The sequence below is a fragment of the Acinonyx jubatus genome, chromosome A3, assembly GCF_027475565.1.
Source record: "Acinonyx jubatus isolate Ajub_Pintada_27869175 chromosome A3, VMU_Ajub_asm_v1.0, whole genome shotgun sequence".
Lineage (NCBI taxonomy): Eukaryota > Metazoa > Chordata > Mammalia > Carnivora > Felidae > Acinonyx > Acinonyx jubatus.
The window spans coordinates 124,386,141-124,457,834 of record NC_069388.1 but is presented as its reverse complement, the minus strand read 5'-3'; the positions used below and the strand labels follow the sequence as shown (position 1 = coordinate 124,457,834).

The following is a 71,694-nucleotide window of genomic DNA, read 5'->3' as shown; positions in this document are numbered from 1 at the left end:
TTTATAAATAGCTTGGGTAATTTCGGTTGCCCTGGGGACCAGATACTGTGGATGAGTTAGGAACTGCTTGTCCTCACTGTCCAAAAACCTGGAAAGCCACAGACTCACCTACTAGCTGGGCCTGCCCTCAGGACTCCAAGGTGCCCATGGGAGGGGAGGCATGTGCAACATGAGGAGAAGGTGAGAGCTCTGTGGGAGGGGGCTTCTGGCGTGGGGCCTTGTCGCACAGACACGGTTGAGCCCAGCACAGCTGCAGTCCTCCCCAGACAGGCTTCACAGCCCGGGCCCCGTCCGGCAGAGACAGCTGTATACCGGCGTTTGCCTCCTGCGGCAATGCCCCCACGAAGATGCCTCCCTTGTGGGGAGGATAGCTGGATCAGGTCCCTGATCCCTCTAGGGAGCGTTTACGGGCAGTTGGCCGGGCAAAGCTCATAAATAGGAGCAAGTTATTTCTGGTGCTTGGATAGGGAACCACAGATTGTGTGTGTCTGTTATGTTGTCCTCAGATTTTCATATTTATTATTTCACGTAATCCTCCTAACAAGCCCAGGAGGGGGCATTATTGATCCCATGTTGAGGGTGAGGAAACTAAGATTTGGGCCAGCTAAACAGTGCAAAGCCCCACGATTAGTGGCACATGGTTGACTAGTTGGCTGGAGGGTTCAGCTCTAACTCCAAAGCTGAGGCCCTTCCTTCCAGCTCACTCTGGGATGCTGTGTGCTGGGCAGTGGAGAGCTTTCTAGGCAAACGCTCGCTCCCAGGCTTCTCCACCATTTTTCTCTGCTTCCCCGTCTCTGGTACCCTCATTTCTTTCACCATCGGAAGCATTTCTGAAGAGGCTGTCATTTGTCTTGTCCTCTGAATTATTTCCCTTTGAACCTCTGCCTCTGCCCCAAACGTTTCCTCAAAAATCCCTTTCACTTCCTTGCTGGCACCTAGGATAAACCACAGAGGAAACCTCACTTCTGTTCATTCGTGTTCAATAAAGTGTTCCACAATTCACACTGGGCTGAGGATTCTTTGTTCTTCTTGTCGTTTCTGCCACGAGCTAATCAGCAGAGAGGCCAGAGCAGGGGTTGGGGGGGATCCTTTGCAAATTGACAAGTAGACAGAATTGCCTTTACTTTAGAATATTAAAAAAAAAAAAAACAGCAAAAGAAAATGCACATGCAAGTGAGTTTTGGCGTCGCTGCCTTTGAGGTCCTGTTAGAGTAGCTTCTCTGTGTCAACTCTGAGGTGTCGTTTGATTCCTACACACACTCCAGGCTGCAGGACAGGCTGAGCTTGGACCCCAGACGGGCTTCAGGGCACCCAGAGTCTGGCACTCTCCTCCTGTCCTTCTCTGAGAATCTGAGGGGCTGCTACCTCAAAAATGAGATGTTGATGGGGCGCCTGGGTGGCTCAGTCGGTTAAGCGGCCGACTTCGGCTCAGGTCATGATTTCGCAGTCCGTGAGTTCGAGCCCCGCGTCGGGCTCTGTGCTGACAGCTCAGAGTCTGGAGCCTGTTTCGGATTCTGTGTCTCCCTCTCTCTGCCCCTCCCCCGTTCATGCTCTGTCTCCCTCTGTCTCAAAAATAAATAAACGTTAAAAAAAAAATGAGATGTTGAAGCTGAAGCCGTGCTTCCTAGAGAACGTGGAAGGACTTGATATTTTCGTTCCAGAAAGGCCGGTAAACTGTGAGCTGGAAGAAAGCAAAAAACTTCTGAGGAAGTGGGGGGAAAAGGCAATTACTTGTTTGCCTCTTGGGTTTGGGTTTGCAAACTATTGACTACCCTTCCCCTAGCAGAGCCTCCCGCTAAGTTCTGCAAATGAACTCTATTGACTTCTGTTTTCCTTCATTGAGTGAAGAGGGCAGAGGGGCAGGGCCGGGGTCACGAGGAAAGCACCACCACGGGCTATTCCCAGCAGAGCCAATGCCAGTTGTGGATCCGTCCTGTGAGGTGCGAGGCTCAGGGCCAAGTTCTCTACACACTCTTTCCCCTTTAACTTTGACAGCTAACAATAGCGGAGGGCTATTATTAGGCCAGTTTGCAAATAAAGAAACGGGATCAGAGAGGTCAAGTCACCTTGCCCAGGGTCACATAATTGGTGCAGAGCCCAGAGTTCCATCGGATCTGCTGGACTCCTTCCTCTGGCCATTCGAGGCTCCACGTGCCAGCAGTGGAGACACACGCCAGAACGGTCTCTGCAGTCAAGTCTTTCCCACGAGCCTATGCTCTCGTTTGAAGAAGTGTGCTTTTGCAGGGTCCAAAGAACTCATCAGGACTTACACAGATCAGGGCATATTCTAAGTTGTGATTCCCTTTCTATTCTCCTCCTACACGATGTGGAGCATGGTCGTGATTCTCTCTTTTAAGATACAATGTGTGGGAGGGTTTTTTTTTTTTATGTTTATTTATTTTTGAGAGAGAGTATGAGTGGGGAAGGGGTGGGAGAGGGTGGTGGATAGAGGATCCAAAGCAGACTCTGTGCTGACAGCAGAGAGCCCAACGCAGGGGTCGAACCAACCACCCACTAGATCATGACCTAAGCTGAAGTCCAACGCTTAACCAACTGAGCCACCCAGGCGCCCCTCCATTATTATTCCCCTTCATAATTCAAGTGTGTAGGAGTTTTGTAACGACTTTGGGGGGTATTTGTATGCCTCCAGAGGTATCATAAACCAGATTTCAAGAAATACCTGCTCATAGGGACTACAGCTTACACACTCTTTTCCTTCGGTTTCTTTTAGGCCCCAAATGACAAAACTGAAATGGCAATCATAATAACGGCCACCACAACAACTAATGTTTACCGTGTGCTTACTCCGCGTAAGGCACTCTTCTAAGCACTTTATAGGAAACAGCTATTTTAACCCCCTATCAGGTAAGAGACAGCTCCTCGAACGACCCTATAAAACAAGGACTAACGTTATCCCCATTTTGCAGATGGGGAGGTGGAGACACAGAGAGGCGAAAACTTATCTAAGATGGTACAACTTGGAGGCAGCAGACCCAGGATTGGATCCCTGGTGGTCATGCTCCACCCCTGGCCCTTACTACCACTGCACTGTGTCATCCCACTGCTTTCGTGATTACAAAGCATTTTAGTTACGTCATCCTGTTCCACCCTAATCTAAACCTCATTACACATGAAGTTGAACAGGGACCGCCATGTCCCTTTTACAGATGAGGAGGTTAAGGCTCATCATGACAAGATATCACAGCGCTTAATAAATGGCAAAGCTGGCATCAGAATCCTAGTCTGGCTCGTTCTGGCTAAACGCTTCTGTCTCCTGAAAATATCTAGTTGTGCCCTGAAGCCTGCCCCCAAAGGCATCTTTCTCAAAACAGGTACATTTCTTCAAGGTGGGTTTTGCCTGAAACCTTTCCGAATTTTTGAATCTAATCAGCGCACACTCAGAAAACAACCAAATCCGCAGGTAGGGTAGGGTGATGAAATCCTAAACCCTTGAACAGAATTTTATTCTCCCTCATAATTCAAGATTTTGCATCCCCAGGACCCCCCCACGAATTTTACTGTGTATCTAATTACTTCTAGCAGAGAAAGTAGACGAAATGTAAGTAACTTCAGGTCAAGGAAACTAACAAACATCACGTGTAAAGGCACGGAGGTCTGTCCGAGCAGCAGGATTTGGGGGATCCGCTGTGGGCTGGTTTGGACCAAGCACAGGGTCGGGCTGGAGGCTCAGGGAGAGCCAGACGCTGGGGCCTCAAACATCCTCCAAGCTGCCACGGAGAGGAGCCGACTCTCAGCCTGAGGGCAGCCCCTCACTCACGGGCTAACTGGGGGGCCAGCTCCCCGGGGCCCAGGCACAGCAACGGGCGTAGAACCTCACACACGCAGAGTGAACGATGGGCAGCGTCCCACGTGGCTCAGTCACTAAATGCCCGAGTGTTTCCCGTTTTGCTTCTGCCAGTACTGCTTTTCGTACCTGTGACGGAGAAATCCAGTGCTCAGTGATCATGCTTACAATCTTCTTCCTACTCGTGTCTGTTTTCTCTGCCTCTCACAGCTCCTTTCCTTCAAACCCTGCAAACAATTCCTTCCCGGGTGTGCCCACGTCACCCTTGTCCTTCACCCTTCTGTCTCCCCAGCACCCCCAGCCTTGGGTACTTGCCCCTCCCTCTGTTCTGCACTACACCTGCCCAGCCTAGCAGGGGAAGCCGGGAGACTAAGCAGACACAGCCAGAAACTTCTTTGGTGGCAGGTTACACTCATTCAACGGTCGTCCTGTCCCATTGTTGAGGACAGCACTGGGTGAACCGGCTTGCAGTTAGGGTCTCTTTCATGGTCTGTGTGCTGCAGATTCTTAACCATACGTGTCTCTGGCTGAGTACCAGGCCTTGTGGCAACACACAGGTGGAGGGGGACCAAGGCGCCACATATTTAAACACAAGTAACATTGTGTTCTTTCTTGACCATTGCGGTCGTGTTCAATCCTCATAATAACCTTGTGAGGGCAAAATGCAGTCTCTGTTCTCAAGATGTTTCAGTGGAGCTGGGAGAGATAGGCCTATACCTAAATACGCATATGAGAAGCAAAAAATAGAGAAAACATTTTTAAGAGGTGTCCCAAACCAACGGGAATAAGGGAGGGAGAGAGGAATTCTGTCTGAGGGGGGCACCTGGCTTCATAGGTAAGCCAGCATTGAACTTGAACCTCAATGGGTAAGTGGAATCTCGGTAGGGCAGAGGGGCATTTCAAGACAGGAAGAGCAGCAAAGCAGAGGTAGAAAGGCAGGGATCGGCAAGAGGCAGAGCGCCTGGGCATGTGGGCTGAGGGCGTTTGGGAACAGGTTATGAAGGGCGAAATGTCAAGCCCAGGGGTTGGAGCTATAAAATAAGGGCAAATACCTTTATTTTTTGTGTGCTCATTCTGGCAGAGTATGTGATGATGATAAATTTATGCACTGGACAAGAACTTGTGAGTTCATGGCATGTTTCTTAGCCTGCACCTGGTACCTGGGAGAGAGGCAGGACCCCTGCGCTTTGGGAGCTTATCCCCTAATAGTGGAGGAGTCAGATTCCATGACGAGGAGAAAGGACTGTGGCGTGGACAGTGAGTCTGCTCGGAACCCTAGAGATGAGTATCTGCTCATCTGGGGATGAGCAGTGCAGACTGAGGGGTTGAAGGGGTTCCTGAATATGAGAACTGAGGCTGGGTGGGTGGTGGAAAGGGAGTGGAGGGCAGAGCATTCTTAGAAGAACTGAAGAGCAGAGTGAATGAGGGGCCAGAAGTGGTGGGAAGGGAGAGGTAGGTCTCGTTTTGGAAAGCTCTGGAAAAGCCAGTGCCAAAGACAGCTTTCCGGAAAACTGATTGTACCCGAGCGTTATGTTGCTCTCAAATACTCACTTCAGTGAACACCTGGCCCTAATACACCGCTTACCGCATGCCTGCCACTTCCTAGCCCTTCCAGCAAGGCTGTGAAGTAGCTGCCATTATCCCCATTTTACAGATGAGAAAATGAGGCTCCCAGAGGGAAAGCAAGTTGCCTGGGGCCTGTGGCTAGTAAAGGGCTGTTTGGTCACAGAGCTTCCCCAGGCCCTCTCAGCGGAGCCACCCTCATTCAGACAAAGAACCCGGAAGTACAAACTACAGAATGATGATCACGAGGGACGAGTAACTGCTTAGGGCAGGTCCTAAACACAGGGAATACCTGTGATTCACACTAGAAATGATCAGTTCCAGGAGAGGGGGAGGGGCAGATTGCGTCCTCTGTTTACAGCCGATTTAAGGAAGTACGAATGCCTCCCCCTTTTGATCTTTCAGTTTTCCTGTTTGGAAAGGGCCCATTCAAAAATCCCAGGGGTGAAATAGGTATATAAAACCAAATAAATGCGCCGGTCACTTCCCCGGGGTCCCCGGTTCCTGTGATGGAGGCCCTTTCGGTCTATCCTACTCTGGAGCCCCCCTGCCCACCTCTCTCCGCAGCAGGCCAGCCAGGCTGGAGGTGCCAAAGTGGGCCCCTGGGGGGCTGGAGGGACCAGAGGCGCCATCATAAAGGGCTCTACTTAAAAGGAGCAAAAGGTGTCGGAGAAATGCTAGGGCCTTGTTGTTTGTTTGTGTGTGTGGATTTTAAATACCAGGGGAATGACAGGCTCACGGTGCCAAGGACCCAGTAGCAGAAGTGCAGTGCATCTCTGTGGAAACAGGAAAACAGGAACTGGAGGCAGGTGCTCTTTCCCCCTCTTTTGGAAGGCTCTGCCCGTCCCATTTGTCAACAAACTGCAGGTAAGTCTCCCGAGCCACCAGGCATCCAGTCATTGCTTCTGGCCGCCCCACAGCCCAGGCTCACCGTGAAGGGCACGGACAGATGTTCTGGCTGCCAGGGAGGCCCCTTGCTGCAAAACAAGGGATCCATTCAGAAAACTTTATTTCTGGGTGAGCAGGCAATCCTGCTCTGGGCTGCAGAGAGGCAAGAGCGGAAGGAATGGAATATTCAGGGAGGCTCCAGCATGCACCTCAGGGGCTGTGCTCCTGGGCTCCAAGGTGACAACCCTTTCTGCCAGCCAGGCTTTGAACAGACTGCCTACCAAGGCAAAGGAACAGCTTTGGGCCTCTGGTTGCACGATCTGAGAACTCGAGACAGTGAGAAGCCCGGTGGTTTACTGAAGTAACATAGCAATGTCTCCAAAGTCACAAAGTTCATGAAGTTTTTATCTGCAATGTGTGGGATCAAAGCTTACATCACAGGCCAGTATGAAGATGAAATGGCATTAAGTTTCCTGCACAGTGACGGAGTAAGTGCTAGTTTTTTTCCCCTCAAGGTAAGGAGATCTGGTAAACGATTATCAAAAAGTTATATCAGTAAGCTTAGTGGAGGAGAGTTAGCAGTACATGATCTTTTCCCCTCCCAGTGGGTAGGGGGTAGATGGCCCCATGATGTCAGAGACTGGGCTCACTATAAATGATCCATCCTGGAGGCAGAGATCCCAGATCATCCACAGAAAGAAGCTGCTGCCTTTATTTCAGTCTTGAGATGATAGAATTATTTAAGTGTTTGATTATGTAACCCAGTAAAAAAAAAAGTTCAAACAGTATGGACAAACTGAAAATGCAAAGTAAAACTTTTCCTCATTGCCTAGACAACGGCCATACTGTTTTATACTCTAGAGGTTGCCTTATGAGTTTAAATGCCTTATGAAAGACAAAGAAATTGGCATTTACCTATTTCATCTCCTAATCGTTCTTAATGACTTTTTTTTATATCAGTAAGATTTATAACATAAATTTTGCTAATTATAGTGAGTTGTTCTGAATGATGTGTTTGGAGCCTTATGGAAACAGTATATCCGTGACTCTGCCTGATGCATAGTTTAGAGTTCAAATGTATACTCCCTGCATGGCCTGGGGACCCCCAAGCACAGAAATGGCCATCTTAATCTTTAGAGGTGAAGAAGAGGACCCCACGCTGTTTGGGGCTTATCTTTGCCACAACAGGGAAGGTCTTTCTGAGAAGGAAGAAGATGAAGTGAAAGGCTAAGCCAGGCATGCCTCAAGGGGAGCTCTAACTGAAGTTTTCGGTTTCCTGAATGAAGAACTTTCATTGACCTGGTTACAACTGGGGATCCGTTGAGTGCAACCAAGAGCCCTAATGCAGGAATAGTCCTACATTGTACACTAGGCTAAAAAAGCCAGAGATTCAAGTGCTCCCCAAACAGCTCGCTTTCTGTTACCCACAGGCAGTCTGTGGCTGGGTGCACCAACAAAACCATCCAGCACGGCTTAGAGCAGAATGATCTGACAGTAAAACTAATGCCTGGCATCTGCCAAGAATCACAAGTAGTTAGAATCCTGACAATTTGTTTTAAAGTTTGTTTTTGCAAGGTCTAAGCTGTATTGCTGAGTGGTTATAAAATAAATCCATTTGCATTTTCTATGCAAAATGTGTGTCTCAGAATTTTATGAGAAATAGTGTCTGCTTCTATTTGCAAATAGCATTCCACCTCTTGTCATTTAAAAGCCTTTTTGACTAAATAGTATTTTAATGGCTATTTGATGATGAAGAGACCATAGTCTAAACAATCTTAGAGTCTGAGATTTCAGACTTCCCTTAACAATGCCATAATATTTATATTTTCTATACTCAATCTATATATATGTTCTTTAAGGGGTATCACAAGGTCAAGCAATAAGAATTTCATAACAAATTCAAACTGCTTTACAATTAGTGTTCCTATCATTAAAAATAGTCTTTGTTAATCTTGGGGGGGAGAAAAAAAAAACTCTACAAGTTTTCATTCATAATTCATACATTGTTTTTATCGGAAGAAAAAGATATTCTTAGATTTAGAAATTCACCCACCTTTAATTGGCGGGCTTCAGGGGCTGTGAACACAGCTCACAGCACGACCCTGATGTCAGTCCCCTTCAAGGCCACACACCTGGTGAAGAACGGAGGTGGGTTTAAACTCAAGTGGTGGTGGGTCAAACTCAAGTCTAAGTGCTCTCCATAATGTTTTGTGGTTTCTCTAAGATATAAAGCTCCTTTTTGAAGGGCGAGCCACCCCAAAACAGCTGTTGCTTATTGGTCAAAGTCAACTATTTACAAGCACGCATCCATCCAAATGTGACATCTACCAATTATTCCATGGCCAGAGGTGCAGGTCCCAGTGACGTAAAACTCTACAGATGGCAAATGGAGCTGGTTAATGCTAAGAAAGGCAAAAGGTACCAGGGGTTTATGGGAAACAGGAGGTTTGAGCTGCCGTCCTTTGACAAAATGAAAACAAGCAGAGCTGCTAAGACTCACCATACCCCTGATAATCCGGAGCAGTCGAAGCTGAACTCGTCAACTGCGTAAAGGTCAGTTTACATGTCTCTGCTGTGCGCAGGGCTCCAGGGTCATGCATTCCCTCCGGAGTCAGGAAGTCTGCATCTGTGTGTGTGGAGCAAAGTGAAGGGGGTGATGGGGCTCTGAATACCACTTGTAGCCCCTCTGTGTCCAGGGGGACATAGAGTCTTATCACCTACCTGCGGTAGCAGCTCCATGTCTGAAAACCAAAGCTCCTAGATGAGTTAACATGCAATAAAAGCACAGATCTGACCATTAAGTCTGTACACGAATGCCTTCCTGTCTCCGCTTTGAGAAGTGCTGAGAGAAGTTTAGCAAACAGTCAGAGAAAGAGGGGGTGGGGGCGGGGAGGAGACGCACAAACACATATGCATAGAGAGAGATGGACAGACATGCACAGAGAGACGGACGCACACACACTCTCACCCACACACGGGGAGAGAGATTGAGAGAGTGAGAGAGATGGTCAGAACCCTGAACCCTGAGGTCCTGCGGCCTCTCTCAGCCCCAATGTTAGAGCCCGGTGGGATCACTCATCTCACAAGATGTGGAGCCGTGTTACAGCAAGCCCAGCCTTTTGGCCTTTTATCTCTGCAGACAAGCTCTGCTTTCTGTTTGGCCTATGAGCATGGAACTGCCCTCAGTGGGGCTTGCAATCGTCAGGAGACACCATTACAGCTGCCCTTCCTTCCTCCCTTCCCAGCAATAAGACAGGATCCAGGAGAGCCGTCCTGCAAGGAGGTGTCACTGTTTGCTGATTCTTTCCTACGGCTTCCCTTCAGCTCAGTAGGAATGTTCCACAGACACTCCATAGAGGCCCAAGTAGGGCTGCCAGATAAAATACAGGATGGCCTTGTTAAATTTGAACTTCAGATAATGCTTGGAATATTGCAATATTTGGGACATACTTATAGTAAAAGATTGCCCGTTGTTTCTCTGAAATTCAAATTTAGCAGGGCATCCTTCATGTTTATTTGCTAAACATGACATCTCTGCTGAAAAGATTTTGGCTTTATTGAGTAGAAAAGGAAAGCTTTAGAATGAGCTAGAATAACTCATACATATATATGGACAGTAATATATATATATTGTATATATAACTATATATATAGCTATATATATAACTATATATATATAACTATATATAACTATATATATAACTATATATATAACTATATATATACATATATATACATATACATATATATATACATGCATACATATATGTATATATGTATATATATATATGTACATATATTTATATACATATGTGTGTATATATATATATATATATATATATATAAAACTAAATAATTTTTTTTCTGACACTTTTGGTCAGATGTACAAATTAAATGGGTAACAAGGAAAGACCCGTGAGATGTTTGGCCAAGACTACGTGAAATCAGCCAGGGCATGAGTAACCCTCAATATGTTTGTGCACACCAAAACATCTCTACTCACCGGAATGGGAACTTTTCCACGGCAAGAATATGTCATGGATGAAAACCCTACTATTTACCAGGGATTGTGCTAGAGACCAGGAATATGGGCATGAATAAAACAATTTCTTGCTCATGGCTCACCCACTGGTAACTTAGCCCCTACGCCATTGGTATGCATCCTCAGGAATTGCCTGGGTGAGATCTGAAGCTGGCCTCATACACAGACGTCAGGGATAAACCAAAGAAAGAGGCAGGCCACTCCAGACTGGTAGGTGGTAGTTTTACTACACAAGAGAACTTATGAGGCTTCTCCTGGGCACCACAAATGAGGGGATCTCCACACCCATCCTCCAGGATCTTAAAAGTTTATATAGAGGTCTTAACTGGGTTCAGTCACATATCCTGTCCAGAAGCTCTCAGCCACACATTTTTTTCTCAAGTCTACATCCTTAATACCAGCTCCTAGTGCAGGAACGGTGGGCTGCACATACATTCCAAGGACAGGGGAGGGGGCCTCCGGTTGTCCAGGTCAAGCTGGAGAGTCAACCAGCAGTCACATCCTCTTGATGATGTCCTTCAAATCAGAGCTGGCTGGTGGACACACCCAGGAAACATGAGCTCCTCAGTGCTCTGTGTGGACTTATATACGCTCAGCTGCTAACCCGGGTTGGGCATCCAGTGCTGGCAGAAGGCTCAATGAGCAGTTCATGGCTAATGATCCCTTTTCTTTTCTTTTCTTTTCTTTTCTTTTCTTTTCTTTTCTTTTCTTCTCTTCCTTTTCTTTTCTCTTTTCTTTTTTAAAGGTTATTTGTTTTTGAGAGAGAGAGAGAGAGAGAGAGAGAGTGTGTGTGTGTGTGTGTGCGCACGAGCAGGAGAGGGGCAGAGAGAGGGACACAGAGGATCTGAAGCAGGCTCTGCACTAACAAACTCTGCTGTTCAAACTCAAGAACCATGAGATCATGACCTGAGCTGAAGCCGAAGCCGGATGCTCAACCGACTGAGCCACCCAGGTGCCCCTGGTGGTTCCTTTCTAACAGCCCTGTGGATGATGAGGGGGCAGCTGTCCCCAATGTGTTATGGGCTCTGGTTTTTAATTTGCTGCCAGCGATGTGCCAGACACTGGAAGTTTAGCCTTTCCCCCCCCACCTGTTTCACATTTAAGACACTCTCTTAGGATCCACAATTACAGAGCTGCCTCTCGCCCTAACCTGCTGAGCACTTTGGTCAAGTCCCCTCAGGTTGCTGGGCTTCTATGTCCTGGTAAGTGCAAGGAGGTAGCCAGGCTGGATGATCTCTGAGGTCCTGCTAGCTGGGGCACCGTGTGATTTCTCATTAAAGATGCTTCCTCCGATGAGGGCGCTGGTTCCTGAACTACGACTTTGGGCACAGGCTTGGGAGGGTCTGGCTGCCATCGAACAGGGCTTGGGGACTGTGGGGACACAGAGGGATTTCTTCACTCAGTTTGGGACTCCTGGCTGGTCACATCTGCTGGAACGGGTGCTTCAGCATGAGTGGGGAGGAATTCCCAGAGTTTGGAACGTCCCTAAGCCAACGGAGGAGCATTTTTAGGGAACAGGAGAAAGCAGACCCAGGAGTGAGCCCTGAAAGGCAATGCCAGTGACTGTTGGGGGTCTGCAGGGGCGCTGAAGTCATTCTGGTTGAATGTGTAAAATTGATGAACAACAACAACGGCAACGACAACTTTGGAAGCTGTCCCAGCAGATGTGATTCGAAGACCCCCTCGGTAGGGATAGCTGGAAGTTCTAGTCCGGCAGGTCTAACATCTCAGAGGTAATGGGGCTTTGGGGTCATAGAAAGGTGTGCTTGATTCCTGCCCTTGATATCCTCCAGCTGTGTGACCCTAGGGAAGTTATTTAACTCTTTTTTTTTAAGAATTAAAAAAAATGTTAAATATTCATTCAGTTTTTGAGAGAGAGAGAGCAAGCATTATTGGGGGAGGGGCACAGAGAGAGGGAGACACAGAATTGGAAGCAGGCTCTGGGCTCTGAGCACAGAGTTCGACATGGGACTTGAACTCACAAACCGCTAGATCATGACCTGAGCCGAAGTCAGATGCTTAACCTACTAAGCCACCCAGGTGCCCCATTATTTAACTCTTCTGAATTAAAGTTCTTTATCTGTAAAGTAGGGCTTTCCTGTGCCACAATGTTCTCCTGTAAAAAGCACCTGGCAAATTATGGATACACATTCAGGAGAACATGTAAGAAATTCCCTTCTCTCTTTCCATCCCCAACTCCTACCTGGAAGAATAGAGATTCCGTGTGTGTGTGTGTGTGTGTGTAAGAGAGAGAGACAGACAGACATACAGACAGTTCAGAGAATTACTGAGTGTAATATAGGTCATTATTTCCAGTAGTTCAGCAATTACTTCATAGTTTAATACAATAATTTTTTTTATATTAAAAAATGCCCAAGAGTAGCAAAATTTTAAATTATCTTGGGAAGTTATGAGAAAAAAGAGACTTATAGATCTGCATTCTTTTTGTGCTAATGGAAAGGTTACTGGAAGTAAATACAACAGAATGGTAATGTGATGATTTCTGTGCTCAAGGTTCTCAGTCCTTAAAATTTTCAGTCGGCCATCTTGTGTCGGTGCAATGGCAGAGACAAGCCACACGGGGGCGCCCGGGGCTCTCTAATGGGTTTCAGGAGGCTCTGCATCACCGCAGGTGGTGATGAAAGTGGCGTAGGCCTCGGACAGTCCTAGTCTTTGGAAGGACCCTACTGAAATAAAACGTGCCCTAAGCCCTGCGATATACACCAGCTGGCTCCATTAGGGAAGGCGACATGCTAGAATGAGGCTGGGGTTGAGAAAGACGATCTCAGGTCTGAGGTGGTGTGGCTCAGGGTCAGGAGACCAGGCCTCCCCTCTGCTTTCCTGGGTTGACTGGGCTTCTCCTTTGGCCCCTGTGCATCTCTGGGAACCAAAGTGGAAGGACCGAGTCCCATAGCAGAGGCGAGTGCCCACCACAAGCTCGGAAGCAGGAAGCTCCAAGCATTCAGTAGGACATTAGGTAAAGGTGAGATTGGGCGACCGCCAGAGTGGAGACCTTGCAGTCCTGTCCTGAGCCATCCTGAACAAGTAGGAAGGCCACCGGGGAGAGACGGCAGAGAGGCATGGCCACCCTTTGGTGCGGCTTGAAGGATGAGTTTCCCACGGCCCTCCTGGATACCGCGGAGGACCCTGAGGCATGCAAGTTTGCCCTCCTTGACAGCCATCTACGGGAGTGGCCTCAACTGCAAAAGGAGGTAGTTGGCAAGGGGAAGGAAGAGGTGGCAATCTGGGTTGGAACCTCCTGGGTGAGTGACACGTGTGGAAGGACCCTGTCAGGTCCTCTGAGGGGTGCACACCCCTCATCTCCACCCACATCGGACACTTGTCACACAAGAGCATTGCTGACCAGTTGGCGGGGGTCAGAGGAGCCATGACCACTGACAGAGGACCACAGCAGTGGCCAGTTCATTAAAAACAAGGAAAAGTCCCCAAATCATACCCCTATACACACACACACACACACACACCCAAATGCTTGGTTTTTTTCCCCCTCTTTCTCTCCTGTCCGCCCCAATATGCTGGAGATATTGGTGCTAGAGAAGAAGGTGTGGGGGAGGGCTGGGAAACAATCACACCTCTCCACTCCAAAGTGTGTCTGACTCCAGGTCCCTCCAGGTAGCCTTGTTCTGGGCGGATTTCATAGACTCTGGTTCTTTTCTTTTATTAAGGCTAGTGCAACCCAGTTTACAATGCCAGACTCGTATGAGATTCAGAGCCGTTCTCCTTGGCCCTTTGAGGCCACTGCCATGCTCAACAGCCTCAGAGACAGGAGGGAGAATGTTCTCCTTTTCCTCCTCCTCGTCCTCTTCCTCCTTTTCGTCCTCTTCCTCCTCTTCCCCTTCTTCTGCTCCTCCTTTTGCTTCTCCTGCCTCTTCTGGTCTTCAATCCAGCAGAAAGTTGGGGCAGGGAGGCAGAAAGGGGGCGGTGGTGTGCTGGTAAATAATGACCAGCTCTCCAGAAAAGATTCCCTGATTTGTAGTATCTGCCTGTTTCTGTGGGATAAATGTCCCACCAAGCTGCCAATGCGATGTTGCTGGACGTGGCATTGGGAAGAAGTGTGTGCAGTCCCCCAAGCTGATGTGAACTGGTGTGAGCCAGTGTGAGGTGGGCTGAGTTGCAGTGAGCACACCCCTGGATGACAGATAAAGGGCTCATCTACCTGAGAGGGCACAGATCTGGTCCTCTTTCTGCCGACTGCCTCTGTTGCTCTGGCTGCCATTGATGGGCTCCCACGTCCTCTGGCTGGCTCCTGGGGGTCCCACTGCTCAGCCCCTGACAGGGAAGACCTGAGTCTTTCCCTCCTCTTCGGCTCCCGCCACCAGAGCCCAGTTCAGGGCCTCTCGCTGGTGCTCGCCCTGAGCCGGATGGGCAGCCCTCCCGCGTGGGGCACCTGTAGGATGGCCCAAGCCGAGCTATGTTCCGAGTGTCTGCTTGATGCATGGAGAAACCATGCATCTCTGACAACAAATCACAGGAGTGCAGGTGGTTTCATCCCTGTCTCCCCACCTTGAACTTTCTACGAATGAGTTTTCACTCTCATACCACTTCTGACACCAAATGTGTGTGTTTTCCATTCCAAGTCAGTCCCCAACTCTTTGTGGACACTAACTAGATGTCCTACAAGTCAATTCAATTCTAACGCTAACTACCTGGCTTCCTTCTGTCGTGTGAGGACACAGAGAGAAGACGGCTATCTATGACCCAGAAAGCAGGCTCTCACAGACACCAAATCTGCCAGTACCTTGATCTTAGACTTTCCAGCTTCCAGAATCGTGAGAAATAATTTTTTTTTTTAAGTTTAGCTTTGTGACAGACAGAGAGAGCATGCACACATGTGGGGGAGGAGCAGAGAGACAGAAAGAGAATCCCAAGCCGGCTCTGTACTGTCGGTGCAGAGCCCGATGTGGGGCTCAAGCTCATGAGCTGCGAGATCATGACCTGAGCCCAAGTGGGATGTTTAACCAACTGAGCCACCCGGGTACCGCAATACATTTCTGACCTATGCAGAGAATCTTATAAATACACATATCCAACATGGGTGTTTTAGAGAAATTTGGATTCCTTCAGGAGAGAGGAGAGCTTGTAAGCAAAATAGCAGAGACGTGAGCAGCCATTGGAATCACTGATGGTCACACAGGGAACATGGACAAGTTCCAGGGCGGTGGTATTGGATGCTAGCAGTTCCCTAAGGCCGTGGATTTGTGTGCATAAGTTGTGGGTGGGGGTGGGCAGGGGCCATGCAGGGGATGCATTGGTAGGAGATAGGTTGCCAGATTTAGCAAAAACCCCGAAAGGTGTGCGTGTGTGTGTGTGTGTGTATATATATATATATATATATATATATATATATATATACACACATTATAATGTGTATCTATCTATCTATCTATCTATCTATCTATCTATCCACATTAATGTGTGTATGTAGTACCCTAATAACCATGGGCTGAATACTTGTGACCTCCCAAGCTTCATCAGCCTCCACTGTGATGGTATTTGGAGATGGGGACCTTGGGAGGTATTTAGGTTTAGGTTAGGTCTTGAGGGTGTAACACTCATGATGGGATTAGTGTCTTTGTAGGAAGAAGGAGACAGAGAGCACTCTCTCTCTCTAGAGCACACACCAAGGAAAGGCCATGTAAGTATAGACAGAGCAAGAAGGTGGTTTTATATAGACCAGGAAGAGGGTTCTCACCAGGAACTGAATCTGCTGGCACCTTGACCTTGGACTTTCCAGCCCCCAGAACTGTGAGAAATAAATGTCTGTTATTGAAGCCACCCAGCCTATGATATTTTGTTTTAGCAGCTAAGCTGACTAATATATATATCTATACATATATCCCAGTTAAATTTTTTTAGTATAAATACATCCCATGCAATGTTTGAAAAATCTCCTGAGAATCATTCTATCAGAAAACAATAATTTAAGGACACATATTAAAAAAACAATAACATAATATGTGAGTCTTAAAATTCCTATGCATCCCCACTCATGCTAGAGCACAAAATATCTGAAAAATTAAAATATGTGTGAGTTATTGGACACAAAATAAATGCAATAAAAATGTCCCCAGGTTTGGATACCCTAGTCTGCTTGGCAGTGGGTCAGTGGTTTCAGGGTTAGATTTTCTTATATTTATGTATTTATTTATGTATGTATGTATTTATTTATTTAGAGTGTGTACATAAGCAGGGTAGGGGCAGAAGGAGAGAGAGAGAGAATCTTTTTTTTTAAATATGAAATTTATTGTCAAATTGGTTTCCATACAACACCCAGTGCTCATCCCAAAAGGTGCCCTCAATACCCATCACCCACCCTCCCCTCCCTCCCACCCCCCATCTGCCCTCAGTTTGTTCTCAGTTTTTAAGAGTCTCTTATGCTTTGGCTCTCTCCCTCTTTAACCTCTTTTTTTTTTTTCTTCGCCTCCCCCATGGACTTCTGTTAAGTTTCTCAGGATCCACATAAGAGTGAAAACATATGGTATCTGTCTTGAGAGAGAGAGAGAATCTTAAGCAGGCTCCATGCTGATGTTAAGACTTGATCTCATGAGCAGAAGATCATGACCTAAGCCAAAATCAAGAGTTGGATGCTTAACCAACTGAGCCACCCATGTGCCCCTCAGAGTCAGGTTTTAGATGTGAGTATTACTAGATGAATTCATGTTGAGGAAGAAAAGAAAGGAATAGACTTCATTTTTTTTAGAATGATGGTGATGATGATGATTTTTTTCCCTTCATTTTGGTCTTCTCCAGAGTGCTAGCCCTGTTCTAGCAGCTAGTTGAGAGAATGCTTGGGAGCATGAAGTGTGTGGTTGTGCTTGCATACTGTGTTTTATAAAGAAGAACTTGGAGGCCCTTTTGAAATGGTTCTCTGAGGAGACAGGGCTGGCACTTCCTGACAAGTGTGAATTCTCCAGCACGTCTGAGAAATAAATGGCAGAGAGTTTTCCAACTGGGACTTAGCTCTGATTGGGAATGGATTCTTCCAACACCAGGTGAACTGGGCTCACCAACCAAGAGAACTAAATAAATCAGGAGTGGTGTCAGAGGACAGTTTGGATGGTTTGAAAAGAGTAAGCTAGAATTCCCGGTTTCTCACCAGTAGCCAGTCTGCCCGGGGGTCTGCAGGGCTGTAAGGGATGCATGGAACATACACCTTTGCACTTGCTCAGGAGACAGATGAATAGAGACCTGTTAGAAGCAGTCTGACTCTACTGGAATGGCTGGACAAGGGTTCCACATTAAGGTCCGCTGACCTTCATGAGCCTTTCATGATATACACTGGTACCTACTTCAAAGGCTTGGAGAAGATGGCAGAAAACCTTTGTGGTATTTGTGAAATTTTGGGAGCTCATCTAAAGGCAAAGTCCAATACTTTCTTCATCACGGGAAGCTTTTAGTAATGACATAGGTTGCTATGTCCATATCAAGGCTAAGTTGGGTGCTGTGGGGGCAGCCCTGGGCTCCAACTTTAGTAACCATTAGTGTCAGCATTTATCATCAGCCAGGTGTAGGTGCAGAGGCTTAGGACTCCTGTCCTGCTAGTCCTACCCTCAGACCATCACTTCCAGTCAGAGACCACAGGCTTCTGCAATGGCAAAGGGACTGGTCTATCAAAGAAGGAGCCATGGGAATATCACCCAGGCGGCAGACTGAGTGCACATCAGTGACAGTTATGTCACTCAGACCCAAGATAGGGAAGAACGATGGTTGGCAAATTGCTCATTGAGAAGATTCCAAGATGCAGAATAGTGGGGGGTTGGGGTGGGGTAGGAAATAAGCCTTTCTGGTGGCTAATGTGATTGTGCTCCTGGTTGCTAGTAACTGAGATGTGACTGACCAATTTAATCAGAGTAATTTCCTGAGAGCTCACAGAGTTATGAGAGCCCAAAAGATGGCACTTGGGAATGAGCAAGAATCAAGGGCATTCTGGAAGGTCAAGGAGCAAAAAGCAGAAGCATGGCAGCTATATCAGAACTGCTGCCACGGCCACCACCACCGCCATCTGAATCCAGTTCCACTGCCTGCCTCACATTTGCACGGCCCACTTACAACACACAGCTTGGGAGAGAATGGCTGACTGGCCAGACAGAGGGCTCCATTCCATGTGGTTAAATTGTTCTCTTTCCCTGAGGAAGGATAATCACCCTGGCAGTCTCCAAGACCTGCCCCCCAAACCTGTCTTTTGCTCTGACTAACCTGGGAAATCCAATGAACATAGAAAGTAACTACTACCCTTCCATACAGCCTGAAAGCACAGACGACTAAATACTTAGTAAAAGGCTAGAAGAAAAAAAAGCTACTTTTCGACAAATGGAGCTGACAAGAAAGCTTGTCTGTTTCAATTTGGATTCTGGGTAGAATAATTTTTTTTTTTCTACTCTCACAATTAGGTTTGGGACTTGTATTTACACTATCTTACGGTCCATAGAACTACCACACCATGACATTAACCTAAACATGGTCTCTGACGATAACATGTCTGAGAAAATAAAAACCCTTTGGTACACAGGCTTGAAACCAGGCCTTACAGACATCTTGGATGAATGAGTTGTGTTCACTAGGCTGTGTGTGAGGCTCCCTTATACTGTTGGAAGGAACTAGAATAGGAAGGCAAGAGTATCTGATAAGGCGCTGGGGACCTCTATCTGTGCTCTTTTCATGGCCCCACAAATGGCATAGCCAGTAGAGGGAAAAGGGAATACGTGAAGAACCAGCTTTCCTAGAGTTGATAGAGCAAGCTGAGAGATGGCAGGAAGACCTTGGAACTTAGATCTAAGAGAGCTGGTGGAGGCCCTAAGAAGGGGAGGAAGATGGAAAGTCCACGTAAATTTGGAAGAACCCCAGAGCAAGGGTACCACTGCCCATTTTTGAAGCCATATAGAGATACCTGCTCCCAGCATGGCCTTTGAGAGCAGTGACAGCGGAATAAGCTATCTGAAAATGTGGCCCTCGGTGTACCTTACAGGGGCCACATGCCCCATGTAGTGTAGGAAATGGGACCAGGAGATTTAGACCCTGCAGAGATAGTGCAGGCATGCTGAGATGGAGTGATGGCCCCAAAGTGCTGGGGTCAGGTCCACAAGGGAACAGGGTGAGTTCAACAAGCAACTGAGGGCCCAGCGAAAACATGGATACCAGAGATGTGTGATGGGGTGGGAGGAGTATCACTCAGTGGGCAGCTCAGTCCAGTGGAGGCCCATGGTGATGCTATACTTCACTTACCCACACTGCTGGGGTGATGCACACACAGCCCTCCATGGGTCATAGAGATACTTCAGAAAATAAGGGAAGGGGGTGGAGGTGGGGAATTTAACTCTAGAAATCACCAGATTTACCTGGAATTACCAATATTGTTTTCTGCTGCCATGCAGAAATGAGTTCTCAAGAGCTATCAGGGATAGAGAAATAAAGAAAATAAAAAAAATTTGCACCTTTAAATCTGGGTTCTTGAAATTCACATTCAAGAATCCCAGTTCTTTGCACTGATCCTGGTATAATATTAATGTTCAGAAAACCTTTGTTGACTGCGGGAATGAATGAATGACAACATAGCTCTTCTGATTGTCAGGGAGAACATATTTGGAAGCCACGCTGCCAGGCCTCTAGCCTAAGGGGTCCCTCCTGTCATCATCTGGCAGGATTTGTCCCTGGGATGGTTTATGTAGAATAAGAATGTGGTTCAACTAGCTATGTACAACCTAGTGCTTTATTGTTAGGAGGAAAAAAGGGTGTGAAGTTTATGTGGGATTTATGTCGATGCTTCTCATTAACCAAACTGGAAATTTATTTTGTTTATGAGAAATGCCTCTTTATATACAGAATAGGAACATGAGTGCTATAAGCCAGGAAGGAAAGTGGAAGGTAATTCACACTTACTATTTCTTCTTGTGCTTGGTGGGGCACCAAGCCTCAAGATAAACTTTTAAATTGGTATTATTATTACCTCTCATTTTATAATGCCTCAATTGGAGCTATGGTTAGTATACTTCACACTCAATAGACCTTCAAATGTTGGCTGAAGGAATTAATAAATGAAAGTTGAGTCACATGCTCAAGGCTAAATAGGTGGTAAGTGGTAGACCCTGGAAATACCTCTGAAACCTACATATTTCCAAACTCCATATTTCCATTACACTCTGACATTCTAGGATTATAATTTGTTCCTTGGTGGTCATTTATTAAAATTCTCTTTCTCTACAGTCTTTCATGTCTTGGTCACCATTATATTGACTCTCCTAAGTACTTCGGTATAAGCACCTTTCTTCAAAGTGGGAGAGAGAGAGAGAAAGTGTGGAAGCCTCAGAGAGACTTTGAGGTGGACAAGATGGAAGGTGAGGGACCACACCTCCCACAGCCTCTATCTTCTCAGTCAGCAGGTGGCCAGGTCATGTGCTAAGGATGAGACCTGGGGATTGAGTTGAGATGGAGACACTCCAAGGCTTAAAAGGGAAATTTGGATGGGGTTCTATGGGAAGTGTTGAAAAAGTAATAAAGACTTGCTGAGCATCAGAGGATATCCCCGAATAAATAGCTCACAAGTTTCTGATGGCAGAAATTATTATTCCCAAGTTCTACAGGTAGTAAGCATTATTTTAGATCTCTTAAATTAGCCATACATTTTTAGAGCTGGCTCTCGACATTTATTTCTCAGTTGATTATCTGATAGAATGGTCACTTTTTGAGAGCATTGATTATGTTTCTCCTTCTTTGTGTTTCCCAAAGTCCGTAACACTATGTGCAACTCTGAGCAGCCTCTCAAAGGACTGGGATCAGAGCCAGAAGTTGAGGTCTAAGCAACATCAAAATATACAAGCAGGGACTGAGTCAACTGATAAGCTTGTCGAGAAGAGCACCCTTGGAGAGAGAACAAAGGCTTGGATAGAAGCTTAATTCACACTCTCATGGAAGTGTCCTCCATGAAGGTGAGCCCTCATAATGACCAACTTACCCCCCAGCTCATCAGGATTCTTCTTCTGACCTTGAGACCGTGTCTGGGAGGAGATCCCCCTCTTCCTGCCTCTCCCCGAGTGCACCTCCATGACTAATGATCGACTATCAGGCTTTCTTGCTCTTGCTATTTATGACTCAGCATCCTACCATCAGCCTAGTATACAAGGTTATTGAAATTAATAACTCATAAGAGCTTAGTGCTTTGATGAAGGAGAGACGTGGGGACTCCGCAATCTCAGGGAGCCACTGGAGAGTGGATATGAGGGTGTATCTGTGTGTGGCTGTGTGTGTATTTGAAGCATATGTGTAACTTCCTGAGAGTAGGTGCACACCCATGCAGGTGTGGGCATTTTAGTGTGTTTGTGTGTGAATGAGGGTGCATATGGGCCCAAGTCTTGTACAGCAGATTTACTGGCCTGAAATTTATCTGCTAGTTCAGAAGAAGGTAGAATTTTCCATACTTTGCAGTCACAAAATGACCTGAGCCCGAACATTGATTTGGATCTCCTAAAGGAAGTTGTGAAAATGTCTGCGATGCAATGCTGTACCACCACAAAGCTTGACATTTCAGAAGCTAAAAGAAAGAAAGAAAGAAAGAAAGAAAGAAAGAAAGAAAGAAAGAAAGAAAGAAAGAAAGAAAGAAAAAAGATCATGAAGCATCTCAATTTTTAAAAAACCTAATGACATCTTCAAGAGCTAAATAAAATAGTATGCGTAATATTTATTAATACGAAGTATTTGTTGTAACAGTTGAGATAAGGATCACTTGCCTTAATACACACACTGACACACAAATAAACTATTTATTTTTCTCTTAGATAAAGGAATTGCAGGGGGCACCTGGCTGGCTCAGTCAATTAAGCCTCCGAGTCTTAATCTCAGCTCAGGCCATGATCTCATGGTTCGTGAGTTCGAGCCCTGAGTCAGGCTCTGCACTGACAGTGTGGAGTCTGCTTGGGATTCTGTCTCTCCCTGTCTCCCTGCCACTCACCTGCTTGTGCGTGCTCTCTCTCTCTCTCTCTCTCTCTCTTAAAAATAAATAAATAAACTTAAAAAAAAACAATGGCCATGATTGGCTGTATATGGCATTATATAATAGTTCCATGAAGTAGTGGAGGCCCCAGATTTATGACTCTTTGAGATAGATATCTGTTCTGATCACCTCCTAGTCACTTGGTTGGTGAAGGAGGGTTCTTGCTATAAACAGGATGAGCCTTGAACACATGACACACGACACAGGACAGATGAGACTGACAACTGGTTATTAGTCATGTGTACTCCTGGGGGTGGGCACTGAGGAGAAGGACACCACAACCCACAGGGCCACTTGGGAGCACTTGGGAGCACAGGGGAACCAGCAGGGGCTCCAAGGAGGCAGACTTTGTAGTGACAAGAGCATGAGGCTACTCTTGGTTCCTGCAGGAGGATGAGATTAGCTTTTTTGAACAATTCCACAGGCTGGCAGGGAGGCAAAACCCATTAGGTTGAGGACCAGATGGGGTGCAACTGGTCCATTCAATAGGGGAACCAAAGGGGAGAACCAAAGGGGGGAACCAAAAGGGGAGACTTTCCCCACTGTGTGGGGAACATATCTGGCCAGAGCAGGGGAATCTTAACTAAGCCTTGGGGGCCCTGTGACACTCAAAGATGTCAAGGCAGCACATGGAATCTCATAATAATTAGGGGATACAATACAGTATAATTATCCCCATTTTCTACGGGAGAAAGAGAGACACGGGGAGGGCCAAGGTGACACAGCTAATTTTACTCTGAGTTGGATACCAAGAGGCTTTTTTTTCTTTCCTCTATATTGCTCTATATCATATCATTATCTTATTTGAACTCTACTCCCACCCTGTCAGGGAGCATATAGACAATGAGGAGACTGAAGGTCAGAGAGAGAGGTGAGATACTCCAGGTCACACAGCAAGAGAGCAACAGAGCTAGGGTCAGACTCAGGGTGTGGAGTGAAGGGTGCTTCACTTGCTGGCACGCTGCCTCAGGGGTTGGCCCTGATATCAGGAGAGTGGTCACAGCCTGCTGGCTCCCACACTTCTGCACAGGATTGGGAAGGATACAAGCTTGGTAATCCAGATAGAAACATCAGCAGGATTTCTGCAGCTCTGAGAATTCCTTAAAGATAGGACAAGAGACTGGACTGAACCCTCGGGTTTCTTTTTGTTGTTCATTCCTTATGAAGAAATAAGGAATGGAATGGGGCGCTTGGGTGGCTCAGTCAGTTAAGTGTCTGACTTCAGCTCAGGTCGTAACCTCACGGTTTGAGAGTTCGAGTCCCACATTGGGCTCTGTACTAATAGCTTGGAGCCTGCTTCAGATTCTGTGTCTCCCTTTCTCTTTGCCCCTCTCCTACTCATGCTTTATCTCTCTCTCTCAAAAATAAATAAACATTAAAAAAAGGAAATAAGGTATGGGACCATTGAATCAAGTATGTGCATATTCAGGAGCAAGAGTCAAAATATTTAACAACTGCTAGAAAGACTGTCAGTTCTGGCTGGGCCAGGCATTGACCCTTTAGTTGTAGGATGGTGGGAAGTTCTGGGGGATCCTGGAGAAGGAGCTGAGACAACAGGAAGGATACTGAGGGAGCTTCAGGGCATGACTGTTTACCAACTAGTACATAAATATTTCAATATTTCTATCAACCCTGTCCATACCCTATGACCAGCAATCCTGCTGTTGGGTGTGTATACACCTCTCCCATTCTTCCCAGGTCCATAAGGGGGCATCTGTGAGGTTGTCCAGTCCAGTGCCGTGGTGGTAGTGGAGAATGTGGCGCATTCTGGGCACCTGTCATTGGGGAGGGGACGATGTGCACAGTGGAAAAGAGGAGCAGACCAGAGGCACACAGAGCAATAAGGATGGAGGTCAAAACCACCACAGTGTGGAGTGAAACACTCGAGAAGATTAAGATAAAGGACAAATTTCCATTTGCATAAATTAAAAATGCATGCATTCAAAGCAACCTTGTACAAGGACACATGGAAACAGAAGGTTATCAATAAGCACATTAGAATGGCTGCCTGTGGAGAGTGGGCTGGCAATGCATGTGTGGAATGGGGAATAAAGGAATAAATAAATAATAAAAACAGGAGAGAGGCTTTGTGTGTGCTGCTGCTGACAATACGCCATACTTGAGGACGGTGAGGGATTTAATCCTCTGTGACCAAGAGAAAAAAAAGGAAAAGGCAAGAAACATGAAGTCATTGCAGCTGCCCAACATCCATGGGTAGTTGCAGCTGCAATTAAAGAGGAAGAGGAGGATGCATTTGAGAGAGTGCTCTCCCAGCAGACAGCAGGGCACTGATTTTCCACCTTGCTCCTCCAGAAAGATCTTTTGGTTCCTTCTTGTCACCCTACCATTGCAGTAAAAAGTTGTGATATTTTTTCAAAAGAAATTTTAATACAAAATTCCTTCCATCCCAGAGACTGAATAGACCATTTGCACCACCACCCCCTTGGAAAGAACTCAGTCATGTGCTCTCCCCTAGTGGCAAGTTCTCCCCCACAGGTTTGGACATGTAGACTTTATCCTGGGCATCCATCAAATGGGATGACCAGACCCTGGTTTGTCTGGACGAGTTAGGTTCCTGAAACCCTGGATTTTAAGGTTTTTAAAAGTGGGACAATCCTAGGGAAACCAGGAAGAGTTCGTCACCTTATGATCCAGGTGACCACTGGGGATATTATTACTGAAGAAACAGAAAAGATCACAGGGTTGTGCCTAGGAGTCTCTACCATGCAGCAACTGTTCACTTTTCTAGTTGGAAATAAAGGCTAGACCCTAAGTTCCATTGCAGGAATGAAGGATTATTAAAATAGGTGTATAACACCCCAAGAGAAGGAAAAACCATGAGGTTGATTCATTTGGTCTTTGGTACCTCTGGGTTTGCTTTCTTGTACTCTCCTTGAGGTCTGAAGGCCTTAGTTCATCCATCTATCCATCCACCTATCCACCTATCTATCCATCATCCATCTATCCATCCATCCATCCATCCATCCACCATTCATCCACCTTTTTATTATTTTTTAAATTAAAAAAAAAATTAAGTTTATTTATTTTGAGAGAGACAGAGACAGTGTGAGTGGGGGAGGGGCAGAGAGAGAGGAAGAGAGAGAATCCCAAGCAGCTTCCATGTTGCCAGTGCAGAGCTCGACACGGGACTGGAAGCCATGAAACTGTGAGATCATGACCTGAGCTGAAACCAAGAGTTGGATGCTTGACTGAGCCACCCAGGCACCCCTACCTTTTCATTCTTAAAGTAGGCACTGAGCATCTGTAATGCACCCAGCTCTCAAGATACTGAGATAAATAATACCACATAGTGCCTGCCCTCAAGGAGCCCACAGTTTAATTGAGAAGACTCAATCCAAAAAGGTGACAATATTATAAGAATATGACTGTAACTAGAGGTTTGTACAAAGTATAAGGGGACCCAGTAGAAGGAACAACTAAATATGATTTGTGGGTCAAGGAAAGCTTCAAAGAACTAGTGATAATGATACTGCAGGTCAAGTTGGCATTTGCCAGGCAGAGGAGGGGGCATTATAGAAATAGGATTCAGGCAGGAACAAGGCTCAGAGAGCACACAATGAGCACAGGGGAAAGATGGATCTAATGTGTCAGGATGGAATGTAAGAATGGACCATGCATGCGTCAGGGCAGGGGAGGATTGTGGGTATGAGTGAGACAGGAAGAAAAGTGTGAAGAGCTTGAAATGTGACTGAAAAGGTAGGTTGCAGCCAGATTATGAGCACATCCCTTGGAATGTTTTGATAGACAGAGCCTTTACTATGCTAAAGTGTATTATGAATATGGACAAGTGGAGCACAGTATGTGTTTGCCCAAAGTCTTTTGACCATGACACAGGTGTTCTATGGAACTCATCTTGGGAAATGCTCAAGGGTCCTCAGAGGAAACCTCCAATTCCCTGAGAAGAGGATTCCTTTGCGCCTGAAGACTTAAGCCATATTCTGTTACAGAGATTTTTTCTTTAATAATTTATAAATTTTGTCCTTTTATCTATAGAATTGCAAGGCTTTTAGAACTGGCAAACACCTTGGGGGTCATCTTGTTCAAACCCAAACAGAGAACCTGAGAGGAGATATCACTGAGCTGATCAGGGGCAGAGAAAGATTAAAATTCAAGCTTTGGTCTTGAACACCACAAATATTTAAGGTACTTTCAATCTAAAAATAATATAGCAGGACATTTAAAGTAAGCTTACAAATAATTTGTGAAAGAAGAGAAATCATTGTAGCAATTATCTGAAATAAAAGCATTCTAGCTAATTAACTAGATTCAGTCTTTTTTTTTCTTATCTTTTTAAAGTTTATTTATTTTGAGAGAGACAGAGACAGTGCAAGTGGGGGGTGGGCAGAGAGAGGGACAGAAGAATCTCAAGCAGGCTCTGCACTGCCAGCACAGAGCCCGATGCAGGGCTCCAACTCACAAAACCATGATCATGACTTGAGCCAAAACCAAGAGTTGGATGATCAACCGACTGAGCCACCCAGGTGCCCCAACTACATTTAGTCTTGACCTGCCTGGCATCCAAGCAGAGATTGATGTGATGGTTTATATGTTTTCTCTTTACCTGATGGAAGAAATAAAGTATATCACTTCCCATCAGAAGCACATGGAGCTGAGCAGTCCTATGACGGAGCCTTTAGTAATTCACTGCACAAATATGCAGACCCTATGAAAGGTCCTAGAAATTCAGCCTTCAAGGAGCTCATTGCCTGATTGAAGATAAACAATGAAAATTCAATATGGTGGGTGCTACCTAAGCAAGAAGCTAAAGGCATTGAGGGAGCATGGAGAGGAGGTACACAACCCAGGGTAGGTGGGGGTGGGGGGAGGTGGGTGCTTTCCAGAGGGTAGTGATTAGAAACTGAATGGTCTCCTAAGAGAAAGTGAGTTGCTTGAGCAAAGAAGGCTGCAGGTTGGGAAGGATATTCCAAGCAGAGGGAGACCACTGTGAGTGCAGGGCGACATGAAAAACACTGGTGCTTTGGGGGAATTGTGTTTCACATCCTGAGATGGGCTGGAGTGACGCTCAGGCTGCTGTCTAAAGGGAAGCCAATAAGCGGAACCAATGGAATCAATGTTAGCCACTATTACCAATGCTTCCTCACTCACCATCTTCTTGCCAGAGGTGAGAACACCTTCATTTTCACACGTAGACCTTTTTCCATTTAAAAAGCAAATCAGTACTTCCCTTACTTCCAGCGGTGACATTCAGCTGGGTTTCTGTCATTTGGATTTTAGAGACAACGAAGGGTCAGGAAAAGGTTTGGGAGGGAAGAGGAGAGGGAGAACATGGACAGTGGGTAAGTGGATAAGAGAGAAAGACCTTAAAAAGGAGCGTCCAGAGCAGGAAAGAATATGGAAGCCTAGAAGACAAACTGCATTGGGCCCACATTTGCTTGAGATGTCTTCACTGACTCTGGGAGTCTCTTTGGAAACTATGGAGGAGTGAGTACAATTGTCAGCTGATGATGAACCCCTTATAGGTTAATGCATGGCTTGCCCAGATGCTTTTCTATGTCCATGGCTAATGAAAAGGGGATGGGGTCATATCATGTGGCATAAAGACATTTAAACGGTGTAGGAAGGAGATGGGTGTGTGGGAGGAAAGAGGCAGTCAAGTGGATCAGAGCAGGCACTGTGGCAACAGAGACTGAGGTCTGAGGAAGAAGCCCTAGTAGGAGGGGGCAGTGATGGAGAGCATGGTTTTCTGTGTGTGTGTGTGTGTGTGTGTGTGTGTGTGTGTGTGTGTATGAATGCATTTGCCACTTTGCCTGGCCCAACCTTGGTAAACTGTCAGGGGTAAACTTTGGGGGAATAGACATGTAATTTATGGTCCATACAATGCTTTCCTGTTTATTATTCTATATGCTTCACATGATCATCTGTAAGGGAGGAAGTTTTCTTATAAAAGAAGAAACACCATGTTCACTAAGTGACTTGTTTATGGGGCTCCCCCTAGGGTACTGCATGATGAGAACCCCAGTCTGTCTCTTAAATCTGTGCCCCTTCTACACCTCACCCCCGTATGGCCATAGTGGAGGCCTGTCCTTTCTGTCTCCAGATTTCACAGATGCCATGTGGGGGTGCTTTCTGACCTCCACCATGGGTGCCTTCCCTCCAGTTCACAGGTGCCATCCAGACCCATGAGAAAGACCTTGCTCCCTGACTCTTCTGCACTGCAGATGCCTTCTGCAGTGCTTGGAAGATTCTGAACATATTCCATTCTCAAGTAAACAATGTTAGACTTTTTGGATAACTTAGTGATTTAAAATGATTAAATAGCTAACTGCTGGGAGAGATTTGGAAGCATTCTTCTTAGGTGCTGATAAAATATAAATGTATTTTTAGAATAATCTTAGATCTTACCCTAAACATCATGATTGCATATGCAAATTACCTTCTTCAGAGGCTTGCAAACAGCAGTGTAGACAAATGCTTTGGATCCTCTTCCACAACAGGGGACAGGCTTGGGGGAGCCAAAGAACAATGGGATTAGGGACAGAGGGCCCCCAATACCTGTTCTCCAGTCACTTGCGTCCCCATCTTGCCTTCCATGAGCCAAATGAAAATGCTGGTGTCTGAGAAAAGACTGTGTTGTGCTTTCTCTTCTCCTCTGCCATTCCTGCTTGCTACTATCCTTATCCCTGTAAGGAGCAGATTTCACCCCCTTTTAGCCTACCAGATACTGTAAACATTGCTCCTTTTGATTCCTATTGTGGGTTTTGATCAAACAAAAACAATGTGAAAATCCAAAGACATCAGCCGGTACTTGGACGAGGTCAAAGAAGGTGTCTTTCACCTTTTCCGTACATCCCTTTGCCCCTGTCCTCTCCCATGTGCCTGGTTCAGGGCCTGGAACTTCACTCTGTGTGATCTTGCTAGATGCTAGTCAGAGGCCAGTGGTCAGCAGGTGCTGGGTTGGGGGCGGCTGCTCCACTGCGTGATGTGGGGCGGGAACCCAGGAACACTGGGAGCCTACAGCTTGGAGCAGCTGGCTCTGAGGAATTATTGCAAGTCTGCACAACTTAAAAATCTGCAGTTTGGGGGCGGGCGGGGGAGCGCGGGGGTGGGTCCCCGAGCGTCCCATTTCTCCTCCGGGCGGTTCACTGAGTTCTTGCTCACTGCAGAGGGGCCCGCGACGCCTTCTGGACCGCACGCCGCCCTCGCTGAGGCCCGGGTTTGTTCCTCAACCTCGGCCGAAGGCATCTCCCTCTGACCCCTCTTCCATCCTTCGGGAAGGAGACTCGACTCGTCCCCCTTTCGCTCAGTGCATGTGACTTGGTAGGTAAGTCGAGGAACGGAGCCTGTGAAACAGTCTTGTTCTGCACCGTGCACGAGTCTTCGGGCAGCGGGGCGGCTGGTAAACAGGCAGGACCGGGGCCGTTTTTTTCTTCTCACTTTGTTTTAAAACAAGTTGGGGCCTCGGCACTTCCTAAGAGAATCCCGGCCAATATACAGAGTGTCGCTTGGGTCGCGACTTCTGGAGAGGCAGTTGCCGGAGGCGCCGGGGCCGCGGAATGAGGTGGTCGGTCTCCCGCTGGGTCGCGGCTCCAGCCCGGAGGGCGCGCAGGTAGGAGGCACTGGGCGCGCTCCTGCTCCCACCCGGACAGGGCACGCGGCTCCGGGGGTGACTCTGCACTCGGGCCTGGGCGGGGGCGCGCGCTCCGCAAGGCCGCCTGTCTTTCCGTGCATCCGCGGGTCGCACGGCCTGAGTCCCGCAACCTGCAATAGCCGGCGTCTGAGCGCCGGGCCCTCCGCCTGGAGAGCGCGGGCGGAGGGCCCGAAGCCAGGCGGCTGCCGAAGCCCGACCAATGGGGCGGCGGCCGAGCGGCCGGCCCCGCCCCGTCCCGCCCCGCCCTATTCGCGGCTCCCAGGCGCCTAGCTCTCGCCGGGCGGGACGGACCGACGGACTCAGGCGGGCCACCCCGCTCTCCTCGCCGCCGCCGCGGCGGGCGCGGGGCCGCGCGGCGAGGCCTGATTCCTGCAGCGCGGGCAGGCGGCGTCGCAAAGCGGAGCGAGCTCGAGGCGCCGGGACTCCTGCAGGTACCTGCTCCTGTCCCCTCCTCCGCGCGCACTCCGGCGACTTCCCCGTGCGACCCCGCAACTTTCCCCACCTTTTGCTGCCCCAGCAGCCCCGCGGGCCAGGTCACGGGGGCAAGACCGCGCAGGTCTAGGCCCGCAGGGACTTTGCATTCTGCTGGGCGCCTGTCTCGCAGCGCCCCTCGTCCTCCGGTCCTCGGAGCCCGCCGTCGCTGGTAGTCCTAAAGATCCGCCTGTTGCTCGAGCTGCGCGTGGCGAGACTGGCTGGGCTCCTCTGAAGGCCTCGGGAGGGTATCTAGGATCCTCTTTGGGACGTGGGGTGGGTAGCTGCGGGGTAGAGGAAGGACCGGAGGCGGGAGAGTCGGGGAGCGGAGGGGGGCGGGGGGGGGGGGAAGGCGGCACTTTGCGTAGGGCATCCCTGGGGCGTTTCCTTAGCCGGGAAGCCTTTCCTTCTCTTCCTCGAGAGGAGGCGCTTTCCTCGCGAATGTAAGTGCTTCCCCGGCCGCCTGCTCCGCCTTCTTTCCTGGCAGTCCTCCCCTCCCCTTTGCCCTACAGCGGTGCAAGGCGCCCCGCGACAGTTGCAGGGAAGAGCGCACCCAGGGCCCTTGTCCTGGTGCGGCGCTGCGCCCACGGACTGCCGGGGCGCTCGGGGTGGGAGACGCTTGGGGCTTGCAGGGCCCATGTAGACTCGCCCGCCGACTCCTCGGTTTTGCAACGGTGGTGGGGGGTCGGGAACTTCCCTTTCCCGCGCTCCTCGGGGTAGCTGCCGGACCTGTACATGTGAATGGGCTGGTGAGCAAGCCAGACCTTCCGGCAGGAGCCGCGGCAAGCCGGGCTGGGAGCCTTTCGCATTGCAGGGCTCGGTCTCCCCGCCCGTCCCCCCCTCCCCCTGCCTTCCCCGCTCTGTCTCTCCCCATGTCTTTTGGGAAAGGAGCACCTTTTGCGTCCTTGCTGTCACACACATTTCCACAAGGGAGACCGAGCCGGTAGTCTAACTCCGGCAGCCCGTGGCAGGGGTGGAGGACAGCGAAGAACCGCCTCCACCCACCTGAATAACCCGGGGGCTCTGGTTTGAGGCCAGAGCGTGAGCGGGTGGAGCGGGGTTGTGCCTGGTCTTCATAGAGAGCGGACTTGAAGTTCGTCCCGCTCCTGGATTTTGTATTTCATCTTACCCTTTGAAGAGTGGGGCAGGTGAGGAAAACCAGATCGGAAACCTTCCCCTCCCTTTTTCATGTATTTGCTTAAGTGATTTGCATAACTATTTGCATAGAACCGTGTGTGTTTCCCCCCTTTTTAGACTACTTGCAAATACCTTGCCCAGGTAAACAGGAAGCAAGCATTTTCCTGAGCACCTGCCCCTTTGCTAAAGGGAGATGCCCTGGTGCTTCTCTTCCCCACATAGTTCAGGCTGAAAGAGGGCGGAGTTGATTTTGTGGTTGAATTTGGTGTAATATGTCGGTTTCCCTCCTTCCCTGGGTGGTAAATTCCGCGGGGACATGGATTCATCACTTTGCCTTTACAACCAGCTCCCCCTGGGCTAGGCCCTGGGCTCTGCTCTGGGGGATGCGCAGCACGACATGAATCTCTGCTCTCAGTCTAGTTCTGTTCTTCCTTTTCTTTTTTCCACCAGATTCCTTCCTTCTCTTGATCTGATACTAAATTTGTGTTTTTCACAACTAGGGATTGTCAATATTGGGGTAGGGAGGAGAAGGTGGTCCTGAAGTGCTTAAGAACTCTGAATCCAAAGCAGGTGGTGAATATTCTAAGGAGATTTGTGGGATCTGTTTTAATTCTGGCTTGTGTCTGAGCCATTTTTACCTGGAAAACCAGCCTGAATAAGCCCATTCATCAGTGTGGCAAAGCCAAGCTTTTGCTGGTCAAGTGTATAAAAATAATTAGGGTAGGGGGTGGAGGCAGTCTTCGCTCTGTTTAGAAATATTAAAATATTAAAAATCCAATACTCTGACGCTTGGGTTTGCCAGCTAAGTATTTTTCCTTCTTCCTTATTGTTTTTTTAAAGAAAGATGGGGAAGAATGGGGACTCCAGACACCTCCTCTATCTTAAGTGAATTTCGCCCTTTGCTGTAATTCTTCCAGGACTCTGCGTCCCTCTCTTCTACCCGAGATCTCAATCTGCCCTGTGTCTGGCATTTGGGGTTGGAATGTGTGCAGCTTTGAGAGAGCAGGCACCACAGGGTTTCCTCCTCCTTTTTTTTTTTTTTTTTAATAGAGAACATTTATTGACTGCATACCATATGCCAGCTACTCTTCTCGGCACTTTTCCAGGCATTATCTCATTTAATCTTCAGAACAACCCCATTAGGGAGTGAGGCTTTCCTTCTTCATCACAGTGTTTCTGGGGAGCCAGCACTAGGTGGGAGCCCTCTAGGTATATTCTGAGTCCCATGGAAGATCAAAAGAGGAGGCTGGGCTTGGGGGTCCCACTAGCAGGCAGGGGCAGCTATCCAGGGTGGTTCCAGGCAGAGGGGAAGGTGGGTGTCTTTACTGCCCTTGCTTCTCAGGTTTCTGGAAGGTGGATTCTCCAGAGGGCCACTTGGGTGAAATACCCACAAGGATGTGCGGTCCAGCCCTGGTTTCAATCTCTTTATGGCTCCTGAACTTAAGTCACTTTTCATCTCTTGACCCTCAGTCTTTTTAGCTACAAGGATCTAGATGTCTAATATTTGTTATTACCCTCTACTAGGCACTGTGCTAAAAGCTCTCGATGTATTGACTCATTTCATCCAGATGGCAACATTTGGAGGTGGGGGTCTATTATTACCTATTTTAGTTTTTAAATATTTATTTATTTTTATTGCAGTATAGTTGATATACAATATTATATTAATTTCAGATATACAACATAGTGATTTCACAATGCCATACATCACACAGTGCTCACCACGATAAGTGTAGCGATTATTACCCCATTTTAGATGAGAAAAAAAAAGAGAGAAATGAAATGACTTGTGCAAAATCACACAAGTAGGACTATGTGAAGCCGAGATTCTATCCCTGGCAGTCTGGGTGCAGAGCGACTGTGAAATTCTGCACTCCTCGTTCATCCCTGCAGCCCCAACACTGTGCCCTATGCCAACCAGATGTGACTCGCTGTTACCGAGTGACTTTTTGGCCTCTGTCTCATCCTTAGAAGGAACCTTGAAAACTGCATTAGAGAAATGTTCTTTTGGCTTTTGCCAAAAAAGTCGTCTTTCCAATGTAATTGGGAAAAAGGAAGACAGATCATAAAGATCATGGGCTAGGTAAACATTATGGCTATTTCCAGAAAAAGTGCTTCTTACCCATGAGAAATCCAGAAAAATCGTAGAATGCTTTGTCCTCTGAGTCAAATCTGTCAAGAAAGCCAATAAGTAACCAACCTACGAGAATCTATTGTGTGGGTGCCGTGTGCCCAGTACTGCAGATACCAAGGGCAGGCAGAATAAAAGATGTGTGTTCTCTGAGCCTGAACACACAGTGGACCTGGAGACTCAAGATTAACACGCACGAGACAGGTCAATACAAGATGCTAAATATTTGCCTGATAAAAGTCACAAACTGTCACATTTGTATAGCCTACTATAGTTTGCAGAAACTTTCGCAGGGTTATCTCATTTAAGTTCTAGTAACAGAGTGTGATAAGCAATGGACAGGTGGTGGTTTGGAAGCCCAAGTTGCAGATGAAGAAAACAAGGCAAAGTGAGCCACTTGGAATTGGTCATAGCAAGGGGTCTTCTGACTCCAAAGACATCATCCGTCTGCCTCTCCAGTAAGGCCGTGGATGTGGAGGGTCCTTGGAGGTGGCTGATTGTGAATTTCATCCTGAAACTGGCTTTTGGGCACTGCTCTTGGCAGTCAGGAGGCACAGGGAAGGAGGAGAAAATATTTATTGCTGTTGTTTTATTTTTGCATTCAGGAGCCTGGTATGGGAAACGTGGAGAGAAATCCCAATTACGAATTCAATAACAATGTTGAGAATGTGCAATCAAATGTAGAATCTGACTTAGAAGAATTTCCGTCCCTGCCTTCCTTTATCATTTTTCTTTCTCTTATCATTTCTGTGTGGGCAAGGGGGTCTTGCTCTCCTTGGAATCCTGCAGAGCCTTGCACCATGGTTTGCTTGGAGTAGGTACCCTTTAAAATTATCTTTAATTGCACACATGTTGAATGATAAGGGGCTAACATCTGCTTTTAGCTAATAATGTTACAGATTAGCAGTTAATGTTGATAGCAGCTGGCTTCAGTGTGCTTGAGGAGGTCCCTGGTGAATGAAAGCCTCTTGCTCATCATCCTGAGCAGATCATCTGGGCTCAGCTGACCTTCTAGCAGATGCTTATCAATGTTGACTTAACAATGAACTTATGTAATCATATGTATCCTCTTTACATATAAAAATATGTATAAGCATTCATTCCACAAGGATTGGAGTACTTACCCAGCGTTAGGCACTGTTAGGTGCTAGTATGCTGTGGTAAAAAAAACAGACATGTAGGGGTGGGAGGTGGATGGGGAGACAGATATTAAACAAAGAAATACAAACATTTAGGGGCGCCTAGGTGGCTCAGTCGGTTAAGCGTCCGGCTTCAGCTCAGGGCATGATCTCGCGGTCTGTGGGTTCGAGCCCCGCGTCGGGCTCTGTGCAGACAGCTCAGAGCCTGGAGCCTGCTTCGGATTCTGTGTCTCCCTCTCTCTATGCCTCTTCTGCTCATGCTCTCACTCTCTTTCTCTCTCAAAAAAAATAAGATGAAAACATTTTAAAAAAGGAAACAAACATTTAAGGATTGGCAGGTGCTCTAAACAACTTCCTAGGAGACAGGAATAAGGATGGGGAAGGCACTAGTTAAGATGTGGGAGCTGGGAAGACCTTTCTGAGGAAGAGACTTTTCGTTCGGAGGGATGGACAGGAGTTGATCACATGAGAAGTTTATCAAATGAGAATTCCAGGCTGCGGAGGGATGTGAAGCTTTGAAGGCAAGGATGCACACTGAGCCTTGGAGGAACTTCTGGAGAGCTGGGTTGGGTGGCTGGGTTGAGGCTGGAGAGGAGGACAAGGGCAGATCATGCCGCACCCTTTATGCCAGATTGGGGACCTTAGAGTTTATCCAGGGGTCTGTGGGAAGGAGCTCACGGATTTGTAGGAGGAGAGTATCAGGAGCCAATTCATATTTCTGCAAGATCACCTGTGAAGAACAGATCAGAGAGGCTCAGGTGTGGCAGTTGGGAGCCTCCTTGACTGGAGTGTCAGAGAGTTAGGACCTAAAGCCAGCTCGGACCGAGTGAAAAAGAGTGTGAGGGGAGGAAGTGGAGGCCACATCTGTGCAGGTTGGTTCTGAAAGGGACTGGAGAGACTGAGCAGGTGCCAGATGAGGTGTGAGGCTATGCCCGTCTGTGTGGAAGCCACCCTGGCCGAGGTTAGGGAACTGCGCCCACGTCCTCAGTGAACCAACACGTCCACGTCTCTGTGCTTGGAGTTATATGGCACTTGCACTTCTAGAAGATTAGAAATGTGAATCCTGTTCTGGCTTTGTCACTAACTGCTGGGGAAATTGGAGCTTATCTCTTGTCCTTCTCTGTGTGTTTTTGTTCTTGTTTTCCTCACAGCCTGGTGATTTTATGATTTAAAAAAAATAGGTGATCTGTCTATGGATACTTTTCTTCAGTCGTATCATTCGGATGTGTTAATTTGGATCGTTTTCATAAATTGAATTAGGAGAACTATGAGTGGGTATGTGGAACATTTGTGGTGAGATTCGAAGCATTTGCTCTTTGATGATTACCAACTGCCTTAAATGGAGAGACACCAGTGATAGGCCTGGTGGTGTGGAGATGCCGAGCCCCACCGAGATATGTGGGAGTGAGGCCTGGTGGAGAGCCCCGGGTATGGCTAAGCCAACTTTCTGTGTCTCGGTGGAATCCCTCACCACCTGCTCTTCATCACGTGAGACTCTTCCTCCTTACCCGTGGGTATCTTATGAAAAGATTCAGGAGAGATACCTGGGGACCCATGTTTAGCAGAATATGCTGGACTAAAGATCAAGAATGAACATCACAGGTAGCCTGATGGGGCCTTGAAAAAGTGATCAATTTGTAGCTGTGTGGAATGAGAATATAGATAGGACCATAGAACTGAAAGATACCCCCAGATCAGTTAAGCCATTTGCTGCTTCCTGATGACTTCTTTCAGGAATGCTGACTTCTCTCCTGGGAAATAATTATTGTGGTGAGATAAAAGAATGCCAGCATGAACATACCCTGTTTTTTGTTTGTTTTGTTTTGTTTTTTGTTTTTTTTAAGAGAGAGAGCATGAGCGGGGGAGGGGCAGGGAGAGAGGGGGGCAGAGGATCCCAAGAGGGCTCCGTGCTGACAGGTCGACAGCAGCAAGCCCATCTCGGGGCTTGAACTCACTGACCATGAGATCACGACCTGAGCCGAAGTCACATGCTCAACCGATTGACACCCAGGCGCCCCAAACATGCCCACATTGTGTAACTTTCATTCTGCTGTGGACTGGTCTGGCTTTCTTAAGCCCTGACTGACATGCCAAGGTGACCCTAAAAGCATTTCCTGGGATTTACTTAAGGTAAACAATTTAATTGGCCAGAGATGGGAGAACTTGGTAGCTACAGACTGTGGTTGGTAGGTCTGGACTGAGAGGAGGCGCCTGGGTTCTGGCAAAAGGTTATATCAGTATGCTTGTCTTTGAGGTCAATAAATATACCTTCTGTGCCGTGTTTTTCTTGTGGGTTTTTAAAATTCCCAGTATTCTAAGTGTGGTACCCTCATGAGGCTGCTGACTTCAAACCTCTTCCTACCCTCCTCCTCTTGGTGATTAGACATGCCTGGTCATGATTTAGCCTTGGGGCTATTTCAGGGTTGACTCTTCTCCTCCTCCAGGCTAAATGTGTAAATGCAAAGTATCTTTGTGTGGCAGTGTCCTATCTACCTAATCTTTATCTATCTATCTATCTAATCTATCGATCATCTATCAATCATCTCTGTCAAAGAGTGAAAGGGTCTCCATATGCCCATCTTTTCTCACCATCTCCTTAGATCACAAATCTACAGGATAGGCTCTCTGGATATGCAAAAATAGGAGCCTCATGGAAGTTCATATGATGCCTGAGAACTTCACCTTTTATGCAGTTTCCCCAAGACTTCTTGATCTGATCAAAAAGCACATGTCAGTGTCGTGCATCTTTGTGGTGAGGGGCACTGAGTTTTCTTCTCCCGGTGCCCCCCAGACTTAAAATATGGACGCTCTAGTGCATCTTGCCTTCTCGCCCAGTGTCCTTTATGTGGGGCTTAGAAGCCGAGGGTACAGGATGAAGTTGTGCCATGTGGTCCTAAATGAATGGGTTTGCTTTTAGCTGCTTTTGGCCAGTCGCTGCTGTCAGCCAGACACATCATTTAAAATTGCACAAGCCAGCCCTGTTTTACAGCCCTTCCCTCATACGGTAGGGTTCGCCACTCAGAGATAAATCCTACGTAAGCATTTATTAGACACCGGGGTTAGGTTTCAGAATGCCCACAGATGCAGAGGCAAGTTGTAAAGGGTGGGAAGCTAGAAGGTTCGTACTGGAACTCCAGGATTGGGAGGTGTAGAAGAGAGGTGGCCGTTCTCTCCCCTGGCAGCAGGGTCCTGCTCCACACACCGTGCACTCAGACATGTGCCCCACAGGTGTGCTCACTGGTGTGAGCAGCTCAGCTGATGGCACAGAAGTAGACAAACCACAGACAAGTAGTAACTGGGTATAGAGTTTCAGTTTGACAAGATGCAAAGAGTTCGGGAGATAGAAGGTACTGATGGTTGTATGTTAGGAATTTAAAAAAATTTTTTTTAATGTTTATTTATTTTTGAGAAGGAGAGAGAGACAGAGCATGAGGAGGGGAGGGGCAGAGAGAGAGGGAGACCCAGGATCCGAAGCAGGTTCCAGGCTCTGAGCTATCAGCACAGAGCCCGACGCGGGGCTCGAACTCACAAACCACGAGATCATGACCTGAGCCGAAGTCGGATGCTTAAACGACTAAGCCACCCAGGCGCCCCAGGAATACTTTTAATACCACTGAACTGTACCCTTAAAAATGGTTACTATGGTAAATTATATGTGCTGTGTATTTTTTCACAATAAAAACAATTTGATGAAAAAAAAAGAAATTGAGATTCTAATCCTATGAAAAATAGCATTCTCAGATGTTTTGGTCTCAGATTCTTTACATGCTTAAAAATTATTGAACCCGCCCCCCCCCACAAAGCTCCTGTTAGTGTGAATTATAACTATCAGTATTTTTTGGATACCATTAGTTTATTATAAAAGAGAGACATAGAAATTATACTACATGATGAAAGATTTCACAACTTCAGTTATGAATGGGCAGCTTTACATGTACCATTTTTTTTAAGTTAATTTATTTGGAGAGAGACAGAGAGAGAGAGAGAGAGAGTGAGCACAAGTGGGGAGAGGGGCAGAGAGAGACAGAGAGAGAGAATCCCAAGCCAGGCTTTGTACCGTCAGTGCAGAGCCCGATGCGGGGCTCCAACTCATGAACCGTGAGCTCATGACCTAAGCTGAAGTCAAATGTTTAACCGAATGAGCCACACAGGTGCTCCGATACCATTTCAATAATGTGTTTTAGTTTACATACTTTCCAAGAATGTCACCATCTCTAAATAAAAAGTCCTTGTCTTCTAGAACTAGTTTGGTGCCTCCATATTCTGGGATGAGACTTTGATGTCCAACTTCCACACTAACTGGGTGATTCCACACTTTCCTTTAGAGCCCCATCCAACGGCTTCTGCTGTTGCTTGCAATATTTTTTCCTTGAGATTTTTCTGGAAGCATCATGCCTCCTTTGGTTACAGTTTCATACACACTCCTTTCAACTAAAATTTGGTCAAAGAAGTAAAGAAACTTTCTAAATGCCTGCCCTGCCATCACTCTGGCTGCTGCAGTGCGTACTCTCATTTATCAATATATATGTTAGAAATTAAAATAGTTACATTTTAGGAGCACCTGGCTGGCTCGGTTGGTGGAGCATGTGACCCTTAATCTCAAGGTTTTGAGCTCGAACCCCCTGTTGGGTGTAGAGATTACTTAAAAAATAAAATCTTGGCTGGGGCGCCTGGGTGGCTCAGTGGGCTGAGCATCTGACTTAGGCTCAGGTCATGATCTCACAGTACGTGAGTTCGAGCCCCACGTCGGGCTCTGTGCTGGCAGTTCAGAGCCTGAAGCCTGCTTCAGATTCTGTGTCTCCCTCTCTCTCTGCTCCTAACCCACTCACATTCTGTCTCTGTCTCTCTCAAAAATAAATAGACATTAAAAAAACTTAAAAAACAAAAATCTTGGGGCGCCTGGGTGGCTCAGTCGGTTGAACGTCCAACTTCGGCTCAGGTGTGATCTCACAGCTCGTGAGTTTGAGCCCCGTGTGGGGCTCTGTGCTGACAGCTCAGAGCCTGGAGCCTGCTTTGGATTCTGTGTCTCGCTCTCTCTCTGCCCCTCCCCTGCTTGTGCTGTCTCTCTCTGTTTCACAAAAAATAAAATAAAAATTTAAAATAAAATAAAATCTTAAAGAGGTTAAAATTTAAAGTATTAATTATTCATTTAAAATAATAATAGTAATCTCATTACATGTTAATGTAAATGACATATCTTTATGAACAATTTTTTTTTCAAAACAAAAACAATGCAAGAGTAGCATTATTTTATATTTTTACAAATGTATTTATTGTCTGGTTTAATGGAAGGCAGGGGGATTCTTAGCCTTGCTTCTCTGTGTAGTCTGTGATCTCACACATCATATACTCCCTGGAAAACTCCTCGGCCACTTATGAGAGAATGAGAGTAAACAGGAAAATAACATCTTCGTTTATTATGAAAATGAGTTTTTTATCTCATGGACCCTTTAAAGGGTCTTAGGAACCCCAGGGGTCCCCTGACCACACTTTGAGAACTACTGCTATAGAATAAATCTGCCACCAAGTTAATTTTTTGTTATGTTCTTTGTTTTAGCCTCTTTTCATCAAATGTTATAGGAACTTGAACTTTAGCAATTCAATGTGTTGCTTATCTGTGATTTCAAATAAAAGAACTAGGTGGCTCCTTGGGGGGGGGGGGACACATTATTTTTCTCTTGTTTATGTAACAAACAAGCAACAAAAAAACCCTGTTTGCACCGTTCTGTTGTTAACTTTTTCAGAAGCTACAAAATTGATCTAGCGTGTACCTGTTTGGAATTCCCCTTGCTAAACTAACTTGAGTAGGAAACTCAAGACATGGAAAATTTTGAGCGTGAAAATCAGCTAAAGCAATCCAGTGTTTCCTTCAGGGTATGCAAAGTTTGCTTTTTTTCAAGTGTTCGTTCCTATTTTCTGTGGAGTGAAGACATTCTTTCAGCTTCTCTGGGGAAAGTCTGCACCTGTCCCGGGGTGGTGCCCAGAGCTCTCTCCTGGGGCATGGTCCTGAGCTGTGCTCTCACATGGATACTGTGCTCTTCAGAGAATCTCCTTTTCCTCCCTCCAGCTCTGCCCCACCTCCTTCTTCCTTGTCTTGAGAACTTGGAAACTCAAGGAGGAGATTGCGTTTAGGAAACAAACTGGAAAAAAGAGAGGTGTGAGATCTAATTTTAACAAGTCCAACTGAAAGCTTTTTGGCTTGCATTGTCTGGGGAATCTCATTATTTCTATTTTTTTTTTTTTTTTCATGTTGATGAAGTATGGAATTAGTCACAGCAGATAGTCCTGGGGAAAGCTTTAAAAAAATCCTCCCAGGATAGCTTCTAGGAGCTGGATGTGGATGTTTGTGAAGAAGAAATTTCTTTCTACCTTCCAGATAATGGATTGGATGCTAAAGGAACTATCGTATTTATTTGACGGTATCTTTTAAAACGTTAAATGCAACTTTTGTTTTTTCACCCCATGAAATAGCCACTGTGGCAGCTTACTACAGCAACAGACACTTGGCTCTCTGGGTTTGTTGTGAATGTGCTAAGGAGTTATGATTTGCCAAAAGCAGTCTGTTACTTCCAGCAGCAATAAGCGCTTTTCTACAATCCTTTGGAAAAGCCCTAATGTGTCTGGCGCTCCCGGTTGGAAGAGGCCCCTGGATGTGTCCTTTCTGGAGTGGCTCCCCGACCAGACCTTTCCTTTAGGAGTAGTTTCTGCTTGCAGACCTTCAGAAGGTCCCCAGTTCCTGCTTGTTTCCAGGTGTGCTTTTTTTTTTCAGACTTCTCTTTGACCCTGAGAGCCACCGATTGCCTTCGGACAAAAATCCTGTCTGTTTAGTGAGCCAACACCAGTATCTCCTGCTGGTATCCCAAGAACCCTCATAGATGTGGGAACTATCCAAAGGCCTTATTTCACACCGGCGTGTAAAGACTAAGCTTGTAGCCTTTTCTGCTGCTTTTGAGAGGGGAGTGGGGGGTGAACTCAAGGATGGTGCTTGCTGAAATGGAGCCAGGGATGTACTGGGAAGGGCACGGGAGACCAGGGCCCTGCGGACGGCCCTGCCGGCTTCCCTGTGTTGCAGGTGGTTCCGCTGAGGTGTGTGCACCTGGCGGAGTGAAAGGAGCATCAAACGGATAGGAGAATTTCTGTGTAGAATTCCAGCTCTTACTCACATGATAATGATAATGATAATGATAATGAACACTGTGTAGCACTTGCATTGTGTGCTGGGCACTGTTCTGAATGTGTATACATATCAACTCGCTTCATTCTCATAGCAATTTAAGGTAGGCATTATCATTTTATCTTAAGTGAAATTATATTTCTTATTCTATCTATACCATCTCTATCTATCTATCTGTCTATCATCTGTTTATCTATCTATCATGTACTTATCTATCGATCAACAGACAAGGAAACATCTAAGAAATTTTAATAATTTACCCAAGTATACAACTGGAACTTGGCACGACTGAGATTCAAATCCTGGCAGGCCAGGTACAGCCTCTGCTCTTGTCTACAAATTTGAATCTCAGCTCTGCCCCTTACGGTAGGAAAGTTATTTTACCTCTCTGGCCTCAGTTGCTCATCTGCCGAGTGGGGATAATAATAGCATCTACCTTAAGGTAGATGAAATATTTAAAGCAGCGCCTGGTACAACGTAAGCGCCATATAAGGGCTTACTAGAGATTATTTTTGTAATGGAGACTGTAAAGAAGACCGAGTGTACATACTTCATAGAGGTAAGCACAGGAAAAAATTTGACTCTTTTACTGATTGCGTGTATCTACAACGACTTTGTAGATATTTTGAAGCTCTTGGTGGAAACAGCATGAGTCGATGAAAACGCGTATTTGTCATCCCACACTTATTTAGGGGGATACGACAGAAGTACAGTTAGTTTGAAGGACTTGAGCCTCGTGTGTAAAGACAGCCAGCAGAGCACCGCCAGGAGGAGCAAAGTGTGAGCAGCTTCCCCAACACGGGCCTCCCCAGGAAAGCTGGGCTCGGGCACTGGGCTCGCTGTCTCTCCTGTGTGCTTAACACTTCTGAACCTCATCCAGATTGGTGGATCATAATAATGCCAGCCTTTCTAGGTTGGTTTGGGGATTAAAGAAGTTCGTCCACTCATTCATTGTTTCCTGCTAGGCATTAAGGATGCAAAGGTTAAGAAAAAATAGGCCCCGCCTTTGTGGGGCTCCCAGTGCTGTGGTGGAGGCTTCTGGGAAATTGTTCTACTCCAGGTTAGCAAGTCAAATACTCAATGGAGGCAGGCAATGGCGGAGGGGGCCAGTGGCTGGTTTTAGGGTAGAGAGAGATCTGGGGTCAGGGCTCGGTTCTGGAGAATATGATAGAGAATATGAGTCTTGAGGGGCATTCTGAGCAGGTAGATAAGTGAGAAGTTGGGGGTACTTTTGGAGAATTTCAGGTAATTCTTTGTAGTCCTAGAGTTGAGTTGCGTTGTGGAATGTGAGGATAATGGATGAGGAAACATAATGGCAGCTAACATTTGATTGAGCATTTACTATGTACTAAGCACAGACAGCTTTATTTTTATTATCTCATTTTTAAAGATTTTCTTTCTTTTTTAAATGTTTATTTTTGAGAGAGAGAGAGAAAGAGAGAGCATGTACACATGCATGAGCGGGGAAGCGGGAGAGAGAGAGGGAGACAGAGAATCCAAAGCAGGTTCCATGCTGTCAGCACAAAGCCCAATGTGGGGCTCGAGCCCATGAACTGTGAGATCATGACCTGAGCTGAGGTCGGATCCTCAACCAACTGAGCAACCCAGGTGCCCTTATTCTCATTTTAAAACTTCATGACGGCTCTATGTGGTGTGTGATACTTAGTATCCATGTTTTACAAATGAAAAAACAGAGGCTCGGAGAACTTCAGTGATTTGCTCAAGGTTGCACAGCTAGTGCTGTTGAAGCTGGGATTCAGACTCAAGCAATCTGGATCCAGAGTTTATTCTGAAGGGCAAGGGAGCTATCAGAGGGCTTTAAGCCTGCACATTTTAGAAGGTAGTTTGAACTTGAAATGGACAAAAAGGTAGGGGATGGGGGGAGGTCTAAGGCAGGGAAGATACTTAGAAGTGTATTGTAATAAACCATGGAAAAATACTGAGTGTCTGAATTAAAGCAGAGGCGGGAGGGACAAGGAAAGGAAAGCAATTTGAGAAATGTTGGGGAATAGAGGATGAAGGGAAGTGTGGACATGTTTATTTTAAGGTCCCAATGGGACATTCAAATGGACACGTCCAGTAGGCAGTTACAAGAGTTTGAAATGTAATGGGGAGATCCGGGTTGGAGATGATGAAATTCCCAGGGAGAGGAGTAGAGGGATACGAGGAGCCCCTGGGGCTGCAGTGACCCAGATCTGAGGCCTGCAGATTGTATCCGGCTACAGATTTGTTTGATTTGGCTCACAGCAGTAAAACATTAAAACCAACAGTTGCCAACATTTAGAAAATTGGGAAAGTTCACATAAAAACAAGATTTGTGGGTGTTCTTGGCAAACTGGGCAATCCGACCACCTGAGGTGCACAAACAAGGGACAGCAGTCCCCTTTCAGCAGGGCCGGTGCTCTGCAGCTTGTCACCGTGGCCGGATGTCCTCTTTTTTTTCATTTCAGGCACCTGGCCCCTGCAGGTATTTTATTTTGTGACCCCAGATTTAAGGTTTGGGAAGGTGAAGCCGGTGTGCCACAGGAAGCCAAGAATGAGTAGTCAGACAAGTGGCACCAGTGAACTGGGAGGGGCCGGGGGGTGGCTGGGAGGTGGGACGTGGACAGTGACACATGCCTTGGACATGTAGGTCTGGTGCAGAAGTCATCCTGAGGTGCCCTCAGCAAAACACTTCGTGGAGTGTCAGGGCAAGAATTGCACAAGAGGAAGGAAGGGTGAGTGTAAACGATGATGTTAAGAAGCTGTGTTGTGAAGGGCAGTTGGGGTTGGGAGAGTCTTATTTTTCAGTATGTGAGTGAGTCGAGCATATAAGGATGTATGTGATATAAAATAGTACTTTCTCTGTCCTCGACTCACATTTTGGAACTACAAGGAATCCAGGCTTTCCTTTGGTGGTTCTTACTGCAACAGAGTGCTCCAGGGTGTGGAACGGAATGAGGTGCTTTACATGTCTGTGAAGGCTGCCCTGCCAGCCGCAGATCTTCCCAGGCTACCTGCATTTTTGCTAGTCTGAGTAACGGTGCCTTAAAACGGGCCCCTGTGCGTTTCAGCAGAGCTGGCTAAGTTGAGCAGTGTCCATGTGGTGACTTGCTACCTGCATTTACTCATGTGTTTGTATGCTGTCCATTTCCTCCTACCGTTTGCCAGGTGGAATCTGTGTGATGGTCTTATCAAGTAGCATCACTTCCATGGCAGCTTGGGTTCACGGGCCTTTTATTGGTTGTATGCCATGTGCCAATTTTCCCGTTTACTTTTTTGTATTTGTTTTATGATATAACTTGATCTGATAACCTGGTGTGTGTGTGTGTGTGTGTGTGTGTGTGTGTGTGTGTGTGAACTTGTCTATCTCGCCTTTGATGAAAACCCTTTTTATTAAGGAAGAAAATGCATCTCCTTCTGCAGTGGCTGATAAATCAGCTGCCTTTCTTCTGTGGTGACCACAACTTCAGAAATACATTTGCTGTGATTTTTCTTTTCTCCCAATAGCACAGTAGACAGACAGACTTTAAAATTCGACATAGGATAGAAGCAGCCAGTAGCCAAGCTCTGTGACAAATGCTAACTAATGAATTCAACAAATCATTTTTAAGAACCTACTATGTGTCAGATGAGGTTATAGGCACTTGGGTTATGGTGGTATTTAAGACAGATAAAAAGTCCTGCTTGCACTGAGCTCATATCTGAGTGGAGGAATAAATAATAAATATGATAAAAAAAAACAGAGTATATGTCTTTAAGTCTATTTTAGGGAGTGATAAATGCTAAGCAGAAAAAATATAGCAAGGAGTGGGGGGATAGGAGTTTTGTTGGCGGGTATTTTAGGTAGGGTAACTGAGGAAGGGCTCATTTGGAAGGTATTTGAGTCCAGGCCTGAAGAGAGTGGGGAAGCCATACCATCCCCTGTGGATAGAGCATTCCAGGGACAGAGATCAACCAGTGCAAAGGCCCTGAGGCAGGAATGATTAAAGAATAGCATGGACACCAGTACGCCAAGGGGAATGAAAGAGAGAAAGGAGAAGGAGGTGAAATCAGATAAATAAAATGGAGGAAGGGAGCTTTTGCTCTGAGCAAGATGGAAGTCACTAAAGAGTTGAACACAGGAGTCCATGGTGTGATGTACATTTTAACAGGATCTCTAGCTAATGGAGTCTTAATCCTTTTTGTGCCAGGGACCCCTTTGGCAGTCTGGGAGCCTAGGGACCACTTTTCAGAACAGTGCTTTCAGATACAAAAAATAAGAGCCACAGACTATAAAGGAACCCAACTGTATGGAAATGCATACAGTTACCAAAACAGTTAAACCACCTTATGATTTAGTGATATGTGTGCTTCTTTATCAGCTCCTTAAGGATGACCTAGCAGTTGGTCTGTTACTACTGTGATTTCAAAGAAACAATGAACTTATGTGATTATTTTCTGAGGCCTGCAACAATTCTGCTATGATACAGGATTATCTGGAATTTCTAGTGGGGTGAAGTCACTGGTACTGCTCTTATTGCCCTGGGCCACTGCCTGCATTTTTAAGGGGGGGATTCCTAACTTCAGTGAAAAATCAAGATTTTTTGCCACCCCCTGTCTAAATCCAGGGACCTCTTGAATTCTCCCTACCGACCCCTGCTTTCCTGCTCTGTTAAGTGGAGGTGCAAAAGAGAAGTGGGTGAATTCATGGAATGTTGCCCACGTTTCTGGCCTGATCAGTCTGTGCTTCCATAGACACTACTGGGGTTCACTGTTTGCCACCTTTGATCGCTGCAGTTCCCGGTGGATTGCTGTGCCCAACACCAGCCTCTAATTTTTGAGATGTTCTGGGAACAACGATAACTCCAGGAGGTGTTCTTGTTTTTGTTTTTGTTTTTGTTTTTTTGTTTTGTTGTTGTTTTTTTTATGTCTCCCTGACTGGTTCCTTGTGGCTAAATAGTTCAGGAGACCTGAGTTATGGTCCCTGTTTCAGCAGATTGTCTGTATGGTCACCTGTAATCCTTTCTCCTTTCCTAAAGGATATCACTCACCTTGGTGATTCCTGGCTCACAAAGGTGTGGGTAGTGCAGGTAGAGTTCTTTATATTCTATATGAATAGCTCTAGGTCATAGGGCTCCATTAGCCAGACTCGACTATTTTCTGCTCTCGGTACGTAACACAAGCTTTCCAGTCCCGCGGCTTTGCGTATGTTCCTTCCTCTCCTTGGAGAACGGCCTTTTTACACTTACTTGTCTCCTTTACTTGTTTATGTCTGACCCCACTCTCAAGGCTCAGCTCAAATGCCACCCATTCCTGTCATTCTCCCTACCTCCTGATCCCAGACGGACCCATTACCTTCTCTGAATTTCCATGGAACCTTCTTGGTACCTCTCTTCAGGGTACCTGACATCTCCCGCCTGTACTGCACTTATTTATTTACCTACGTACCCTCCTATAACCGCTTCTAAGCAACTCTAAGCTCTGAGGGCCAGAGTCATGTTGTCCTTTGATTTCTGTAGTCCCTGGGACAGTGCCAGCCACAAAGCAGACGTGGATCTACGGCAGAAGCTTATGATTCTCACAAGGAGTCCATCGGCCGAGGGTCCCACCTCCACCAAGTCTGTACGTTCACTTGATGTCCACCCCCCTTCCTTTCCCCAAGTCCTGACTAAGCCTACTTTCAATTGTTTATTTTCCAAATAGAAATGACTGTTTACACAAGTGTTTCTTAATGCTTGCAAAAAAAGTCACACAATGTTGAGAGGTATGGAGTAGAAAGCAAAAATCACCCTGAATTCTATCACCCAGAGACAATGCATTTAACATTTTAGTGTATATTCTTATAGATTATTTTTTTCACTTTGTAAAGTTAGACATATTTTATAAGGATCAGATCATGCCATATATTGTATTATAATTATTTTTCTCTTTTTTACTTGGCATATTTTGATGATTTTCTCATGAATCTAGAGGTAGTAGAGCATTGATTGCAGTTAACAGGATGGCTTTAGAGTGTTATTGCTCAGATTCAAACCATGAGGCTATCACTTAGCTGTTGACCCTGGAGAGTTAGTTAATTTCTCTATCTACCAGTTTCTCCATCTGTAAAATGAATCCAATAAAAATACTACCTGTTCAAGTGTCATGAGGATTAAATGGGTTCAGATGTGCAAACACTCAGAGGTATTGAGACACCTGATTCAGTATACGGGACCTCCTTCCATTATTATGATTTTGGTGTTTTTAATGGCCACAGACTGTTGCATTACATGGCTACCTCCTAATCTGACTATTTCCCTGTTGATGGACGTTTAGCTTGCCTTCGAATTTTTACGCTTATGAGTAACCACTGATGCAGTGAACATCCTTGGATACCCATCCTTGCACACTTGTCTAATTCATTCCCTCAGGATACATTCTCAGAGGTGGAACCACAGCTTTGTAATACACATTGCTACAGTGTCCTCCAGAAGGTTTCCGTTTACCTGTTCCCAATCACAATTATCCTGGCATGCTATGTTTCTCCCTCTCTACGCTACAGAACTGCTTGCTTTGAGTTGCTCTTTTTATCACTGTGTTAGTGCAGACACTTGATGCATCAGCCATTGAAAACATGGGGATGAATGAGACAGAGCATAGGGCCTGAAGCCCCTGGGTGGGCTGATTTGCCTGCCTGTTACCTGGCTGCAGCCTGAGCCCCAGATTTCAGCCAGGCATGCTTTAGGGGGTATCTGCAAGTGGGGATGTCCGGTGGAATAGTGGCAGCCATATGGGCCACTCAGGGTGGTCCCAGAGCCCTGTTAACACATGGGGATGACCTTGCTGCGATCAGTGACCATGAGATTTCTCTCCCTCTTTTGAAGTGCACACCCTTCCACAGGGCTTTTCCTTACTCTCAGTTCTGAAGATTGCCTTTGGAGGTGACTCAGTGACTCAGCAGCAGCCTGCCGTCTCCCTCTGTTCCCCAGGGAGGGTTGTCTAGGAACATAAAACCCGAGAAGAGGAAAGTGGTATTTAGTTACCCGTGGTTCAAGCCTTAGGGATTTCTGGAGATGGTATTGCATTTGCTCATTCTGGATGGCCAAGAAAATATCATTTATATTAACTTTTCAAGTACAATTTAGAGCCTTTGCTTTGGAAGGCACTTACTGGTTTCCTCCCTGAAGACCAGAACTTGTATAATTTTATTTTCATTATTATTTTTTATAAATTTATTTTTAATCCCTGAATGTATTAGACCCTGAGAAGTTTTCACTTTCTTCTTGGGACACAGCAAATTTTTAAAAAAGTGTTCGTTAATTCAAGGATTTCTCATATTAATGTATATCTTGAAATTTGATAATTTGGAAAAACTAAGTAAGTCGGGGATATTCTTAGTAATCTGCTGTCTGAATCAACTGGAAAGTGTTGTATTATTCTGACTTCTTTGGATTATACGATTTAAATATAACTACAATTTTTCTGGGACACTAAATCTGATTTCAGACTGATTGTGATATCTTAATTTTATTTAAGCAAAACCCCAGACCACAACTCTCATTAGCTAATCAAGATAGGAGTAGCATCGAATTTCACCTTTTGTTATTATTCCTATTATTTCATTACTCTTAGATTTTATTGAAAATTAGTCTATGATTGATAAATAGTGGTGAGACTATAAAACTAACATGTATTTGCACTTTTCCTGGGACATTGATGAGTTTCCAAGATTGGAGCTTTGGTCAGGAGTGGGTTTGGTCAGGGGCACCTGGGTGGTTCCATTGGTTCAGCTTCTGACTTTGGCTCAGGTCATGATCTCACTGTTCGTGAGTTTGCGCCCTGCGTTGGGCTCTCTGTTGTCAGCATAGAGCCTGCTTTGAACTGCCTGCACCCTTCTGTCTCTGCCTCTACTGTGCTTGATCTCTGTTTTTCTGTCTCTCTTAAAAATAAATAAACATTTAAAAAAACAAAGGAGTGGGTCTGGTCAGCGGGAGGACCCGTACCTGCGAAGAGCTGTAGTAAGCCATCTTTCCAACTATATTAATGCATTGTGCTGTGTGTCAGTTCTGCCCCCCAAAATGTTAGCAAATATCATATAGATTCTCAGAGAAAATCACTAACCTTTACTCCAGACTCCAATTGCCCGAAGCACGCTTCGAGTTTCAACAAAAGGTTAACCCTCCTTTTATCTTTGCTCACTTGCAAAGTTTCGCTTGTCTGACACCAGAAATGCCATGACTGAATTCTAAAAGAACAAGTGTCTGGGGGAATATCCCTGGCCCCTGTCAGCAAAGTATTAGTACCATCTGCCATTCTGAGCTTTCTGAACTCCCAGCTTCCAGACAGGTGTCTGAGGTCTCCTTAGAGCAGGGGTTCACAACTGGGGATGGTTTTGCTCTCTGGGGGACATTTGACAATTTTGCTTGTCACGACCTTAGGGGAAAGTGAGATGTGCTCCTGGTGTCTAGTGGGTAGAGGCCAAGGATTCTGCTAAATATCATAAAGTGCATGACACAGCCCCCCACAGGGGGGTTACCTGGCCTCAAAATGTCAGTAGCGTTGAGGGTGAATAAACTCTGTAGAAGTTTGCAAGGTCAGGATGTCTCCAGGGAAGCTGGCTGGCTGTCAGGATGGTGCTTGATGGTGCTCTTTACCTGGTGACCTTATCACAGGTCAAGGTCAAGCTCTCAGCCCGGCAACTTCAGAAACTCACTTTCAGAGTACCAGACTCTAGCAGATTGACTCTCATAAGAACTCACAGAAAACTGAGTGAATGAACCTCTTCTCACCTTATTACGTTCCACTAATAAATAAAACCAGCGGATAGAGTGGACACGGTTGTTGGCAGCATAGCTCATATGCTCTCCGTTGGCAAGGTGCCTGGGAACTGAAATTGCCAGGAGGTGCCACAGGGAGCCTAGAATCTGAAAAGGCGAGGGTTTGGGGTATCTAATGATAGCTGAAACTCTAGGTCTAGACACTTAAAAATCCATGCGAGATGTGCCCATCAGGGCTGGAATGTGCAACATCTTCAGGATTACACCTCTAGAAAGTGCTGGGATGGCTCTTGGCAACCAACTTTGATCTCTCACACTTTCCTCCTCTGCTTCCCTTGCTGACCAACTGCCTTTCCTTACCCATATTGATTCTTTTAATTAATTTACTCTTTAGTCTCATTGCCGTGGGGGAGAGGAATCGGCTCAATAAAAATGTGTCAACCACCGTTGTGTAACAGGGATAATTAATACGAAGACTGATATTTTAACACTGTCCTTAACTGGAGGCTTCTCAGCTACTGGGTAGCACGGAGGCGACAATATTTCAGAAGAACGTGAGCAGGGCAGTAACAGGTACACTCAGGATTCTGTGCAAGTCCGTAAGACACAGACCTATGCAGCAGTGACACTTGGAATGTCTGCTTTTATCTCTCAGGCACTGATTTTATAGTTTAATTTGAGTCTTAAGAGAAGGGCATAGGGAGCTATTATTACCCCTGTGCACTGTCTGCTTGTCCATGTGATATTCCTCGTTTTGTTCCAAGACTGGATGTCAGCTCTCTGGATGATGGAAGAGTTGATCTTCACTTTTTCCCTCTACATAATGGAGAAAGTCATTTTGTATATTTCTGAGTGCTGTGGTCAACCCACTAGGAAATCTAGGTGAGCTGGAGGGTCTATCACAAGGATGCTGGAGAGGATGTCCCTTTTTACTGCGAAGAGAGTTCTACAGAGGCGAGCAATGCCTGAGCGAGCTTGATGTGTTTTGCCCCAATCCTGCTGAATCACTCAGCAAAGTCAGAAACCTGCTTCAGTGCTAAGTCACAAAAAATACTCTCTTCTTTTGAACCGTTAGGCTCTGACAGAGGTGGTAGGAACATGGAGGATAGAACCATTTGGTGGGGCTGTTAAGCAGGAAGGGGAGAATGTGTTGGGTGCACACATTTTTCTTTCCCAAATTCTGCTGGTTTGGGCCATGTTTTACCCAGTTCTCCCAGTCCTTCACTTTCCCTGACCACTGGATGTGGATCTCGATTTTCTATGCTGATTGACATCAGGCAGACTTACCTGAGTTTGAATCCTGGCTCTGGCATTTGGACAAATAGCTTCCCTGAGCCTCGATGTCCTACCTATAAAAGGGGAGTCACAACAATTAACACTTACGGTGGTTAAAGTGATACGTGTGTGAAACTCCTGGGAGGTTCCTGGCATGTTGTACTGGACTCAGAAAGTGCTGGTTATCATTTTACAAGGGAAAGGTCACCCTTAGAATGTGAATGCCCTAGGAGGAGAGTGAATTGGCATAAATTCACACTGAGAGGTATTGACTGGTATATCTTTTCCAAAAATCCAGTTTTGTTTTCGTTTTTTTTTTTTTTAATTTTTTTTTCAACGTTTTTATTTATTTTGGGGACAGAGAGAGACAGAGCATGAACGGGGGAGGGGCAGAGAGAGAGGGAGACACAGAATCGGAAACAGGCTCCAGGCTCTGAGCCATCCGCCCAGAGCCCGACGCGGGGCTCGAACTCACGGACCGCGAGATCGTGACCTGGCTGAAGTCGGACGCTTAACCGACTGCGCCACACAGGCGCCCCTGTTTTCGTTTTTTTGACAGGAGTCATAGTGATGGGAAATGAAGCAGAACACTAGAATTCTGAGTTTGGGTAGGGAAAGAGAAAAGGCAGCCCGGGACGTTAGTAATTTATCAGACATTGATGGAGGGCCCCACTAGGTACCAGTTTCTGTAAAAAAGATACACTTGGCTCACCTCACAGTCTGTCCCTGGGCCAGCCCTTCTGTGATGAGCCAATGCTCAGCAATGCTTGGGGTTTCTTAGAAGTGCTGTTAATTTTTTCTCTTCAGTAATTAATATAGTCACATCAAAGCGGCTTGCAGTTAATTATCTCCCAGCCAGATTAATCTTACCTTCCCTTAAAATGTGCTACATTTGGAAAGGCATCTGGTAGGCAAAGGAAAGACTGTATGTGTGTGCTGTACCCTTTAAAAAAGGGAGAGCAGCATTTCTGCGTTTTAGTGGAACACAAATATCTGAGGTTGACCCAATGATGTGTTGCTGGGGGGCCATGGAAGAAGAGGAGGAGGAGGAGGAGGAGGAGGAGGAGGAGGAGGAGGAGGAGGAGGAGGAGGAGAAGGAGAAGGACAGATTTTAGCTCCTGAATTGATATTATTTATCCCTGTTGAGATTTCCCTACCTCTTCGCTAAGAGTCCCATCTCAGAAATTCCCTTTGGGTAGAGCTGCATTTTTTTTTTCTGGGTCTTTCCTTGTTATCTTTATTAGAGGTGAAAACACACTGAAGTGTTGCTCTGGCCATTGTTGGGACCGGTGTGTTCCTGCTTTGCTCCCTCACCATTGCCCCCTTGATGTTGGTGGGACGCCATTACTTGTTTATTACATTTGGTTCTGGGCCTGGGAGCTCCTGGGGGTGGGGAGGAGGGGCAGCCACTGCATCTTGTTTGTAATCCCAATGCCTAGGATAATTCCAGGCCGATCTTAAACTATAATGAATGCTTGTTTGATGACTGACGTAGCTAGAGGCACTTCGTTCATTTTCTTTCTGAAGCTGGGAATCAATCTTTTCTTCTTCCTCCCCCCCCCCCCGGCCCCCCGGCCCCCCCCTCCCCTGCGTAGCACATATCATTGATCTGAAAACATGAAAATCAATGGATGGATGCTTAGATCCTAGTATAAATCTATGGGAATGTATCAACATGAGGCACAGCTTACCTTGTTGGGAACTGGACATTTTTGTGGTTTCTTTAATTTATTCAGAGAGAGAAATGTAAATTTGTCCTTTTGTTTTGATACAAATTTACCCGCCCTCCCCCCCCCCCATGCACATGCACACACACACACACGCACATGCACACACACACACACAGGCACACACACGTTTTAACTGGAGGACTCTGAACTAGCTTGTGTAGTCCTTTCTGATCTGTGAAATACAACAATGGACAAATAAAGCAAAATCGAATTTGGCCAGTCTTTGAAATTGATTTCAAATTAGAGCAGCACTGTTAATTCTATTAGGGCAGTCACACTCAGAACTGGGTCTCTGAAATGGATTAAAATGTATTCATTTAGAGACTTATAAGTATATCCTTGATGAATTAGCTAGGGAAATAATGCTCCCAGAAGAAATTATGTGTGGGAGGTGAATGACCGCAGCCCTGTCTCTAGTGCCTCGTGTTATCTTTGGAGGTTTTATTGGCTTTGGGGTCTGTGGAGAGTCCCAAGTGTCCACTACAGTCAAGATCTGAGAGTCTGTGAGCCTGAGAGCAATTGTGAGTCTGGTCCTGGGACTATGATGCCTCTCTATCCATGTGTGCAGTGGGAGTGATGATGGTTCCGTGGTGGGGAGAAGACCACCCACTTCCTAAGATGAGATGGGCCTCTAAGATATAGGTCTAATCAGTAAAATGCCCAGATTGCTGAGTTTGAGATAGAACATGTTGGGTGTGTTTCTTCCTTGGAGCCAAAACTTGACCTATGGTTTCTTCGGCAGGTGAGAGTGATTTCCCAGTGATTGCTTTGGCCCTTACAACCAGAGAACAGGATTCTTCCCTCCTTTTTGGCCACTAAATGCCTGCGCACACCACACATTCCTGCGAGGGAAGAAGGGCGGAGCTTCTTGGATGATGATGGACATTCCACTGGACAGGATGAGGGCAGAGAGTGTGACATCAACACCACAAAGGTAAGAGCTTCCACTGACCTTCTTCTCTGGCCCCCTTACTTATCAAAGGGAGGGCAGAATGAGCCTTACAATGTAGTGACAGAAATGAAGGTCAGACACCGGGGAGACTATTCTGACTCAAATTCACCGGCAGTTGGGGCACGTGACCGAAGGAGGAAAGGAGAGAGCCAGCCTGGGAGGAAATAGGTTGGATTCTTTTGGGGGATGCATGAAGGCAGCTCTGGAAGAATCCGTAGCCCACATTGCCCATCTCCCCTTTTGACATTGATAGTTCAGACATGAGGAAGTAGCACTAGTATTATTGAGATAAAATTCCATTTGTGTCCATTTAAGTCAGTCTGGCTTAAAATGGACTGTGGAGTTGGGTTGGTAAGTCTGGGTCAGGCTGCAGATTGGGGGCTTATCGGAAGTAGCTGGCATGGAGACACATTTTGTGTGAGCCGCATAACGTTAGGAACATGTTGGATCAAGTCTAATAAAACTTGAGCTATCCCTCATAAAAATCAGGATTTCTGGGTTCTCCTGGAGCACCAGCCCTCTGCTTCCACAAAGGACAATGGACAACAATGTCCTGGAGAGTTCACCACAGTCCCAACCAGCCCACTTTATTTGTTGAACTTACTTGTTTGGCCGCTGGAAGCATTTCATTTCACCTTGTCTGGTCTAGATCATTCTGCTAGCTCTTGGACGAAAACAGTGATAGCCTTTTAATTCTTCCAGATAAAAGAGTATCTTTCACTAGACCATGGGCAGAAATTAGCATAAACGGCTGAGACTGTAGAGGTGGCAATACATGATTCCTTCCATGGAAGAGCTTAGGGTCTAGTGACAGCCATGGTCAGGTCTGTGGTGGTGAGGAGGGCTGTGAAAACATTATACTGTCTTGTGGTGGATGCTAAAATAATAGTGCCCTGCGGGCTGTTGTAAGGTGAGGGGATGAGGAAGTGGGTGGAGGGGACCTATTAATTTGGCTCAGGTGTGTTCAGATTCTCCAGAACTCTCTCCCCTGGACTCCAGAACTTCACCAGTACAACCACTAGTGTGTGGGTTCCTCCACATAATGTGACTGTTGATAGGCTCCTGTCTTGTTGTCCGTCCACATTTTTCCTAGTCCACGTTGAAAATCTTTCATCTGTGATTCTTTGCTTTTTACAACTAGGACAGATTTCTGGCCACTTGTCTCACTAAATCACTCAGTCAGGATCCCTGGAGAGGAGCACCCACACTAACTAGAGGTCCAGATGGAATGAATACAGTTCTAAGAGGACTGTTCCAGGTGGAGGGAGCTGCCTCGCTTCCAGAAAGCTCTTTGAAATTTCATGTATTCTATACGCTGGCTCTGGGCATGACCTTCTAGATGTCTCAGAAGTAGCTATTTGTTTTTCAGAATTGCACTATTTTACTGGTTCTAACAACACTGAGTCACGAGAGCCTAAAGCAAGGAACCCTAGCATTTCCATTCCCAAATCCACATAGGGTGGGCTATGCAATGCCACTGACATTTGACCATGCCCTCTTATCTTCTCTGGCCCATTATCTATTACCGATGTTCTTTTCCTTACATGTTACCCACACCAGTACACAGGGAGCTTGCTGGAAGAGAAGATCAGCGAAGGTCAGCGAAGGTGCCTGGGGAGGATACCTCCATTCATGGGTGTGGATTGACTTTAGATTTCTAATTCTGTTTACATCTGCTTGGTTTTATTTGGAATATTCTCACATGCCATGGGCAGAAATATGAGTTAGCAGGACCTAACCTTTTAAAAAACATTAGTGATTTTTAGGGCTTCTGGGTGGCTCAGTCTTTCAAGCATCCGACTCTTGATTTTGGCTCAGGTCATGATCTCATGGTACGTGAGTTCAAGCCCCACATTGGGCTCTGTGCTGAAAGTTCGGAGCCTGCTTGGGATTCTGTCTTTTCCTTGCTCTCTGCCCTTCCCCTGCTCTCTCTCTCTCTCAAAATAAAAAAAAAAAAATTAAAAATTAGTGATTTTTCTTTTATATTTAATGGGATAAAATGCAGCTCTTAAAAGAATGTTCCAAAAAGATGGCAGTATTAATTCTGAAAAATGCCCTATTTGCTTTAATTTGATAGGAGGACTTAACATAGATTTTGGACAAGTGGGAGGGCAGAAGGAATCTAGGTTTTTCTTTACATTTGTGGGATTGATTGAAAAAAGTGGTTCTGCCCCATAAAAATACCGACTTGTGTTTGTTATGCTTTTGTTATTTTTCCGAGCAAAGCCAGAGCATTATCAAAGCCACTCATGCACTTGTGTGCATGTGTATTTGTCAGCCTTGAAAAGACTCTGTTCCGAGAGTATTTTTTAAGTGAGTTTGAGAGCATAAAGCAAAAAGAGAGGGAAGTGGACTAAGAAGAGGTGAGTAAGAGGTTAATGGCTTTGAAAAGCCTTTTACAGGGTGCCACTTGGAGAGAAGATCAATGCAGGTTTTCTTTTAAGCTTCAGTGGATATCTTGGATTTTTGACATCTTTTTCTTTCTTTTCAATCCTGTAAACACCGAGAGGCACAAGGTAGCCAAATACAGTAGATAGTGTTCTCACCATGAGTAATTTGGGTTAGTAGTAGGCAGGGGGAGCGATACAGAGGCCAATGATCTTCTTGAGAAAGAGGACAAAAATAGCAGTTGATTTTTCAGCTTTGCAGCCAAATGCCTTTTGTGCTCCCAGATGTGCCTGATTGGAGACTCCATGTGTCCTCGGTATGCTTATACCCAATCCCCCAGTAAGGAGTATAGCATTCTTTAATGAGGATGATAAAAAACTCTGTGAATTTAAAAGTCAGCCAGTCCCTCCTGCCTCCCACTTAAATTTAAATACTCATGTTTGAGGCATAGTGGAAAGAGTCTGCCACACAAAAGCTGGATAATGTTGACCAAACTCTGCATCTCAGGTGTCCCTATTTGCAACGTGGGCTATAAGATCTACCACTAAGGACTGTTAGAGAACTCAAGGAGGTTCTTCATTCATTCCATGACGCTTCCTCATTCCCTCCTAGTGCCCGGGTACTGCATGAGTTGCTGGGAATTCAAGGGTAACCAATAGTGTGTGTGAAAGCACTTACTACACAGTACATGGCCCAAAAAGGTGCGTGGTAAATTTTTCTTGAAACATTTTTGATGGAGAATTTTAACATGTACCAAAATAGGGAGAATACTACATTGAACTCCTGTACCCATCACACAACTGCAACAATGATCAATCCATGGCCATATCTTGTATGAGTAAGATACACCTCCCCCACCCCTCCCGACTCTGTCACTCCCCATGGATTATTTTGAAATGAATCTCAAATGTATAATTTTATCCATAAAATTTTAATATATACTTTCAAAAGATAAGGGTTCTTTTAAAAAGCATACTTACAATACCATCAGCACATTGAGAAATTAACAATCATTCTTTTATATGATCATGTATCTAGCTGGTGCTCCAACGTCCCTGTTTTTCATATTTTTTTAAGCATTTGGCCTGTTAAAATCGGGAGTCATACAAAGCCCACACATTGGATCTGTTTGATATGTCGCTTATCTGGTCTGTGCCGTTTGTCTGTACAGTTTCCCACAGTCTGGATTTCGCTGTGTCACTCACTGCACATGTTCCCCTGAAATCTCCATGTGATTTCAAGTGGCAGATCTAGACTCTCAATAAAATTCAGGCCTGATTTGTTGTTGTTGCTGTTGTTGAAATACTGCAGAATTGTGTATCATGAGGCACATGTGTATCATGAGGCACATTGTGTCTTGTTTCTTTCTGTTACTTCGGGCTTGATCAGTGAGCTCAGGTATTGCCATTCTGATGTAGCTGTGGTAAAGTTCCCCACCAGCTTTTTATCTGGGTGTTAGCAACCCAGATCTGTCATTTCATGATGACCTTGTGAAATAGGGAGATTTTAATTCTATCATTCCTTCTCCATTAGATGGAACCCTATTTTAAAGAATAGTTTTATTGAGATATACTTCATTTACGATACAACTTACCTTTTTAAAATACATAATTGGGGTGTTCTTAGTATATTCATAAGGTTGTACAGTCATCTAATTCCAGAACATTTTTATCACCCCCCAAAGAAACACATACCTATTAGCACTCACACCCTATCTCTCTTCCTCCCAGCCCCTGGCAACCACTAATTTGCTTTCTGTCTCTATGGGTTTGCTTACTCTGGATATTTCATATAAATGGAATCGTACAATATGTGGCCTGTTTTGGTCTGGCTTCTTTCATTAGAATAATGTTTTCAAAACATTATTATCTACAGCGAAATATGTTGTCGTATCAGTAATTCATTCCTTTTTATGGCCAAATAATATTCCATTGAATGGATAGACCATTTTGTTTATCCATTCATCAATTAATGGATATGGACTTTTGGGTAGTTTTCCCTCTTTGGCTATTATCAATAATGCTGCTATGAGCATTAGTGTATATGTTTTGTTTGTACATATATTTTCAGTTCCTTTATAAATATACTTAGGAGTGGAATTGTTGGATCATATGGTAATTCTATGTTTAACTTTTTCAGAAATGGGCTAAACTCTTTTCCAAAATGGCTGCACCATTTTACATTACCCCTGGTAATGCATGAGGGTTCCAGTTTCTCCACATCCTCACTAACACTGGCATTATGCTAAAATGCTTACATTATTATTACTTTTTGATTTTAGCCATCCTAGTAGTGGCAAGTGTTATCTCGTGTTTTTAATTAGCATTTCACTAATGACGAATGATTTTCCGTCTTTTCACGGACATTTTGGCCATTTGTATATCTTCAGAGAAATGTCTATTGAAGAAATCCTTTGCCCATTTGAAAGTAAGTTATATGGCTTTTTATTATTGAGTTGTAAGAGCTCTTTATTCTGGATACTAAATCGTTATTGATAATTTATTTGCGAATATTTTTTCACATCATGTGGGTTGTCTTTTCATTTTCTTGATTCTTGTCCTTTGACTTGATAGTGTCCTTTGAAACACAAAATTTTTACTTTTGAAGTCACTTTATCTATTTTTCCTCTTATTTTATTACGCTTTTGGTGTCATAGCTAAGAAGTCACTTTAATCCAAGCTCACAAAGATTTATGCTTGTATTTTCTTATGAGCGTTTTATAGTTTTGGCACCTATATTTAGGTTTCTGATCCACTGATTCATTAACTTTTGTATACGGTGTGAGGTAGGCATCCAATTTTATTCTTTTGCATGTGGCTGTCCAATTGTCCCAGTGCCACTTATTGAAAAGTCTGTTCTTTCCCCATTGAATTCTCTTGACATCCTTGTTGAAAATCAGTTGACAGTAGATATGGACGTATTTCTGGATTCTTAATTCTGCTCCGTTGATCTCCCTCTCTTTCCTATGCCAATTCTACCCTGTCTTGATTACTGTAGCTTTGTAGCAATTTTTGAAATCATGAAGTATGAGTTTCCTGACTTTGTTCTTCTTTTTCAAGATTGTTTGACTATTCTGGGTTTCTTGCACTTCCATATGAATTTTAGAATCAGCTTGTCTGTCAATTTCTGAAAAGAAAAGGCAGCTAATATTTTGATGGGAATTGTGTTCAATCTATAGATTAATTTGGGGAGTACTGCTATATGGGGATGTCTGTACATTTATTTTTGTTTAATTTCTTTCAACAATATTTTGTAGTTTGGGCACAAATTTGTACCACTTTTGTTAAATTCATTGCTAAATAATAACTTTGTGATGCTACTATAAATGGAACTGTTTTTTAAATTTCATATTTCTGTTTACTCATTGCTAGTGTACAGAAATACAATAGATTTTTGTATATTGACTTCATATTCTGCAACATTGCTGAATTTATTTATTAGTTCTAATACATTTTTTGTGTGTATTCTGTAAGATTTTCTATATACATAATCATGTCACCTACAAATAGAGATAGTATTTTTGGGCTCTATTGCCGGGTACATCTATATTTGTCATTTTTATGTTTTCTTGATCAATTGACTGTTTTATTTTTATATAATGCTCTTTGTCTTTGGTAACAATTTTTGTCTTAAATTTTATTTTGTGTGGTTATCAGTATAGCCACTCCTGCTTTCTTTTGGTTACTGTTTTCATGCTTTTACTTTCAAACTGTGTTTTTCAATCTAAATAAATATTTTCTAGTGTACTATTTTAATTGTTTCTGTTACAATGGTTTTTGAGTTGTTGGAATATTTTTATAAAGAAAAATTTCCCTCTTTAACTACTATATGGTTCTCCTAAGGTATAATTCATGCAGGAAAACAAGATAAATGTTTGATTTTCTTTTTTGTCTCACATTCCAGAGTAACGAGTTGGTACTTTAGTACCCTTCAAAGGTGACCAATGTATTCTTTCTTTCTTTCTTTCTTAAAAAATATTATTATGAACTCGGGGATTTTAACATACTTGATGTGTTTCAGTCTATTGGAGATTTTTTCTTTTTGATGCACAAATCTTTGGCCAGTGTGAGTCTCCAGTTGGTCCTGAGTCCCTTTGAATATTCCCGTGTCCTTCCCTTCCCTTGTCCTTCTGTTCCTCGCTTTCTCATGTAACAAGATAGTCCAGGCTTATTTTGTGTATTTCTTACCCCAGACCTGGGATTGTCTATTTCTCCAAGAAGCCCTTGTTATTTTAGTGAGAAGTTGTATTTTGATGCCTCAATCTGCACAAACTCTAGATGTTCATTGCTCTTGACTTGGTGTCTTCAGTTGGGTTCCCAGGGAAATAGACTAAGACAGAAATTTATGTGCAGAAAGTTTGTTGGGAGGTTCCCTTGGGACAAATACTAGTGGGAATTGAAGGAAGTAGGGTTGGGTAAAGAGAGGCGTTGAACTGGGATGAAGTTGTGACAGAAATCTTAGCTGATCCTATGGGAACTCTGGAACTCGGGTGCCCACCTTGAGAAAAAGGTGCTGGGTTGTTGTAGCTTCCCCATACATAAGCCACTGGATGTGAACTTGCCTGGTGAAAGAGTGTGACCTTGGGCAAGGCAGCTCTCTTTGGCTGAGGGTGATTCCCAAAGAGGGACTTAACTGAGAGCCCTTTAGCTATTAACACTTCCAGCAAGTGTGAGAATGAGTGTTTCAATTCTAAAGGGGAAATATAAGTGATGCTTCAGAGCATCCACTGGAGATAGTCATTCTGTTGTAGGTTTCTTCAGTGGAAATAAGATTTTCTTTTGGGGCGCCTGGGTGGCGCAGTCGGTTAAGCATCCGACTTCAGCCAGGTCAGGATCTCGCGGTCCGTGGGTTTGAGCCCCGCGTCAGGCTCTGGACTGATGGCTCGGAGCCTGGAGCCTGTTTCCGATTCTGTGTCTCCCTCTCTCTCTGCCCCTCCCCCGTTCATGCTCTGTCTCTCTCTGTCCCAAAAATAAATAAACGTTGAAAAAAAAAATAAAAAAAAATGTTTAAAAAAAAAAAGATTTTCTTTTAAGAAAAATTAAATTATCAGTCCATAATGATATTTCTAGTTCAGATTTAGGATCATTGGGTTTTTATTTTATTTATTTGATTTTATATTTATATTTCTTTTATTTTGCCCTCAAAATCTTGGGGGATAATGATATTAACATAATCATTTACTTGCTTTAACCTATGTGTATGCATAAAAGTTTCAGAATAATTATACCAACATGAATACTAAAAATATTTTAAGATTTCTATACTATATTTGTCCTATGGTGTATACCACTATGGATGTACAGTCAGATTATTGAAATTAAATTAAATTTAGAAAACCTTGAGGGGCACCTGGGTGGCTCAGTTGGTTGAAGGTCTGACCTGGCTCAGGTCGTGATCTCGCAGTTCATGATTTTGAGCCCCACATTAGGCTCTCTGCTGTCTGCCTCTCAGCGCAGAGCCTGCTTTGGATCTTCTGCCCCCCTCTTTCTGCCTCTCCCCTGCTTGCACTCTCTCGAAAGTAAATAAACAAATGAAAAAAAACCTTGGAATAATGGAATAATTTATCTCTCTGAAGTTACTGACCAACTTGATATACAGTAAGGTTACATTTTTAAGGATTGTCTTTTTTAAATTTAATTTTGTTTCATAATTATGTAAAATATTTACACAGTTCCAAGTCCAGCTTCCAACACTGTGCCCTATATCCTGTTCCCTCTCTCCCCATATAGGGAGGCACTTTTTTCATTTTTGGTTTATCCTTTTGCCGTTTCTTTTTCTTTACATAAGCATGTGTGTACATGCGTGTGTGTGTGTTCGTATGTGTGTGTATATGCATGTATATGATGTATGTACACACACACATATTTTCCCTTTACTTAAATAATATATCCTAGAAATCACTCCATTGCATATATATATATATATAGAGAGAGAGAGAGAGAGAGAGAGAGAGAGGAGAGGGAGAGAGAGGAGAGGGAGAGAGACCGTAGTTTATTTGGCCAATCTTCTATTGATGGCTGTTTGGATTGTTTCCAGTTATGCAAGTGTTTTTAATTTTTGTCTGTTTCTCTTTGGAGAGGTTTCTAGAAGAGAGATTGCTGGGGCAAAGGGTAAATGCCTGTACAGTTTTGCTACATCTTGTCAAATTCTCCTCCAAAAGGGTTCCCCTTCATTTTGCATCGCCCACCTGTCCTCACCCACTTCCCCACAGACTCATTAATAGAGGATGCAGGCCAATTTTTGGATTATAGATCACATGAACATGCATAAAGGAAATGCTTTAATGTATTTTAAATTTATGTATTTATAAATACACATAAATGTGTATATGTTTACATCTATAAATAAATGTATACATTTACATATATAAATAAATTATAAATGTGTAATTTATATTAATCATAAATGTACATAGATATGTGTAAATATACCTTTGATCTGGTGAATGTGTTCTGGGTAGGAGTAAATGAATGGCTGTTAAATAGATGCTGGTCTGACATAGGAAACTTGGAAATAATGATGTTCAGTATCTGCCTTTCTTTATGTTGCTTTAGATGTGTGAGGCAGTGCTGTAGAAAGCCCTGGAATTGGTGTAAGGAACCCCAGCTTGCGCCTCTGTTCTAACCCTTAATAGCTGCATTATGCCCACTTATCTCTTCTGATCCTGCCTCCTCATTGGCAAAATCCCAGAGTAGTAGTGAGGGACACATGACAGAAGGGATGTTTGTGATTGGCAAGGGGCTGTCTGCATGCCAGGGAGCCTAGCTACAGAAGGTAAGGTGAGAACTCTTTCTTCCCTGCCCCCTGCTGGCTGCTGTGGGATGGACACAGCCAAGGAAACCAACCCCGTCCTCTGGCCTCTGTGTCCTGGGACATCTTAGCTTGCCCTCTGAGCTCAAGCATTGGACCTGATCTGGAGATGCTTCCCTTTTCCTCTCTCCCGAAAGCCCCCAACGGGAGCCCCTTCTTTTACGATGTGTGTTGGTTTAATGATCAGACTTTGAGGCATGGGTGGGCCTCACGGAGGGCTCTCTTTCACCAGCACAGAGCGAATGCAAAGTGAGGAGGACAGAATGGGAAGTCTGGCATCAAGGGTGATAACAGGGTCCTGTAGAAAAGTGCCCGCAGAATGATCGGGAAGTGGATGACACACCCCCTGAGACCGGCTTATGCACGTGTGTCATGAAGGCAGACCCTGGCATTCTATTGCTGGGGCTTTCCAGAAGAGCCAAAGAGATGAAAAATAAGCCACCCGAAGAAAATGTCCATTAAAGTCTTAGTGCCAGCTTAGCTAAAACTAGGTCCTTGGAACGTTTTACTACTATACTTGCCATGAGCTCAAGCCTGCTGTTAGAGATCTGAAGTTCCATAAATATTTGGACCAAGCCAGGAGCTCTGATTTAGGCCCTTCAAAGAAGATATCTAACTAAAAATAGAAAGCAGAGGCAGAAAAAAACCCAAGTATTTTGAAGAGGTCAGCAAATCTATTAAATGGCATGTCAAGCTATGCTGTGGTCTCTGGTTTCATGGGAACACACTCATGGGAGCACATTCGGTTAGTGTCTCGAGAGCGAATGCCCATGCATACTTTATGACTGTATGACTTTATGAAGGCTGGACTTTAAGGCTGTGTTCTCTGGTGCATCCTTTTCAAAGGAGGAGTCTCTTGTCTCACCCATAGCCTTGGCTTTTCGTAAACACAAGGGGCAAGAAATTCCTTCCTGATCTTTTTGCCTCCTCTAGTAGTGTCCCCGTATCATCCACTTACTGCAGAGTAGAAAACACATTCTCGTTTTGCTTTTCTACTTTCCTGTCCTTTTTTTTTTCTTTCAAATTAATCACCAAGTACTGCTGATTTGACATTATAAACTTTCCTTGATTTTTGTCACTTCCTCTTTACAGACACCACCGCTATGTGAGTTGGGGTCTTCTCCCTTCCTCTCACCTGTTCTGTTGTAGCCCTGTCTCTTTGGCCCTGAACTTTCACCCCAAGCAGACCCCTGCTCCACTGTCAGTGGGGTCTTTCTAAGTCACCGTTGGCAAAGACAGCTGTGTCCAGTCATTGATTAAGATTGTTTAGGGGCACCTGGATGGCTCAGTCGGTTAAGTGTCTGACTCTTGATTTCAGCTCAGGTCATGAAATCATGGTTTGTGGGTTCGAGCCCTGCACTGGGCTCTGTGCTGACAGTGCGGAGCCTGGTTGGGATATTCTCTGTCTTTCTCTGTCTCTCTCTGTCTTTCTCTGCCTCAAAATAGATAAACATTAAAAAAATAAAAAATAAATAATAAAAAAAGATTGTTTAGTGGTCTTGCTTACAGGTAAAGTCCAGACTCTGTAGACTGATATACAAGATTCTTCCCAATCTTGCTTATGCCCAACCCTTGGTGCCAACTGTTGGGAATGCCCATTCCCCTTGTTTGGTCAACTCTGCTTGAACTGTTAATGTTTGAGCCAAATGTAACCAATGACAAGGGCCATTGCTCTTTTCTCAATAAGCCCAAAGATGCTTGACTCATTTCTGTTATAGCATTTCCCACATTGCATTATTGGATTATAATAAGGAAGAAAGTAGATGGAGGAGAGGGTGTATATAGTGGGAGTACCATGGATTTGCATTAATCCAACCTGGGTTTAAATTCTGGCTCCACCATTTACCTATACTGTGATCTTTGACTCAACCTCTCTGAGCATCCATTTTTCTGTACACATTCTGTAAAGTGTTGGCAGGATTAAATGGCATCGTGTCTATCGAAGCATCTAATAGTACCCTGTAGGAATTTAGTATATGATAGTCTCCTACCTTTCTTTTTTCTGCACCATTTGCTCTGAGGAAGTATCATTGTATTGGGTGATAGTCAAAATCTATTACTTTCTCCCTGAGAAATGGATCTGGTACATCCTAATTAGTGTCAGAACTAGAAACAGGCAGTACGTGCTGGGCCAGTATAGACTGGGTATCTATGGGGCAATTGGGAGTGTGTGGGGAACTGTCTGCGAGGGGAGGGAGCAGGAGAGAGAGGAGAGTGTTTGTATGAGGAAACTGATAGTGCAATTAACTTATAGAGGTTTCCCCAAGTCACTGTCTTCTCTGTGGATGTACCTGAAACACTATCCCATGAAGTGTAACTATATCTTTAAGATGTAGGGTACTTAAGGACAGGGAGATAATTATATGCTCTTGATTGTCCACATCCAAACGTAGGAATGGGGCTTTCTCTTAAAGGAGTGAAACATGGGAGCAGAAGGGGAAAGCTACATCTTTTATAAGAGCTGAGCTGAGCCCCCAATCACGTGTGGGTTGGGGGCGAGGGTCAGAGCAGAGAAGAGAACTGTTTGTGAGGGTGCATGACTGAGACCTGGGCACAGGGAGAGGTGAGCTACAAGTCAGGCAGCAACCAGCCTGTCACGTTTGAACTGAGCATTGCCAAATGCGGGAGCCTCGTGGTTGAGACTGGGGAAGCTTGTATTGTGTAAGTGATCCACAAGGCGTTGCTTTTTGGGGGCCTGGAGGTAAATTTTGTATGCTTAAAAAAAATAAAGAACTAGGAACGAAGGTTCATCAAACTTAGATGGCAGTCTTCTTTTTCCTAAAAAATGGATCCATCAACCCCACTTTTTGGAGAACAATCTGTTTTGTGTTCATTTTCTTCCGGTTAAAATGCATAATGCTTTTTCCTTCTTATTCCATTTCCTGCTTTGCTCTTCACGTAGCCCATCATCCTGGAAAGGGCAGATTAAAAATAAGCTTGGCAAGGCACAATGGGGCAGCGCTAATGCCGTCTTGTGCTCCTTCCAGGTGCAGCGTGAACTTCCTCATCTCCCTTCCCATCCAGCTCCCTGCCTCCTGTATCCACCATGGTGTTTGGTGAGTTTTTCCATCGCCCTGGACAAGACGAGGAACTTGTCAACTTGAACGTGGGGGGCTTTAAGCAGTCCGTCGACCAAAGCACCCTCCTGCGGTTTCCTCACACCAGACTCGGAAAACTGCTCACCTGCCACTCGGAAGAGGCCATCCTGGAGCTGTGCGACGACTACAGTGTGGCCGATAAGGAGTACTACTTTGATCGGAACCCCTCCTTGTTCAGATACGTTTTGAATTTTTATTACACGGGGAAGCTGCATGTCATGGAGGAGCTGTGCGTCTTCTCATTCTGCCAGGAGATCGAGTACTGGGGCATCAACGAGCTCTTCATCGATTCCTGCTGCAGTAATCGCTACCAGGAACGCAAGGAGGATAACCACGAGAAGGACTGGGACCAGAAGAGCAATGACGTGAGTACCGACACCTCCTTTGAAGAGTCGTCCCTGTTTGAGAAGGAGCTGGAGAAGTTTGACAAGCTGCGATTTGGTCAGCTCCGGAAGAAGATCTGGATTCGAATGGAAAACCCAGCCTACTGCCTGTCTGCCAAGCTCATTGCCATCTCGTCCTTGAGCGTGGTGCTGGCCTCCATTGTGGCCATGTGTGTGCACAGCATGTCAGAGTTCCAGAACGAGGACGGAGAGGTGGATGACCCCGTGCTGGAAGGTGTGGAGATTGCGTGCATTGCTTGGTTCACTGGCGAGCTTGCCATCCGGCTGGTCGCTGCTCCCTGTCAAAAGAAATTCTGGAAAAACCCTCTGAACATAATTGACTTCGTCTCCATTATCCCCTTCTATGCCACCTTGGCCGTAGACACCAAGGAGGAAGAGAGTGAGGACATTGAAAACATGGGCAAGGTGGTCCAGATCCTCAGGCTTATGAGGATTTTCCGAATCCTCAAGCTTGCCCGGCACTCAGTAGGACTTCGGTCTCTAGGTGCCACCCTGAGACACAGCTATCATGAAGTTGGGCTCCTGCTTCTCTTTCTCTCTGTGGGCATTTCCATCTTTTCTGTGCTTATCTACTCTGTGGAGAAAGACGAGCAGACATCCAGCCTCACCAGCATCCCCATCTGCTGGTGGTGGGCCACCATCAGCATGACCACTGTGGGCTATGGAGACACGCACCCAGTCACCTTGGCCGGGAAGCTTATCGCCAGCACGTGCATCATCTGTGGCATCTTGGTGGTGGCCCTCCCTATCACCATTATCTTCAACAAGTTTTCCAAGTACTACCAGAAGCAGAAGGACATTGATGTGGACCAGTGCAGTGAGGACCCACCAGAGAAGTGTCACGAGCTACCTTACTTTAACATTAGGGACATTTATGCCCAGCGGATGCACGCCTTCATTACCAGTCTGTCTTCTGTGGGAATTGTGGTGAGCGATCCCGATTCTACAGATGCTTCAAGCATTGAAGACAATGAGGATGTTTATAACACAGCGTCCTTGGAGAATTGCACAGCAAAATGAGCAGGGACATTTGTGCCTGTATCTTGTGTCCCTTCCTGACGTTAGGTTAACACAGCTTTATAAACCTCAATGGGTTCGTTAAAATAATTTAATTCTCAGGGTGTACCTTTCAGCCATAGTTGGACATTCATTGCTCCAAAATGATAGAATCTTCTTTATTTTTCTCAGTAAAGTGAATTAAATGCCTTGTTCTGAAATTTATTTTTTACAAGAGAGAGTTGTGATATGATTTTGGAAAAAAAAAAGGTAAATGGGACTGGGTGGGATTTATTGCTACGGCTTATGTATCATTCTGTGTTTGTCATCTACTCACATTGAGCTAACTGTAAATTACTGACAAGTAGAATCAGAGGCCTGGCTGACTGAAGACTCCATGCATGTAAGATCCACAAAATGAGACAATGCATGTAAATCCATGTTCACGTTCTAGACATGGAAATTAGGAGCCTAATAAACTTGCCTAATTCAGTGTGGAGAATGTCTTGGTTGTACGTTTTTACGTCAAGTAAGTATATTTCAGGATGTTCAAACTTGGTTTGGAAGGGAACTGCTCTTTTTGGAGCATCAAGAGTCCTTTCTGTTAGTTTCTGAATTTTGGATACATATCTACCATGGGCTAGTTCTTCTGTTCAGTAGACTGGTGGTGGTGGGCGGCAGGCAGAAGGATCATGTCCGTGATGAAACCATGCCGTCCAGGGTATATTGATCACACGTGTACAGGTTTGGGACATACTCAAGTTGCCATATGTGAATGAAGCATGTGCCCTTACAGATATGTTTCTAGTGTGTATTTTGTGTTTTATAATTTCTCCTGTTCAGATAAAACCTCATCACCTGAAAAGTATGCAGAGCAGAGTAAATCTCCACATTCACAGGCAGAGATAGACTCCATGAGTGGAAGGAAGGAGAAATGGTGTCCAAACACACAGATATGATTCACTATGGCCAGAGGAGTGAAACTGTAATCACTGGGAAAAGCTACGCCAGGAGCTATAAAACAAGCCACCACTTAAAAATAGTCTTCGAGACAGTAATGTCTGCATCTTATGTAAAAGCCCCTCATGATGAGAGAAGACATACATACTCATTTCCAGAACAATTCCATCCCATGTGGAGAGAATGTAGTGAAAAATCTTAATTTTGGAGATGTATGTGACTCTAACTCATGCTGTCAGACCGAGTCCTTTCCCCGAGATCTTTTTGAATGGAAAAGCCACCTGGATTTATTACCCTACTTCCTATGTCTGTAGACGCATTTCATTGAAAGAAGGACATTGCCTGTGGGTTATCTGATGAAGATAACTCTGACTCATCTCTCCTCTTAACGTTTCCGTGACTTCTGAGACAGATATAACTGAACAGAGTTTACAGTCACTTTTAAATCTGGAGGTTTATTCATTCATGTGTGTCATCCCCTGCCCATTTGAAAAATCTTTCTTTTCCCCCAAACGCCTTTTTGATGTTGGCATAAATATAGTTTTGAAGCATAGCAATAGAATTTGGGATCCAGTTTTATTAAAGATTTCCCAATTAGTAGTGAAGTAGCTGAAGACTGCTTGTATAGTAATAGTAATAGTAATAGTAATAGTAATAGTAATAGTAATAGTAACAGCAATAGTACTAGTAATCATAGTACTAGTAATAATAGTAATACGAGCAACAATAGTAATAGTAATAATAGTAACAGCAATGGCACTGGTAATGGTAATGGTAATAATAGCAACAGCAATAATGATAATTGGCTGCTATGTAAGTGCCCCGCCTGTATCATCTCACTGATTGCTTACAACATCACCATCGGCAAAGGTTTGTTCCTGTCTGCATTTTAAGACGAGGAAACTGAGGCTTGCAAGAAAAGTGCCAGTGCACACAGTGAATGATGGAGTCGTGCCGAGGACCCCAGGATCCAGATTCCAGAGGCTGTGCTTTGAACACTACATCACACTGCCTCCAGCTCCACTGTGTTGGGGAGTAGATTTAAGGACACATCAGGGCAGAGTTCATCTGAACAGACAAAGCAACCAACTGTCGGACTCTGATCTTTCCAGGATGTGAGTCGAAAGGGGAAAATGCTGGCTATGTACCTGTCCTCTCCTGGCCCACAAAGCAGGCACATTTATTTACAGAGAAGAGTTTTCTAGAATTCCCTTGAAGCAGAGGCAGACTGTGAGGGTGCTTCCTGGGCACGAGTGGCAGGCACAAGAGTTCAGGAATGTCTCTCAGCGGGTGGGTACTGAAGGAGAGCTAGAATCCTGTACCTTCTACCTGAGCTTTTCTGGTTGGAGCAGAACAAGAGTTGTTTCTGCCTATAACTTGAATTAATTCCCTGATGGTGGCTCGCCAGGGCACTCGGCAGCGTGTGCCTGCGAGTGGTGGTAGCAGGCCTCCCTCTGGGCTCACTGGCTGGAAGCCTCTGCCCCGGAACCTTCTCACCTCAGTCCTCGCCACGCTCTTCAGTCAAAATCCCTGCCGGGTCACTGGGCCTCTAGTGACACAAAGCTGCAGTGCCTTTTTTGGGTGTATGCCTCTCTTAGCTTTCCCACAGTCCATGCAGGTCACCTGTTGTTCATCCCACGTGGTGAGATGGCGGGTTCCTTCTTGCCTAAGTGTTGATCCAGCCACTAAACGCCCACTGCACAGGTTTGCTGGCCTGTGAGTGGGGACTGAGGGGCGGAGGAGGAAGCCAGTCAACCTGATCGACCTACCTCTGGCACCGCCTGTTGTGGTGTGATCAGTTCTGGGCATTGGGGTCCCTTTGAGTGGGACCAGGCCACTTTGAGAGAGTTTGGTCTTTTAGTTCTTTCAAAATCCTTGTCCCTACCCTGTGACCTCTTCTTCCATGTCCTCAGATTTGTTTTACTGTCTCAGCTTGCCCAGGCTAACACTTGGCATTCCCTGAATGCTTCCTGGGACAGGTGCTCAGGGCGGGCACTGGGAATAAAAGACAGAGATATGGTCCTTGCCCTCAGGGAGACTTTGGGCTACAGCTGACATGTATTTGTACGTGTGTGTATGTGTGTGAGAGAGAGAGGGCTTCCTGGAGGAGGTCATACCTGAGCTGTTTGGGAACTGTAGTCTGAGATCCTGGTGAGTTTGGTTCAGTTTTAAAGCTAGAACCTTCACTGCCACTGGATGGGTCCCAGCTGCAGACGGTGCTAATCTCTGCCTTTGAGGCCTCTCTTTCCCCGCTCTGGCAACCACCACCCTTCTTTAGTTAAAGGATCTTCCACCTTTAGATGTGATGGTCTCCCACCCCTTTTTTTTCCTGTGGAAGTTTAACCATGCCTATGTTAGTCACAGTTGCTTTTGTATATGC

The 71,694-nt window shown here is 45.3% G+C and overlaps 1 protein-coding gene and 1 pseudogene across 3 annotated transcripts; one reads left to right on the top strand and one right to left on the bottom strand.

Annotated features, from left to right (window-relative positions):
• The first annotated feature begins 29,415 nt into the window (after positions 1–29,415).
• On the top strand, positions 29,416–69,885 carry KCNS3 (potassium voltage-gated channel modifier subfamily S member 3). 3 transcript variants are annotated; one of them, XM_027077948.2, is made up of 3 exons: positions 29,416–29,601; positions 54,449–54,640; positions 66,844–69,885. In XM_027077948.2, the coding sequence occupies exon 3, from the start codon at positions 66,903–66,905 to the stop codon at positions 68,376–68,378; it is 1,476 nt and encodes a 491-aa protein (XP_026933749.2). In that variant the 5' UTR covers positions 29,416–29,601; positions 54,449–54,640; positions 66,844–66,902; the 3' UTR covers positions 68,379–69,885. The 3 variants fall into 3 exon arrangements, with proteins under 3 accessions (XP_026933749.2, XP_026933748.2, XP_026933747.2); XM_027077947.2 differs by having other exon boundaries at positions 29,416–29,605; XM_027077946.2 differs by lacking the exon at positions 29,416–29,601 and adding an exon at positions 30,187–30,363.
• LOC106980376 (10 kDa heat shock protein, mitochondrial-like) lies at positions 38,954–39,293 on the bottom strand (annotated as a pseudogene).
• Positions 69,886–71,694: the final 1,809 nt, after the last annotated feature.

What these genes read in the sequence shown, in the direction of transcription:
- KCNS3 (XM_027077948.2), top strand. Translation starts at nt 66,903, where the DNA reads ATGGTGTTTGGTGAGTTTTTCCATCGCCCTGGACAAGACGAGGAACTT.